The 72,089-nt window shown below is 38.2% G+C and overlaps 1 protein-coding gene across 2 annotated transcripts; it reads left to right on the top strand.

Moving 5' to 3' along the window:
• Positions 1-6,229: 6,229 nt before the first annotated feature.
• On the top strand, positions 6,230-57,281 carry LOC148828550 (neurite extension and migration factor-like). 2 transcript variants are annotated; one of them, XR_016091536.1, is made up of 3 exons: positions 6,230-6,348; positions 30,214-35,750; positions 56,391-57,281. XR_016091536.1 is itself a non-coding variant. In XM_088925000.1 (3 exons), the coding sequence occupies exons 1-3, from the start codon at positions 6,273-6,275 to the stop codon at positions 35,030-35,032; spliced, it is 4,389 nt and encodes a 1,462-aa protein (XP_088781126.1). In that variant the 5' UTR covers positions 6,230-6,272; the 3' UTR covers positions 35,033-35,122. The 2 variants fall into 2 exon arrangements, 1 of the variants encoding a protein (XP_088781126.1); XM_088925000.1 differs by lacking the exon at positions 56,391-57,281 and having other exon boundaries at positions 30,214-34,447; positions 34,954-35,122.
• Positions 57,282-72,089: the final 14,808 nt, after the last annotated feature.

Raw genomic sequence — 72,089 nt, forward strand, 5'->3', positions numbered from 1 at the left:
ATGTAGATTGAAAGGATCTTGTTTAGTTTATACAGTCCATTTAGTGATATGATGCTTTTATCCAAGACAAATCTGTTGCAACCATTTATACAGGTGGGCATTTGAATTATTGCATCTTGCTCAAGGGCAAATCTGCTGTGTTCCACCTGGGTTTTGAACCCACAACATCCTTGTTACCCTTTGTTACACTGGCCAACAGCCATACCAACCTGCAGCTCACAACTGGCAGCCCGCTGAAGCTAAGCAGGTGTGAGCCTGGTCAGTACCTGGTTGGGAGACCTAGTAGGGAAAAACCAAAGTTGATGCTGGATGAGGTGTTAGAGGGCCAGTAGGGAGCACTCACCCTGTGGTCTGTGTGGGTCCTAATGCCCCAGTATATTGACTAGGGACGATGCCATCCTTCAGATCAGACATTAAACTCAGGTCCTGACTCTCTGTGGTCATTAAAAATCCCAGGGTGTTTCTCAAAAGGTTAGGGATGTTAGGTCCTGGCCAAATTTCCCATTGGACTTTACCAATCATATCCCCATCCCCATCTATGAATTGGCTTCAACTCTGTTCTCCTCCCCACTGGTAGCTAATGTGTGGTGAGTGTACCGGCGCACTATGGCTGCCATCACATCATCCAGGTGAATGCTGCATTGGTGTTGGTGGAGTGGAGTCCCCATTACCTATAAAGTGCTTTGAGTGGAGTGTCCAGAAAAGCACTATATAATTGTAAGGAATTATTTTTATAATAATATTAACTCCAGAACCCTGACTGTTACTCCACACTGCTGTCCTGCCCTTAATTACCAAAACTTACCAAACCAGCGTACCAGAAAACAAGCTAGATGCACATGACAATTAAATGGTCTTAGACTGTATGAAAATCTGAAGGTTTGGGATAAAGGACAATATTTATCACTCCACTGCTTAATTCCATTTTCACATGTTGACAGGGCCTATGATATTGACACTTTCAGATTTTAGAAATACAACAACATATCATACACAGAGATTAAATGTTAGGCAGCCCAAATTGATACAGCACTGTATAACCAAGTTAACCTGTATTTAAAGCCCAGGATCAGAATGAAAGGTAGGGTACCACTTGTGGAAATCGTCTGCATGCTATTTTTTATATTTTCCTACACAATACTAACAATCCCACAATGGGTACAATATTATGCAAAAGACATTTTTTTCCTTCTGTGTTGCAGTGATCTTATTTATTGTTATAAATGTAAGCAGTGAGTTTGTATCTGCTTTCTAAAACAGAAAGTCTCAAATTTATAAAAAAAAAAAAATTTCTAAGCTTCCTCTTTGTCCTTTCAATGTGTTTCATAAAATAAGTCATCTTAGTTGGTGACTTCTTTACCATCTCCACAGAATACCATTAGTTTCCCTGTCAGCTGTGACCTGTAAATGGAGAAAGTGACTTAGGAAACAGTTGATCTTTGCAAATGCCTCTGGTAATTAATTTCACCTCTGTTACTGGGCTGTGAACAAAAACATATTTACTTGGTTTTGTGTGTATTAAAAGATGGAAAACCTGCCATTCTAAAAGTGATGTGCTCTTAACTGCAACTACTAAGAGACATAGCGTGACTTTTGTACGATTCTCGTTTTAATATAGTGTTGCTCTCTGGAATGAAGGTGATTGCTAATGAACAAGATGCTGCATTCATGGCAAATTAGTCACCATAATCTCTTAAGAAGCTCTAGGCAGCATTAATTTCACACTGAAAGGGCAGACTGACACCTGACAATCTTTTAACTTGACATTATTAAACATTAGTAGTTATTATTACTGTGATTATTATTATTAAACAGAATAAGATACAATATTGGACAAAATAGGTGCTCTATTTTTATCATTAGAAAGAGTGTTTGGAACATGAAGGAGTGTAAATATTTTATCATTTTGGGATACATTGCTTAGGTATCTACTGTATATACAGTATTAGTGCTGCTGTCACACAGCTCTGGAATCCTGGGTTTTATTCTGCCCTGGATTACCTTCTGTGTGGAGTTTGTTCCCTCAGTTTTCTTGGTTTTTCCCCACCTCTCTAAGACGTACTGTAAGAAAAGCTTATAGTGTACCTCTGACCTGGAGCACAGTCATGTTGCATTGATCATGATGTGCACTGCTACAATTTCCTACACATACTATAGTGAAATAGAACTATATATAAATAAGGAACAAGTAATAGGTTTATTCCATGCTGAAAAAAAGAAGAAAGAGAACACAACGTTTCGGCCATGGAGCCTTCTTCAGGTGTGAGCATCCTCACACCTGAAGAAGGCTCCACGGCCGAAACGTTGTGTTCTCTTTCTTCTTTTTTTCAGCATGGAATAAACCTATTACTTGTTCCTTTGCAGCCTACGCATGCTGACGCAGCTACCCACCTGAACTATATATAAATAATGCTTCCTTGAATTCCATACACAGTTAGTTCCCAGACCCAACCTTTATATCTTATGTCATGAGTTCCCCATTTCTTTATGATAGGAGGTGATCTGTATGTTTTGGAATGTTGGATGGAAATCTGTCCATCCATCCATTTTCTATCCTCTTCATCGAATTTGGGGTTGTGAGTGAGCTGGAGCCTATCCAAGCTCGCAACAGCAATGGGCACAAGATGGGGAACACCCTGCACTATTATGAAATCACTTGTGACATTTGTTTCTGGTTGAGATTTGATATACTGGTCCTCGGGTATTTTCCAGCCCCTGAGACCAGGCAGTGCTAGGCAAGTGAAGCTGATAATTCAGTTTTATTTAGCTGTTAATTTCCACTTGTGTTTTTGTAATAGGTCTTGTAGTGTAGACTGTAATCATGACAGTATTCTCCAGATCTTTTCATCTCCATACTGCTAAAGGGTGTGATAAAAGTGTAGCAACTTAATTACTTGGTGGACTGCCTAAGACAGCACTTTGAACCCTATATATTACATTGGTCACATGTATTATATTGGTCCTGTGACTTGGATCTGTGACCCAGATGGTTCTCCGTCTAATAATGTGTTACATAACATTCAGTGGAAACTTATATTATGGTGACTTCAATCCTCAGGACTCTCAGGATTGTTTAAGCTCTTCAAAACAAGGAACTAGGCTTGTGATGTTGTGGGTCTCTTGTGCTATGTGTATTGGTTATTTGGAAATTTACCTGAGACAACAGTTCAAATCTGGAATCTGACTGCATGCCCTCCATCTTCATCTTCAAACTTGAAGTACTGGTAATACTTTGAGTTGATTTTGTCATTGCATGTTAAGGCTATGTAGTATAATAATTTAAGACCATTTAAGACTCAAGAGTTTGACTGAGGTTCTTCCATCAGCTTTTTCTGGTAATGCAGAATAAATGGAAGGTGAAAGTATCATTTTTTGTTAACAGGGTGACCCAAACTGCAATAAACGTGAGTGGAAAAAGTCAGATTCAAAATGTATTTCATTGCATGATGAAGAACGCACCAAAGAAATCTGGCCATATAAAAATATATAAAAAAACAATAACAAACTGGCATTAAAATACAACACTGCATTGATGACTGAAAAACACATTGGTCTCAAAAGGAAAGTTTGAAAATAGTTGTTAGCTGCTGTATTTAGCCATTTCCATGCAGCCATTTGTATAGATTTTGTTAAAGCTTATTCTTCCAAAACAAACAATTTTGTCTGTACATTTATATGAAGTAGACTGATGTGTCTATTAAGAAAAGTTGTCACAAGGACATCTCTTATCCCAATGAACACCTTCACAAGGACATCTCTAATCCCCAATGAACACCTCAGCACTTTAATTTTTCTACAGCAACTGGTTAGCCATCTAAAGTCATCAACCTAAGATAAAAGTCAACACCCACAGCCCCTAATAAAGTTCAAAAGTCCCTGAAGAGTTAATATAAGTAATAAAATGCTAAATGAAGCTTCAAAATAGAATAGTCTTGAATTTTGTTGCCATGGCAATTGTAACTGTGGTGCGGTTTCTTTATTTTTACTTATCAGTGATTCGTAGGTCTGATGTTCACATTCCTCATTCCTGCAGAACACAGTTATGTGTCGTGCTCTAAACAAACCTTTTAACATCAAGTTACATAGATAGCAGAAGGGGAACTCGAATGTAGGACTGAAAGAGAAAAAGAATTCTGCCAGAATGCTACAGTACTGTATGTTCAAGCACTATTTACCTTTTCCATCATGAAAAGCAAGCCACGACTTTTGCACATGTACTGTACGAATCTATCAACTTCGTGAAACACCTTTTTTATCTAGAATAATTTTTTCAAGAAAATGTATATGAAAAACAAATCACAGCACTGCTTTATGAACAAAACACCCTCATAAAACTTTGTAAAATAAGAGTTTGAAAATAATTTTTAGCTGTGACTTACAAATGTAAGTTGAAAATAAATAGTTGAATAGTGAATAGTGTGTGGTACAGTGACTATTAAGATAAGCTGTAGCCAATCTGTCTTGAGACTTCAGAAGCTCACAATGCCATTCAGACCAAACGTCTACAGTACAAACCACTGATGCCTAGATGCCAGACCAGGAATGAAAAGGTTTTAGGTGCCTAAAATCAGAACTAAAATCAGTCCTTGACATTTAATTGCTTCCTCCAGAAAAATGAATGTGTGACAAATTCTTTGTAATTTTTATGTATTCAATTTTTTAAATACAGAATAAAATAATTATTTTTAACATTCGCTACTGTTGCAACGATTAAAGAGGCAGAGAATAAAGATTTTTATGCCGTCAGTGTGGCTTCCAATCATATTTGCTTTGCGGTCCTACATTTAAAAAAAATCTGTGTTTTCGAATCCTTCACAGCCATGTGTATACTTTGTGTGTTTAAATTAGTGAGGAAATGACTCAGTTTAACTAAGTAGAGAAGATGGTTCAGCTCATTCCATTTGTTTCTATTTTATAATGGTTGGCAATTTCCTCAGTCGTTCGAGGTGAAAGCAATTTCTAAACATGAACGAAGTTAGCTGTGTTCTGTAAAAATTAAATGATGCTTAGAAAGAAAATAAATAGGGGGAGCTTAACAGTAGTTGCTTATCCAGGCTGAAAAAGTCGTGAGCAAAGTATTAGCTGTGAAAATGCTGTTGATTTCGCTTGTTAAGAAACATTATGCATGAGAGAAGACATCTGAAAAATGGAGTGAGAAAGATTTCCATCATTTATTGTAAAGAAACTATGGGCATTCTGTTTGCTGGCTCTTGAAGTTATTCTAAAATGGAGTATTTTGTTATCATGTGGGGCCATCTTCATTTACACAGAACACTTCAACCTGCAAGGGAAAGACAACATCTATCAGACATTGTATGTAGTTGACCAAACAAGTAAAAGAAAACCAGACTCATGAATCTGAAAAGTTATGGTCCGACAGGATTACACTGCTTTGATCATTTAAGACTACGGGAAAATGGCCACTGTCTTCCCTTTATAGAGAATGTGCCCATTTTATCTGGCTGTATGCTTCAGCAAATCTGCAATCTGATGTTAATGACCTTGGAGGATAAAATCTGAAGCTTTTCTCCATATATAAGCAAGCCATGGATTCATTCTAACACCTTCTGTATAGACTCTTGGTGATAGAGCTCATGTCTGTTCTACATCAAGTTTCTAAAAAGAAAATAAAGAATATTTAATGAGCGCAACAGCTGATTATTCATGCGTAAAAAAACTTGATCTTTGTAGTAGAGAAGAGAAAAGCAAAGTCGTTTCCCAATGATTTTCTAAATGTTTTAGTGTAACAGTCCCCATTACCTGTAAAGCGCTTTGAGTGGAGTGTCCAGAAAAGCGCTATATAAGTGTAAGCAGTTATTATTATTATTATTATTATTATTATTATTAACAAAGATATGGTGTAAATGAGCTTTTCACAGCTGGTAAACCACACGATAAACTAAACTAATAGTTTTTGTAATACATTAATACATTAATCATGTCTTCAAATGCCATGTTCAAGATTACAACTAAAATATTTGTCTTAAATGTACGTTTTAAGCTCTCTATTAAAATATATCAGGTGTGGAATGTAGTTTTCCCTGTGTAGTATTATTTCTGACAGCCTAATTGACATTTTTAGAGGAAGCATTTAAGAATTTCAACTTCCAAGTCTATGAACTATTGAAGCCCCTTTTGTAGACTGCTCTCTTAGGTGCACAATGCTTGAATCATTAAATGCATGACTTAAATTAACTTTCCCTGCCTCTTTATGTGTTTGCAGATTGGACAAAGGTAATGATGCATGGAAGGAACAGAACCAGGCAAAATTGATGGATGTTCTACAAGATAACAACCTTGTTGCGCAGGTCGAACACCCGACACAGACTAATGGGGTGAATGAGAATGGTAAGAAGCAATAAGCAGTAAATATAACATAGTGAATACATCCATGATATAAAGCTAAACATTGTGATTATTTACTGCCACTGCTAGTTCTGTTATGTTAAAGTTTCCCATAAGAAATCATTGTGGGGTTGCTTTCTGGAATGTTAATGGTACAGTGATCTCATGGCTTCAATGCAAAACTGATTTATTTTTTTAATATTCAATGATTTATGCAGTTATGGTCAGGGACAAAGCACAATCCTGCAGCATGTTTACATAATCCAGTTTATCCCAATGTGAAGAAAAAACCCAAACAAATGAGGTTGCATCTTTCCCATTTAACTTATTTTCCAGTCAACATTTTTTCTCCTTATGTAGCAAAAAAAAAAATTCAAAGCAAATTTCAGGGATTGTTTTGTTTTTGCAATGCAGAAGTTTTTTTTTTACTTGGGCACAAAGCCCATAGGTCCTCACAATGAACAGAAAATTGACCCCTAGTTTTTGGAGTTAGCATAATTCAGAGATGCCTGAAGGAGACTTACTGTATATCGGTTCAGCTCTGATTTGCATTATTAGTGAATGATTACCATGCCAAATGTCCACTGTATAAACTAGACCACTAGAGAAGCAAAGAACTTGACTGTTATTTTTTAAGTAACAACACACTTGATTATACACTTCCTCAAGATACATTTGCATGTTCATAAATCTGTAACAGACACAGTTTATTTTTAAGATTTGCCGATAGTGTAACCATTTGACCTTACCTCTTTGTTGCAGCTTTTAAGAACAGATTGTTACCTTCTTGTACATAGATGCCAATTCCTCAATTAGAAGAAATCCTAGTGGAGGATTTTCAAAATGTGGCATTTATATGGAGAGGGCTTGCTTTACTTAAAGTTTGCCATCTGTATCATAAATCATTAAAATGTACTTTGTCTGGCACATAAAATTAAATCCTGATTTTTCTAGATTTAAACATAATGGAGCAGAACAATGTGAATTCTGGATAATGTTGTGAATTAAATTAGGTTTCCTTTCCTTGCCTTTGAGTTTTTTTGTGTATGATAATCAGGATCTGCTAATGTTTCCGTTAATGGGAAGATGACTGTACAGTAAGTACACTGAAAGCTGCAGTTTTGACAAAGAATGTGTGCTTGTGATTTGATCTTCAAGGGGATGGCTGTTGCTATATTTTGCAGTGGTTTCCAAATCTACTCTCTAAGTTCCACAAAGCTTTCTGGGTTTTTGTTCCAGCTGAGGTCATCATAGCTTAATTGAATTTGTTTTGTCAAAATATTTCCCAAAATTGTAAGCAAGAGATAATTTTACACAATTATTAGCAAGAGACTAAAACTGACCTGAGAATCAAGCTTTTCAGAACCTGTTTTGACATATCTAATTTATTGAAAGGTTTATTTCACCTTTATTGGCCATTTAATGTACTTCTGTTTCTCCCTTAATGCTTTTTCAACACAAGTTTTGGTAGTTTTGGTAGTTCACAAAACCTGAAATGAGTCCACTTGCTTTAAAATGGAGACTCATCTATTATCCTTAATTATCTACTGTAGCGTAAGGACTCCAAATCCTGGATGTGGAGGACTACATAACTGCTGATTTTCATTACAGCAGAGCTCAATTACCTAAATGAACCCTTAATTCAGCTTGATTAGAACATTGACAAGTTTTTTTTTCTACTCAGAAGTTTGGAATTGTATGTCACTTATGCGAGTGGCATGGCAGTGCAGAGTTTAGCATTGCTGCCATGCAGTGCTGGGATCCTAGGTGCATGGAGTTTGTATGTTCTCTCTTTGTTCGCATGCATTTCCTCCAGGTGCTCTGTTTTCCTCCCACAGTCCAAAAACATACTCGTAGGTTAATTGGCTTCTGGGAAAATTGGCCCTAGGGGTGAGTGTGTGCATGGACTGGTGTCCCGTCCAGGGTGTACCCCACCTTTTTCCCGTTGCTCCCCTGCAAACTAGGATTGGAAGAAGTGGCTAGAAAATGGCTGGATGTTGCACAATTGTTAAAAAGCAATATGTAGCACATGTTTAGAGCTGAAAACAGTGAGTAAAACGGCTCAAATCATCAAGAAAATAAGAGCTGGGATGGAGTAAACACCAGCAGGTGTTTGGTCCTCCAGGCCCAAGATTGGGAACCCCTGATCTAGCATTTGAATCAGACATATTCAACTCTGGTTCTGGCAGGCCTCAGTCTTTCAGGATTTATAGGGATCTTCAGGAACTAGTTTTTCCCAAAGGGTAGCTGCAATGCTATTTTTATATTTCGGGGTTAGAAAGAATCAGCATTGCTGAGTGCATTTCAACCCACAATAAAAGGAAGATGTACACAGTAACTTGTTAAACCTCCAATTAACATCACAAAATAGCTACAATTTCCAGGTATGCACAGCGCCATGTTCTGCATTTAAGAATAAGGAAACAAGACTTCCGGTGACTTACGTGGCCCTATAACATTGTAAACAAGCAGGCTTGTGAATTCATCTAATTTAATCCAATAGAAATATTGCTTTTGATTTCAAGATGGTTTTGCCAACAAATACTACTTGTTAACTCTGCATGCGGATCACATTGGAACATTTCCGCAGTGAAATGGCCTGTGGTGAAATGTACTGCATGACCTGTATTTAAATGCTCTTACTGTACATCACATTACATTAGTCTTTATGGAGACTAGTGAGGAGGAAGGGCCGAATCCTGTTGCAATTAGTGGAAACGGGAATGCGAGTTTGTGACAACATGGCTACTTACAATACTTTCACAGAGTTCACAATTTTGAAATTTTTAATTTGAAATTTGTAACTTTTTTTCCATAGCGTCAATGAATGTATTTTGTTACCAAGATTGGTCTGAGAAATTGGGACTGCAGTTCACCTTTAACTGATCCAGTCAGGTGAATTCTGTGGGCCTGCATGGCAAGTTCAGTCCTGGTCCTGGGGAATGAAGTCAGTTGTGGACTATGACTGGTATTCCCCAAGTGGTGGAACAGATTTGGCTCAGTGCTGCTGGGGCAGAACAGGGAGTAATGACATCAGTGAGAGACACAAAATCTTCTCCATTCTTCCCTGACTCTCCTGGCACGTGATTTCTGGCTTGTGGCATGATGAGCAACTGCACATATAGGTCAGAAGCATTTGCTCATGTGTCCTGTCCTTTATATATAAATACCCAATATATAGTTGCCAATTCTATTTTTTTAAAATAGTGCAAATCTTGACTGAGCTATTAACAGGTCCAACTAAAGAAGTAAAAGTTTGATTGGAGTAAAAACCAGACAACTCTTTAGCTCCCCAGGATCAGGGTTGGAGATGTAAGATTTAAGGTTCAACACATGTGCTGCATAAACTAATTGCAACAAACCGACTCAGGAATGAAAGCTTGTAAAACATTTTAGGTTATTTTGAGCACCAAAAGTGTTTTGTGAGCCAAAAAAAAAATGCACGGAATTCAGGTTAGAAAAGAATTGATTTTAGACTAGTTCCAAATGAGTCATGCAGTCATGCTGTCAGCCACATTCATTTCACTACAAACATCCAGTGTAGATGAGAAATAATTTATCCTATTCTACATTCAACACTGATCTCTTTCTGTTTTTCTGGTAAAACAATCTGTAGTTTTTTTTTCCTGCCATGTTATTGTCAGTAGTCTCACTACAGTCATTGCAATGTTTTATGCAGTTAAACATATTATTTAAAGATTTATGTTCAAGACTTCATAGTATTATAGGCAAATGAGAGCTTCTAAAAACTGCAAGGCAAATGCATTTAGTTGTAGAGTGGAACGCTTGGTCATATTGTTTTATTGGGATGTTTCTGTTCATTGTTGAATGCTTTCTTAGCCAATAAAATATAAATCAATTTGAATTGACTGATTTTCATTTGGTTACTAAAGCTGCAGAATATGTGATTCTACTGTATGTTATACTGTACATACTGTAAAAAGACTATTTGGTCCATCTTCCTTATTTAGTTTGTAGTAGCTCATTGTTCAAAGAACCTTATCTACCAATTGAATTCTACTGTATATCTTAAAACATCCATTTTCTAACTGGATCTAATCCAATATGGGGTCGCAGGGGAACCTATCTGGACTGTGGGAGGAAACCTGAGCACCCAGAGGAAACCCATACAAGCACAGTGAGAACATACAAGCTCCACATAGACAGCACCCCAGGTGTGTAATTGAACTCGGGGGCCCCTGTATGTTTCTAGACCACCAATATTTTTTTGTAAGGCGGTGGCCCAAACTGGACACAATGTTCCTGTAGGACCGTTGTCTCATAAGCCTTTCATAACATAGGCATATAAGAATTTCAAAATCCACCCACGGTTTAAAATGCTCAATGCAGTTTCAACAGGGAAGGAAACCCTTAAACATTTGCCAATTGCAAGATAAGAATCTCTGTGTTTTCCTTCATTTCTTGTGTACATATTTTTAGTATCAGCCATCAATAATGTGAAAGTATATTCTGAGAAGCTTAAAATTAGAATATCTTTGTGCTTTTAAATAGGGTAATTCATGATTAAAGCTGCAGTTTATTAGCTTTTTAGACTGATATGGAGCAAACGTTATTATTTAGGAGATTAAAATGCTGTTAATTTCCTTAGCCCATGAATTGCTATAGCTTGTTAATAACTACAGTATAACCTGTGGATTTGCATATAGCTGGACACTTACATTGCCCTGTTTCAATGCGAATACATAGTTCATGCCATGTCAGGTTATATTGGTGGATATCACACTTTATTATTTAGATTAACAGATACTTCCACCCTGTCACTGTTTGAAGGATTTAGCTTCAGAGATGCAGTATGGCTGGCACATTGGTTCTCAACACCAGCTACCTCCTGTGTACAGTAAATGTGCTTTGAGTTTAAGTTAAGTCTTGAACACAATGGAATTCCAACACAAAACATTTCTTTTCTTGGGTCTTTTATTAATGACATTTTAGGTTATACTTTGCATTTACTTTGTCAGGACCTTTCAGGATTTTGAAACCTTGATCACATCTCCCTGAAATCACCTCTTGTTCAGTGTTTTTTGCAGAGGTAGAATGCTTTTGGCTGCTGTTGTTCCCAGTGTTGGAGATGGGTACTTTGACTGGTTTATTATGCTGTGCATTAGTATCCAAAGATGTGATGTCCAGACTGCTGTTAGTAGTGATGGAGTGATGGTCAGTACCTGCTATATCAAGTACTTTTTCTGAAGCCACACATCAAAAGACTGTTTAAATGAAGGCTCATACTTTCCATTGTTGGTGGCTGGAAATCACAGAATGGAATGGGAAATTAAGTCTGGGGAGTGACTGTGCATGAGGAAGAAAGAGAGCAAAGGGTACAAACAGACAAAAAGAATCATGGACTTTTTGTAGCATACTAAACAGTTAAGGTGTATCACAGGATTCTAACAAGCTCACATAGGGAGATCAAAATCAGGAACTTGTCTGATATTTGTGTGTGAAAGAGATTGCACATCACATTAAAATAGCTACTTTTTTAAGAGTCACAGGGTAGTCCACGTTTCTCCCAGAGCAGAGAGACATTGAAAAAATGTGTATTGAGATAGGTAAGCCTCAGAATGGAAGATTGTTATTCGATTGTAGCCCATTAGTAATAGTGCCAGCCGACTGCCTAACATACATTTATGCAAATATTAATTGTAATTGCACAAATGTATCTAAGGAAGTGGGCTGGGACTATATCTTATCTCTCAAGTCACACAATGTTTTTCTCAAAGACCTCATAACTGTAAAACTTGGCAGGTGCCTCTTTTCTGTCCATGATCCCATCCATGCATGATTTTTTATTTTATCAAAACGTGAGTATAGATTTCAAACTAGTTTAAGTAAATGTTTGGTTTTAGAGAAGAGAAGAGTTTGTACAATCACTTTACCTGGTAGCAGTAGAAGACAGGAGCATTTTTAAGGAACAATACAACATATGATTACAGGCAGGTATTTATCAGCTCCATGTCACCTGGGACACACATTCATGAGCACACAACAATGGTGGCAAATTATCAGGAGATTCTTCCTGTTTAGACAAAATGTAAATGCATTTTTTAAGAATATAAAAATACAAGTGCCGCAATAATTGTCTGCTGATGGTAGTCCTTAAAGGGGAACTGCAGTCCCAGTTTCTCATACTGGTTATTACTGTACATCATCTTTGTGAAAGTACTGTAAGGTCGCCATGTTGTCGCTAACTGCTGGTCTCGCCATGGGTGAGAGCCAGAGTTTGAGAGAATTGTAACTTAAACCCATCCTTCCTGCTCACTAGTCGATGTAATGCCTAATGTAATGAGAGCGAATAAGTACAGGTTGTGCAGCAGACATATCGCCTCAGAAATGTTCCAACGTGATCTGCATGCATGCTAATTAGTATTAGCTGGCAAAACTGTCTCAAAGTCGGGAGCAATATTTCTATTGGATTAAAAGAAATGTATTCACAAGCCTACTTGTTTACAATGTAATAGGGCCGTTTCACATCATTTTGTTGATTCAGTTTGTGAATTGCAGACAATGACAGCAATAAGTCGCTATGCATACCTGGAAATTTCTTCTATTTTATGATGTAAATTGGAGGTTTTCCAAGTTGCCGTGTACATTTTACTGTGATTGAGGTTTGAAATGCACTCATCAATGCCAATTCTTTCTAGCCCCCGACATAAAATAGTAGTAGTAATGTTATGTTAGACCAGTTGCAATTGAAACTGCAGTTGAAAAAATAGGAAAAATGCCCTGTGATAGACTGGTGCCTGTCCAGGGCATAGTCCTGCATTTTGCCTTGTGATAGACTGGCACACTGGGTGGCAATGGAAAAATATATACATGCCTACTACATTAACTTAAGAGACTTTTCATTGTTTAAACATTAAAATATTGTATATCAGATTATTGTTTAAGCATCCGTTTTCATAACCCATGCAAACTGAAACTGCCATGTACCTCTGATGAATTGTAGATGAATTCTAATTACATTTCCAATCACTTGAACTCATTGGTTCTTAGAGAATTGGCCCTCATGTCTCTGGCATCCCATCCAGGATGTGTCCTGCCTTGTGCTCATGCTAGGATAGGCCCCTGCTGCCCTGCGACCTTTTATTGGATGAAGTGGTTAGAAAATGAATTGATGGATTTGGATTTAATCCTGGTGGTTTTGTTTCCATAGAACAATGTATGTAGTTTATCAACATTACATATTTGTTTCATTGTGATTGCTGCATACCGCTGACAGAACTGTTAAAAAGTGGTTCATCCAATATTAAAAATCTGTCTGATAATGCCAGCGTGATCACTGACTGCTTATTAGTTTTAGAAGACAACTTTAACAGTCAGGAATTTCCTTGAAAGTGTGTATAATAGAATTAAAGAAAGAATAAAAATCACAAAGACATTAGAACTGGGAACATATTGTTAATGAAAGTAAAAATGTCGTGTATATAATAGCATTAATGACTTATGAGTAAGGTTTTTCTTGGCCTTAGGTGCCTTGGAAAAGTTAAAAGGCCCATCGCTGTGCCCGTTTATCATTATAACTTAATTGTACTAGAGTCAGACTGTAGCTGTGTGAGTTAGAAAGGTCTTCAAGAGAGAAGAAGAAATGCTTGTACATGGTTAAAATGGCTGCTATTGAATAAACATGATATTGAAAGGTACCGCTAAACCATATTTATAGCTGCTCATTTAAATAGAAAAACTGTAATTTACTGAACGATGACTATGAATTCACGTTATCTAAGCTCAAAAAACATAATGCTCAACCTGAAGACTCAACCTAAACTAAAGAGAAAAAAAACTAAATGTTGATTGTATAAGTATTCAGACCTGTGAGCTCATTATTTGGTGGAAGCAACCTTCAACCATTGAAAGTTTCAAACCTTTTTGGGTAAGTCTCTGCCAGCTTTGTACACTGTCCTGGTGCAACTGTTGTCCATTTCTCTTGACAGATTTGCTCAGTCTCAGTCAGGCTATGAGGGGATTGCTTATGGACAATCTGTGTCCATTTATTATTTTTAGGTCTACAGATTTATAATAGGATTAAGTCAGGACTTTGACTAGGCTATTCAGGGACAAACACCTTCTTATTTTTAAGCTACTGCAGTGAAACATTGTCCTTGTGCAATGGATCATTGTCCTACTGAAAGTTTAATTTTCAATTGAGTTTAAGGTCTTTAGCATACAGAAATAGGATTTCCCTCTAATATTGTCCAGTATTCTTTTCCATCCATTCCTAACAAGCTTTCTAGTCCCTGCTGAGGAAAAGCACTTCAGCAGTATGATGTTCCTACCACCATGCTTGATAGTAGAGATGAGGTTGAATGGGTGATGCATTGTTTTGGGTTTGCACCAGATGAAATGCTTTGCAATTACACCAGAAAGGCCCACAAACCCATTTGAGAAGGGTTTGCCAGAATATTGTGGAGTGACCAACAGGATATTGTTGACCCATGGACATCTTTTCTCCCATCACTGCCACCGTAGCTACCACCGTAACTCTTTCAGATTTGTCCTTGGTTTCACAGTGGCATCTGTCACCAGTTTCCTCCTTTCATGACTGCTTGGTTTAGCGACACAGTCTGAACTAGGCAGTTTCTGGGTTATTCAATGTAATTTCCTTTCTTTTAGATTAAGTTGGCTGTGCTCACCAGAATATTCAGAGACTTCATTTTCCTGTTCCCCTGATCTTTGCTTTTCAATTACTAAGGCCCTGACTTGCTTTGAAAGCTTCTTAGACATCATAGTATTGTTTAGTACTTGCTTGGTCACATCTTACTAAGGAACTTCACATAGACAGGTCTTTTTATTCTGAAATCGTGAAAACCACTATTATTGCACACATAGGTCAATCAACTAATTTTGTGGCTCCTAAAACTCAGTTCATTTGGGTTTGCCACAGCATAGGGATTGAATACTTGTATGCAATCATGAGTTTTCCATTTGTCTCTCATATAATCTTTTTTATGCACTAAATGTGTGGAGAAGGTTGTGTATGTAACACATATTAATTGCAACGTCAAAGTGTCAAGACTGCAAGCATTAAAGCAACAAAATATAAAAACTGTGCCAGGGTCTGAATATGTTTGCATTATATGATGCATGTATCGTTGTAAGGACATATCACCATTTCACACCGTTTTCTAATCAAATCAACACCACTAACTATAGTGATGTGTGCTGCTCTATGGTAAGAAGTGATGTTCACAGGTGTTCGCATTAAAACACAAACCCACAAGTAGATTTTAGCGAGTAAGACTATTATATATTATAGAACCCTGTCTTAAAGATGTGGTCTTCCGGCACAATAAACCCCTGAGGTTATGGTGCCCTACTCCCAAAGCAAATCAAGTCATCACCATTCATAAGTCATTATTAACAGACCTATTTTGCGCATACATAATCCCAGCCTTACAATATGAAGAAAAATATGTGCCAGTGTATAGATTTCTTTACGGATCTTGGCATGCTGGGGTAGCAGCAGGCACAGCGGCAGAGCTCATTTACATGACGCCTAACCACAGTTCCCTGCTGACAGCTGGTTCAGAAGTACAGAAAGCTTAAGCCTTGTATATCGCAATCAGAAACCTCAGAAGATTCTTTTTTGCATTTGATTTACATGGAAATTAAGTTTTTCTTCAGTGATTCGGTACACTGTAGTCAGATTAAAATGATACAAAAACAAGGTATTTGAGCTGTAGCTCACACCATGAAGTGCAATATATCAGATCATCGTGTTATTTGAATTAAAGCAACGCATTCATATCCTTTCACCTGACCTGGAAGGTTTTGTTAGGATCAGCTTGTTTATCTAAGCAAGGAAAAAATATATACAGTGTATTCAACTCTGTTTATGTCACTGAAATGGTTATACATAATAATGCACAATAATTCTATTCTATTCTAAAATTCTATAACTTAAACACTTTGCTGTGTCTATTGCAGCAGGTTCTTTACTGCATTCTTAGTGAACTTAAACTGAAAATGGAATATCACATTATTCCTTGACTTAAAATAGACTATAAACCTATCTAATTTTAAATGTATTCACATAAATTCCTATAAATCCTATAAATTCAGTTGACTTCTGTGAGCTGTTTTCAGTAATGCTGAAAGACTAAGACTGACCTGCAGTTTGAACCCATCACTGAATTAGGAACTCAGTGAAACAATTAGGAACAATTCCCATTGTCACTGTTTAACAAGTATGCAGAAGTTTCGTTTAAAAAATCGCATTCTAGTATATGTTCTTAAGTGTTGACCATGTGTGAGTACTTCATTTATTTGATGGGTTCATTGCTGCTGCTGCTGAGTTAGTTAAATAACTTCTCTTAAATGCAAGTGAAATAGTTACTGTTCTTCATATAATTGCATTTTTGATATAGGCACGTGTTTGTGTGCTTGCAGATTGTGACTATATAAAAAATTAACCCCTCTATTAAACTCGCAATGCTGGAGTTTTGTAAAATAACCAAAAAATGATTTTCTTTTTCTGATATGTGGTTTTATTTCAGAAATATCAGAAACAGTGATATCCATTAGTTGTCCTACTGATGGATATCATGAGTAAGACCATATTTTGTCGTGAAACCACCACAGTGCTGTTAATTGTTGCATGACTGTGCATTTAAAAGGGCACTTACCTTCATCTTTGAGTACTGTACTCAAAATCTGTTTCTCTCAGGGTAAACTATGTGAAACCCGCTTTACCTCTTACTGATCCCTTTAAAACATTTCATTGCTGTCTCGTGAGTAACAAGGTGATAGCCACCGTGCTTAAGCCCTTTAATTTCAGAATCATATGTTATGACCATTAAGTATTTAATCTTCCTTCAGTCTAGTGTAGCTGAAGCGAGAATAAAAGTTTACTTCTGTTAATTAACATATTGCCATAGTAAAGGTATTGGACTGCCCAGAATGATGCATGTGAAACTATTTTCACTGCCAATGCTTTTCCTAACCATAGTTGTGGATTATCATGTCTTTCATGGAGAACTTAGAAGTTTAATAGTGGCAAATGACATCAGCATGTGACTTCACTGATTACAGATAAGCTAGTGTCCAGTAGTGTTTCCACAGGTTTGATAAAGAAATCCTCTGTCTGCTTTCTTCAGTTACTGTTACAATTACATTATATTGTATACCATTGTGAAAGAGTTAAAACAAGAACGTGAAGGAGCATTCAGATTTTTCTTTCGCAACACTCCCCAGACCCCAGTTTAAATTACTCTTTAGTTGGCCAACCTAGAGTGCCAGAAAATGGATGAATTGGTGTAATGGTTGGAATGGTGGCATAGTGGTCAGCATTGCTGCCTTATAGACCTGAGGCCCTGGGTTCAATTCCTGGGGTGCGATCTGTGTTTGAGTGGGTTTCCTTTAGGTGCTCTAGTTTCCTTCCATTCATGCTGGTAGGTGAATTGGCTTTTGGGAAAATTGGCCCTGATGTGTGTGTTTGTGTCTGTGTGCCCAGACTGATGTCCATTCCAGGATGTACTGTACATCACCTTGCGCCTGTTGCTGTCTGAGATGGGCTCTGTGATCCTGAATTGGATACAATGGTTACAAAAATGTATGGATTAATTGCTTTATGCCAAAAACGTGCACTCATTACAACCATCCCCTATTTTACACTCAACAGAATTAGCATCAAGCAAGGGAGGAACAGATCTTTAATTTAAGCAGATTTCAAGATCAGCCTTATGATTGTGAAGTGGCTGTAGTTAAAATGTTACCATATCATGGTGAAAAGCACAGCAGTTAGTAGTGTTAGGTTCCCACTAGGATTAGAACACATACCTACATTTACTATTTTGTGTTAAACAATGTTTGAAACAAAAAAAAACATTAACACTTAAAAAAAACAGGGTGAAATTGGGGTTGATGGGGATGGGAAAAAGATTTTCAAAATTTCCAAATGTTTTTTTTTTCCCTAAAAGGATGAAGGAATTTTAAATTCTAACAGAGTGTGAAAATGATTTACTTTCTGAGCAAAGTACTGTAGGTAATAGGCTGACCTTTTCTTAAAATAATGTCAGTTCTTAACACAAGGCAAGAACTGTACTTCAGTGCACAAACAGAGGAAATGTGAATATACACATCAGGATAGTGATCAAGGACTGAGGAGCCATTGACTCAATAGGGAACCTTCAGAGTCTTTTCTCAGAATGACTTTACGTACAGTATAATTGGTAGAAAACCTATTATATTGCTAGAAGTTTTTTGACCAATTACTGTTAGTAGGAAAATTGCATAGTGAGTAAGATTCTTTGTTACTAAGAGAATCAGAGAAGTTACTACTTGTTATATTTATATAAAATTAAAAATAGACATAAAAGCCAATTTCTTTTTATTTTTGATGCACATAGCATAACTATTATTTCTCGCCTAATCTTGTCAGTTCCATTGCTGAATAACAAGTGGAAGAATCTCCTTTTCACTGTTTCATAATCATTCTTTGAATTTGTGTTTTTCTGCTAGCATTAGAGACAAAATGTACAAGTGAGTAAGTACTAGATTAGATGAATAGCTTGTGATTAATTTCCAGAAATAAGTGACAACTGTTGTCTTTAGCAATCCCCATCACAGAGAATCTCTGGAGTTCTCTTGGCCCTACATATCTGTATTCTCAGATGCTGTAAGATTCAATCCATACTTTATCCATAAAATACTTAAGGGGGAGAATTAGGGTAAAATAATAAGATGGTGTTGAGAGGGTCTCTGTGAACTTTGTACATACTTTGTCTGCTGACACTGTAGTATTTTATAAGGTGGACATACAGAACTGGTTTGAAATGGAACGGAACTGCAATGGAAGAATGCTGGACAAAAGAGCTACTATGTAATTCTGTACTGTGTTATATACAGTAGGAACGTGTGCTATGAAACTAACCAATCGTATTTAAAGAAGTTATCTTTGGCAAATAGGGAAAAGGAAGATGAGCGTGATCTTGGAATATTGCCAATCTGATAATCACAGGGAAGCGTGATAGATAACAGAAAAATATTTAAGGACTGTTCAAGTTTAATCGCTTTGAGAAAAGTGCACTCATCATGTCTGTTTTTCACTCCCATGCGCATGAAATAAAAACTTATTTTAACTTCTGAGATGGACTCCCGACTGTCTTTTAAGGGGAAGTGAAAACGTTCCCCAACAATGGTGATGCAGAAGGGAAAATTGATATTTCAAGATGACTTTTTCTAAAGGATTGAAGGAATGCTCAATTCTAATCATGGAGCAGAATCTCAGCTTACAGAACGGCTTGGTGGTTAGCTGTGTGTCTTCAGCTATCCAAAAACCCAGCACCAACTGATCATCCTCATTCCAAATAAAGTTTTATCTCAAGTGTTCAAATAGCACTGTATGTGAAGAACATGTGTCTGTGTTCTGAATGTTGTTTGTAACCCCCCCTCTCCAACTGGACCATCAGTTCTTTTTGACAAGTCTCCCTCTGAACAAATAGACCTAATTCTTCTGAATGCTCAGAGGATGTAATGAATTAATGAAGTGAGCAAATGCTTAAGCTTTAATATTTCTTTTTCTCAGGTAAACGGCAGTCTCACAACAGGCAAGATTCTTGCACTGAGCCAGTTTAGGAGATTCCAATCTTTGAAGTCTTACCTTGTCAAAAATGATTCCTGTGTACAGAGCTCAAAGCAGCTCTACTTCAAACTGTGGTGTATAGATTCAGTACAGTTCAGCTCCCAAGTTACATTTCAGACTGACCATGATAGATTTGCCTCATCTTGTCTTTGGTATAAAACCCTATACACAGAAATTATAGATATTTTAAAGACAAATCCTTCAAGAGTCTTTGTATGGCCAAAGGAACCTTCTGAAAGTGTGTAGCATATAGGAGACACTAAAGTATTCTGTGTTTTTCAGCAATGACCAATAAACAACAGCATATACACTCACAATTACACAAAAACATTACTGACAGTTGGCATGTCATTAGTATTATGGCGTATGTTGGTGGTCTTCAGAGTTCTTTGCTTTCAAATATTATCCCAGGCCAAGTGTTAGCAGCTATATCATCCTAAAACTCACAACTGGCAACCCACTGAAGTTAAGGAAGTGTGAGCCTGGTCAGCACCTGGATGGGAGCTCCTGGGAAGAGGTGGGGCCAGTAAGAGGCGCTCACCCTGCGGTTTGTGTGAATCCTAATTCCTCAGTATAGTGATGGGGGCACTATACTTTAAAAAAGATGCCATCCTTCAGATGAAACTTAAAACCGGGGACCTTTCTCTGTGGTCATTAAAAGTTCCAGGGCAGTTCTTGAAAAGAGTAGGGGTGTTATCCTGGCATCCTGGCCAAATATCCAACTGGCCTTTATCAATTCTGGTCTCTTAATAATCCCCATGTATGAATTGTCTTCATCACTCTGTTCTCCTCCTTTTTACTGTATGTTCTGCATATACTTCAGTGTGCATGGTATAATGCCCACTTGAGAGAGAAAGTCTGGGTTTACATGCAAAAAGAACAATCAATTGTCTTGTTTTTGACATGTTGTACTTGTGCCATCTAGTAGAGAATTAGTTTAAATGCTTGAACTTGAACTTGAACTTTATTGCCATATGTAACCGGTACTGGTACAATGGAATTCTTACTTACAGAAAGTCTCTCGATTGTAAAACAAGTGTAAAAAACAAGACAAAGTGCAAACAGTGCATCAAGACAATATACAAACAAACAGTAGACAATGTGCAAGTAAACATGTAGACAGTTTGAATGTAAACAATACAGACATGTAAACAATGACTGGAGACGTGCAATAGATAAGAAATCATAAAGAGGTAGATGGTGATGGTGTAGGTGTGGTCCGAGGGGGATGGCTAAATGTGTTCGCCAATCTCACTGCTTGTGGATAGAAGCTATTGAAGAATCTAGTGGTAAGTGTCCGTATGCTCTTATATCTCTTGCCTGAGGGCAGTGGGGTGAAGAGCTCATGCCCGGGGTGGTGACGGTCCTCTGTGATGGCCAGAATTCTACCACGGCAGCGGTCCTCATAGAGCTGTTTAATCTCGGTGAGACTGCAGCCGATGATCTTCTGGGCCATATTGACCATTCTCTGCAGTGCCTTTCTTTCTCACGAAGAGGTGTTGCCATACCACACGGTGATCCCATTGGTGAGGATGCTCTCGATGGTGCAGCGGTACAAGTTCACCAACACATGTATTGGCATCCCCCATCGCTTGAGGCACCTCAAGAAATAAAGGCGCTGCTGAGCCTTCTTCATGATAGAGTCAGTGTTCACAGTCCAGGTTAGATCTTTAGAGATGTGAATTCCCAAAAACCTAAAGCTGGTGACTGTTTCCACTTCCGTTCCATCAAAACTGAGTGGGCATGTGAGTGTGTGGCCTGTGTCTCCTAAAGTCCACTATTAGCTCTTTCGTTTTCTTTACGTTCAAGTCCAGGTTATTGCTATGACACCACCTAAGCAGCTGTACGACTTCATCCCTGTAAGTGGACTCGTCATCATCACTGATCAGTCCTATTATAGTGGTGTCATCTGCAAACTTAATGATGCGGTTGTTGCTATGTCTTGCTGTGCAGTCGTGAGTGAACAGGGAGTACAACCTTGGACTCAGACAGCAGCCTTGTGGGGTTCCAGTGCTCAGGGTGAGTGGTGTTGATGTTTTATTGCCTATCCGCACCACCTGTGGTCTCTCGATAAGAAAGTCCAGCAGCCAGTTGCAGACAGAGTTGCACAGACCTAATCCCCTGAGCTTTGTCACCAGTTGACTGGGTATGATGGAATTGAATGCTGAACTGTAGTCCACAAACGGCATTCTCACATATGAGTTCTTAGTGTCCAGGTGTTCCAAGGCTGTATCCAGAGCCAGGGAGACAGCATCATCCACTGATCTGTTGTTCTGGTAGGCAAACTGCAAGGGGTCCAGGGACTCTGTGATATAGGAGTTGATGTGTGACAACACCAGCTTCTCCAGGCATTTCATCACCACAGATGATAATGCTTCTGGGCATCATTCAGGCATGTCACTTTTGCCTTTTTGGGGGTTGGAACAATAGTGTTTTTTTTAAAGCAGGTGGGGACCATGGACTGTGACAGGGAGGAGTTAAAGATGTCCGTAAACACTGTGGTCAGCTGGGCTGCACATGTCCTCAGGACGCGAGGTGGTATCCCATCAGGCCCTGCAGCCTTACGGATTTTCACCCTGCTCAGAGTCTTCTGCACGTCCTGCTCTGAGAGTTTCAGAACAAACCCGCCCTGCACACTTGGGGTCTTCTCAGCATTGCCCGTGTTCAGAGCATCAAAGCGGGCATAGAAATGGTTCAGCTCATCAGGCAGGGATGCGTTGTTTGTGTCAATCTCCTGGCTGCAGCCCTTGTAGCCTGTGATTGACTCTAATCCCTGCCACAGCCTCCGGGTGTCAGCGCACTGCGTTTCAAGCCGCACTCTGTAGCTCCGTTTGGCGCGTTTTATGGCTTCCTCTAATGCATACCGTGATTTCCTGTACAGCTCTTTGTCCCCCGATTTGAACACGGTGGATCTATCTTTTAGATTGCGAATGTCGTTGTTGAACCACGGTTTCTGATTGGGAAATGACCTAATTTTCATTTCTGGTACACAAATGTCAGTGCAGTATTTAATATAGCTGGTGACCGCGTCCGTATATTCATTTAAATCTGTGTCAGGAGCTCTGAATGCGTCCCAGTCTGAACTATCAAAGCAGTCTATTAACCTGCTTTCCACCTCCTCAGACCAACAACGCACTGACCTGTTCGCAATGGGGGAGGTCTTCAGCTTCTGTTTGTACTCAGGAAGCAACAGGAGAGGGATGTAGTCTGACTTACCGAAACTCGGTTTGGGAAGCGCTTTGTATGCTCCTTTTATTGTTGTGTAGCAGTGGTCCAAAATATTGCCTCCTCTTGTCGGTACAGTGACATGCTGAATGTATTTTTGCAGTACTTTCCTCAGATTGCAGTGGTTGAAGTCCCCAACTACAATTGAGACGGCTTCTGGGTGGGAGTTTTCGTGCTTGTTGATAATGTTGCCATACACCCAGTGAAAGTGAAGTGCCCTTAATAAAGTGTAGAAGGTCAAATATAAGACTTCCAAGTCAGCCATGTATAGTCATGTGTCCTCATTTGTGTCTGGAGCAGTATCTGTACTTATAGTGTGATTGTGTACCCTTCTGTTGTTGTTTGTCAACTTCTTTTCCGTTTCTGCTATTCGTCAACCTTCTGGACTTGTCGTCAGGGGAACGGTAGGAGAAGGCCTTGCTAATCGAGCTGCTGTTTGTTGTTTCCCCCATGGCTGGCTTTTCTCCACCATCAGCTTTGCCAATTTTGTCAAACTGGGATTCTGTTCTTTTCACCAGCATGCTAATGTGAAGCCTTCATCGGACTGGGGATAGGACTGCTTGGAGAATCTTTTTATCTTTACAATGGACTCTCCCATTTCCACATACTTTTCTTGTCTTGTCAGTACTGTTGAAAAGCTGAGCAGAGGTCTGATGAGTTCAGATAAACTGACTGGCCCGATCTCATCATTACCTTTTTCCATTGTTCTTATGAGTTCCCCTTTTGTAGATTTTTTTTATATATTTTTTAATTGAGTCATGAATGATTTTTGTACTTTACAATCCATCCAATTTTGAGTCACTGATTATTTACCAACATGGCTTACCATGACACACAAACAGTGATTAAGTGAGGAGCATTGGGAGGCACCATGGCGCAGTGATTAGCATTAAGACCTGGGTTCAGTTTCGAACCAGGTGTGCTCTCTGTGTGGTTTCCTCCCACAGTCCAAAAATTACTAGTAATTAAATTGGCTTCTGGAAAAATTGGTCTTACTTTGTATGTATGTGTCTGCCTTGCTATGGACTGGCGTCTCATCCAGGGTGTGTCCAGCCTTGCACCTATTGCTTGCCAGGATAGACTCCAGCTCCTCCGCAACCCTGAACTGGAAGAAGAGGTTAGAACATGGATGGAGGAGCGGTACATTTCTTATACTAATAACACCATATGGTAGGATCTAGAAGAAGCAGTAAGATATGAATACACTAGCTGACTTAATGTCCAATCAGTTCCAGCAGCACGGCCAATTTCACACCACTACTGTGGGAACCTGGAGTGCATTTTTATACAGTACTTCTTCAGGTTGTAGTTCGGGATTCTGAACACGTGGTTGTGTATTTTTGCAACATGTTCACGGGACTACAGTATATTCATTCAGCCAAGATATGTGATCTGATCTGATACACAGTTAATGGTATGGACACGTCTTTATTTGCAAAATTAAATCATGGGAAATTCAATAAATATGCAAAAACAATTTTAGAATCTGCTCTTACCTTTATTTTTCTGGCATGGTCACAATCACAGGTTCCAGGTCATAGATAACTTAACCTGGTTCTGTTGGGTTCAAAATGTTTAAACAAACTTGCCCTTATCTCCTGGAAATAGACAAAACCCATGTCTCGGCTGCATCCAACAGCCCCATATAATAATAATAATAATAATTGCTTACACTTATATAGTGCTTTTCTGGACACTCCACTCAAAGCGCTTTACAGGTAATGGGGACTCCCCTCCACCACCAGTGTGCAGCATCCACCTTGATGATGCGACGGCAGCCATAGTGCGCCAGAATGCCCACCACACACAGGAGAGCAGAGTAATGAAGCCAATTCATAGATGGGGATTATTAGGAGGCCATGATTGGTAAGGGCCAATGGGAAATTTGGCTAGGACGCCGGGGTTACACCCCTACTCTTTTCAAGAAACACCCTGAGATTTTTCATGACCACAGAGAGTCAGGAGCTCGGTTTTACATCTCATCTGAAGGACGGCGCCCGTTTACAGTATAGTGTCCCCGTCACTATACTGGGGCATTAGGACCCATGTGGGCCCACAAGGGCCCCCTGCTGGCCCCACTAATACCTCTTCCAACGGCAACCTTAGCTTAGCACCTGCTTAGCTTCAGTGGGTTGCCAGTTGTGAGTTGCAGAGTGATATGGCTGCTGGCCATATGTGCTCTTAGTACTTTTGTTGATTGTGCAATCTGAGAGGTCCCCCTACCTGCCAAAGGACAGCAAAGTATTTTTAATAACCAAGTAGGCAGTAGGCATCCCCAAAGCATGATGCTGCCACCACCATGCTTCACTATAGTGATGGTGTTCACAGTGTGAGGTTTCCTTCAAACATGAAGTTCAATTTTGGTCTCATCAGACCATAGAATCTTCCTCCAAGTTGTTCTGTCTCTCACACTGGGCAAACTCCAGCCGAGATGCGATATGAGTTTTGTTTCAACAAAGGTTTTCTTCTTGACACCCTTCCGTGGCCTATTGGTGGCCTCCCTTGCTACAGATCTTCTTGCCCAGACACTCAGTTTTGGAGGACCAACAGTTCTGGGCAGATTCACAGCTGTTCCATATTTTCTCACCTTTTTATTGATGGACTTCACTGTGCTTTGAGGTATATTCAATGCCTTCGAAATTTTCCTATATCCTTGCCCTGATTATTATTTTTCAAGAACCTTGTCTGGGATCTGCTTGGAATGTTCCTTGGTCTTCATGGTGTAGTGTTTCCTTGGAAATGCACTAACTAAGTGGGGAAGCTCCCAGACACAGGTGTATTTAATCTGAAATCATGTGGAACACCTCAACTGCACACAGGTGGACTCCAGTCAAGTAATTGTGACTTGGAGAAGAGAGTTGGTTACTTTAGAGGTAATTTAGGTGTGTCAAAGCAAGGGGGTGAATACTTATGCATTAAATTATTTTCTGTTTTTTATTTTTAATTAATTTAGTAAAATGCATTTTTTTTAACTTTGACATTATACAGTACTTTGTGTTGATGAGTGGCACACATTCTCAGTTAAATACATCATGGTTCCATGCTGTAACACAATAAAATGTGGAAAAAGTCCAAGGGGGGTGTAGACTTTCTATAAGCACTGTATATAAAAAATAATAATTCCTTTGCTTTTATTCCTCAAATCAATAGCATACCTTATTTCGTTATTGTATATATTGTTTATGCAGGAAAAAGACAATGAATGTTATTTGTTTTTACAAGGGGAGTCTGGCAAGACTGTGGCAGCAGTGGATTAATTTTTGTGATCACATGTTCTTGTAACTTCTGTCATTGTTAATGAATGTTCCAAGTTCTTGGCAATTAATTTTTCCTTATTTACGTAGGTGGCTGAAGAAAAAAAAATCTTGCTGTGACAGGTTTGGCAGTGAGAACGAATCTTATTTATAGCACAAGAACCATGCTTTCACTGGGAAATGATTTCATTAACCACTGGCAATATGATGTGTGGCTAGTAGGCGTTAGCTGGACTTCCATCCAGGCATCTGTATTCTATAGGTCCAAGGGATACGAGTCTCTCCTACTCAGGTTTTTTAATTCTTTCAAGGAGGGGGGATGTGATGCATGAATATGTTACTGAATTTTAAGAGAAAGGATCACGGATAGGGAAAATATCTATCTGCTATGCAGCACAATAACATCTTAGAGTAGAGATTTCTGCACATAAATATGGGAGAAATTCATGGTAAGAGGTGACAATTCCTAACCTTTTGCTCCTGTGGCTGTTAGTTGTTAATGGATGAAGGGAGCTTATAAAACTGCTTTATTTTTTAAGGAGCTCTGTGAACCGAGTTTATCATTTATCAAGAAATGTCTGCTCTTGCAATGGACTACTGCAGATTCAGTATCTAAGGTCTATCAATGGCAATGTGAATTTGAGGGGTTTTGTGATAGCTGGCATCCTAGGACAGGAGGGGTCATCCTGGTTGATATGCAATTAGAAGCAACTTTAGCTATTTCAGAGCTTTATATGAGTGTATCTAGTTTTAGCGAGGATCCTAGCAGTGGCACTATGGATTACCAAAATTATCAGCAGGACACAATCTAAACTCCCTAATAGTATAATAAGAACGATAATAATTGGTGAATCTAGCCCAGATGTGATGAAAGCATGGATAAAGTTCATGGTGTCCTGTAGAGAGAGGAAACGTTAGTTAAGCACTATCAATTGAGATGGAGAAAGGACACTGACCACGTTTTATTTGTGTATCAAATGAAAGATAAGGATCAAAAGTCACACCTAAACTCTATTAAAAGCTATTTGAGGTTATTCTTTTGTGAGTCTATTTAGCTCGAATAGTTTGCTGAACAGAAGATAAGGCATGTTTTTATTTCATAAAAGTCCTTCCGCTACAGAAAACTTGTAAGTTTGTGGCTCTCCATTTCCATTATTCTGGATGTTCTTTTGTAGGATCTTTTCAGAGCAGAGTAGTATGTTGTACTGTATCAAAAAAAACACAGTACATAAATTACCCCCCCCCCAAGTAGAATTTAGAACATTTTGCTATGTATCCAAGTATTTTGTGGATATCAGCATCCTTCCCTTTGTTGTCTAGATTAGTAAATTGATAAACAATATAAATCCGTAAGACTTCCTCAAGCTCATTAACTTAAAATGTAGTTACTTGTTACATATATGCAATGATTACCCTTTTTAAATGGTACTGAATTTCATTTACCTTACATTTGCCTATTTCTGTTAAAAATAACTGTGCTTTTTGGTCCCCAGTGGTTCTCTCACTTCTAGTTTCTTTACCCTATTTTGATTGTTTCACAAGGTCAAATCAAAAATTACCTTTCAGAAACCTGAGGACAAATTGATTTGGGAGGTAGTCGTTGGCTTCTCACAGTCACATTCATTTACAGTATGCTGTACCATACTGGTTTTCAGATGCATTAGAGTAGTTTAAACCCCCCACCACCACTTTTATTCCTTTTTCTTACAGAATTTATACATTTCTCCATTCAGCAAAGTATGCACTGCAGCACTGTGAGATATTATTTAGTCCTACCACTAAACCCTCTGAATTTGTGTCAGTTCCTGTAACACTTGTTTCTTGCAGTTCTGGTTTCTGAATATTATTGCTATTTTAATGTAAAGAGCTACTAAACCTTATCCTGTTTTGAAAAATATGTACCCATTAATAAAATATTCCTTTCCATCAACTGTCAAATTCTATTGCTTTATTCCTAAAAGCCGTTCAATACAGGCCATTCAGTATTGCTATACTTGTGATGGCCTTTTTCATTTGTCCTGTTTCCACCCACTGTGCATCTCCCATGTTTTACCTTTAAATGATTTTCCCTTCCATCCACTCTGTGTTTCTAAATCACATTGTAGATTATTGTTGCAAGTAGCAGGGCTTCCTATATATGAGGTTCATATATAGCCCACCCCTTCTACATATACATAGTATCTATTGAAGAATTGATCTAGGTGGCTGTGGCAGCAAAATATTTCTTCAGTATACGGTATTTAGCCATGCAGTACGTTGCATTGAAGAAGACTTAATCACAGGAAATCTTGTAAAAAATGACGAGATCTCTTTTTGGATTAGTGTTTTCTTACTACAAAACTATCTTTCATGACTTGATTAAGTTGTAGATTAAGCTAAATATGTAATATGTTTGAAAGAAAAATGACTGAGAGATGTCTATACGTTTTATAATTTCTACTGTAAAAATGCGGGATGGGATTTTCACGGGATTTTCATGAGTGCGAAAACAGGAGTTCTAGAAATGAGATCACACTATTCTATTCGATTTTTCAACTGTGTAAATTGGCTCCAGAAATGGAATGGGCCGGTTTTTCAACATAACAGTGACTCCAAACATCTGCTAGACCAGATCAAAATTGCTTAAATGAGAAAGAATGACAAAAGGTTTTGGAATCTCCTCACCTTAACACTTTTGGCTTGTTAGGAATGAGCAGTATGAACAGTATGAAAAAGAAGGGTGGAAACACAGCCATGAATATGTTGTGGATGATTAGGATTGAGTGGCCAGAAATAACAAGGATACAGCACTTGGTTGGTGTCTTCTGAGAAGGCTGATAATTTATGGACTGAATAAACGAAAAAGCTTACCTTCGTTTGTAACCTTTCCTATATTTTTATAATAAATGTGAATCAAATTGTAGTTCAGAATGATTTTCCAACTTCCATGTGCAAGCATGCATAATTCCTTTATTATTTATACATAAATAGCTGTGAATTTCTCTATGTGTGTATAAAGCAGTGATTAGTTGTCTAAGCTATATGACTATCTCTATACAGTATATATGAAAAGGGGTAATTAATTGTGTAGATTCAGTCTCTGGTCTCCATACGAGCAGCTGTCACTAAAAAAAAAGATGTATCTATAAATTGCAGTGTACATCTTTATCTAAAGACTCATATAATGATAATTTTAAGTATATTACCTATGTCATTAAGTTGACAGGGTACTATGCCACTGTAAAACGTGTTAAAGCTTTATCTAGGAGACAAATAGCTTCTCCTGTTGTTTTATTATGATATCTAGATGCTTAAAGCTATGTATTTGTGAATATTTGCCACTGTAACTAGCATTGTTATCTAGGTCTATTTTTAAACACACAGCTTCAGGGTGAGGTAAAAGCAAAGATAGTAGTTATTAGTTACATTGCCTGCAGTGCTTAAGGATGTCTCTTTCCATGTGTATATACCTGCTTTTGCTGCAGTTGACTAATTATCCATGGCAAACAAAATCAATACTACATGTAAACCAGCTGTCTTTGTTGTTTAATTATACATTTACTTTAACTGCCAAAAAAGAAAACTGCACTATCACAGGGCAGATCCATTATTTTTTTACAAAGTCTCCTAGTTGAATGTAAATTAGATTAGTAAGCCTGAAGTTTTTTAAATTATTACAAAAACATTTCTTCCGCTAAAGTAACAGTTCCGATAAAAGGTCCACCAAGGTTTAGCAGCAGATGTATGTGTTTCAGACACAGCCAATTGCTGCTTGCTCCTGATGCTGTTTTATGTTTTTTCCTTTTTTCCTAGGATCTCATGACCAGGGGAATAATCTGAAGCCGTATGTTGCTGCAGATGCTGCAGTTATATTCCCATCTCCGGCTACGGCAGCTAACGCACAGAAAGGAAGTCCAGACTGCCACAGAGCACTGCCGTCTTTGGCTTCAAAGGAACCCTGTGTCCTGAGTCCTCCCTCCCCGCTGAGACTCACCGAAGCGCCTGAGCACGCAGCAGATGACTCCTCCACCCATGCCATCTCTCTCACTTCCTGTGTAACCAAGGGGGCAAGTCCCTGGTCCCTGCCTGAGGACTGTGACCGGACCCCCTTCACGATCATGGAACCGGGTGGCATGTCATCACTGACTGGAGACTGCCTGATGCAGCAGAGCCGAACGTGCCTAGGCTGCTTCATTGAATCCAAAGACGGTGTGGACCCGGAGCCTGGTATCAGCCTGAAAATAGGCGATGTGAACCGAGAATATGACTCATGTTCTATTTCAGACATAGGAATCCAATGTATGAGCACAGGGGAGAGTGCAAGGTATGGGGATGAGCTGCTTTCTGATCAGCTGTTAAGCTTTCCCCTGCATAAGTCTAGGACAGCAGACAAAAGGGACATTGAGAAATCTGACAGTGATTCAGAAGACCCTACACAGAAAAACTATTATGAAGGATTGCTTCTGGACAAATGCAATGGAGAGGAAGCCCTGTTGTCTAATCCCAATCAAGACTGGGGCTATTTTGAGTCCTTTATTAGTGAGAGCAAAATGGAACTCCTTGACCTTTGCTCCAAAAATGAACTGTCGGTGAACCTGTTTTCCGAGGAGGATGTCGACAACTACATGTTTGATGACGATGACTCCACCCTTAGCAGTGATGTGTGTTCTTTAAAGATCCGCTACGAGTCCTTCCAGGATAATGTGAGGGAAAAAACCAATGCACTCCAAGAGGAGACTCAGTTTAACTTTTTCCCAAGCGTCCTTGTGAACTGTACCAAAAAAGAGAATGGAGCCATTAAGAAGAATATGGACACTCTGCAGTTCAAAGCGGATGAGATTAGTCTTTGGGGAAACGAGGAGAAGGCAGACTTGAATAAACATGGCAGCACTGCAGATGGATTGCAATACATGACCCCGAAAAGGAACTATTTTTTCGACTCGAACAACTCAACTGAAGATTCAGGAGAATATAGTGATGATAGCTCCTGTACTGGCTCTTCTTACGACACCTTTCGGGACACTAAAGAATGCAACCGCTTTTTGTCCAGAGAAAATTCCAGCTCCTCCAGCCAGCTAAATTATGGACTGAGAGCAAAAAGAAAGGTAAGGTACAGCGAGGACTATCTGTATGATGTGGATTCCATTGAGAGTGAAAGGAATGCAGAGAAACGCGAGAAGCAGCCCTTTGGCCCGAAAGAAGAAGACGATGATGATTGGTGTCCAAAGAAAAGGCGGAAGTCTTCCCGCAAAGAGCCTCCAGTGATCATTAAATATATCATTATTAACAGGTTCAAGGGAGAGAAACACATGTTGGTGAAGCTTGGTAAAATTGATCCCACTCACACAACAGTTAACTTAAATGCTGACCTGCTGCACAAATATGAAAAAATGGCCCCTTTGAAGGGCTACTGGCAAAAAAAGCAACTTGACCGAAGGGAAACACGGATGCAGGGTGACATCAAACATCACTTCCATTTGAATGGCTCAAGCCGTTCCTTTAGCGCAAGTCTCCCCAAAAGGAAATATAAGATTGCAAACAGACTCAGGATTCAAAGAATTCAAACTGTGGAGCAATCACCAAACAAGCAGGGCCCTTCGTCTGATCAGAAGCAGGAAGGCGGCACTAAAGACGACGCAGCCCTTGCAGGCATGCCATTAACAATAGCAGCCCCCAACCGTGCAAACAGATTAGACTCAAATGACATCACGCATGCTACCATGGTACACAGCAGATCACAAGAAAGGGAAGATAAGGGAATGGGAAGTAAAATTGTTAGGATAAAAAAATTCAAAAGTGAAGCCAGACTGAAGAGCAAAAGAATGAAAGCCATGCAGGAGGATTGCGAAAACATAACAAACGTATCAGGCATTTGCCCAGTTTTAGAAAATCAGGACTCTGTAGGCAGCATGAAGGATGCGGCTATTGACTCTGCTACAAACAGCCCCCATTTATCTGAAAACCACACCACTGACGCTGTTGAAAAATCTACTTTTGTATCAGCCACCTGCTCTCCTGACAAACCCGCACCATCTGTGAACGTGTCTACAAGTGTACCAGTTGTCCCCGGAGGCTATCTGCAGACATTGCTAGATGCATCAGATTCATCAAGTAGCACTGGAATCTCTTATTTTTCTCCGCACCCCTCTGGGCAGTACTCCGTCGGTATTTCCCAGGCTGACAAGCAGTTCACTTCCTTGCAGCTTGCACAGAGCTGTGTTCTTTCTCCTCCCTCTGAATCTGAGCTACAACAATCGCCCCAGAATTGCACAAACCAGATTGAGACGAATTTCACTCATATGTGGCATGCGCAGCCCACTGCCAGCCAGCCACCATTTGCATCTGACATTGCAGAAACCCCTATAATGGCTAGCAGCTTTTCTGGCCCAGTACCTATGCCAATGGCAGACAACTTGCCGGTCTCAGGATACAGTCAGCTAAACTTGGACAGCAACAGACTACTGTATCAGAAGAATTATTTGCATGAGCAGGCCCTGCAGCCTGACACAGATTATCAACCGTGCCAGGTGCCATGTGGAGAAGGACATTTCCAGTTTCAGAGAGGCACTCTAAACACGGATAATGGCAGACTCATCAGTTTTGATTCAGTGGGTTCGTTGTCAGCAGCTTCAAGTAATTATAGTTCTTTAAGTTTAAAGTCCTGTGATAAGGATGGAGAAGATGAAATGAATGATAACTTCTTAGCCCACTGTAGCCCAAAACTAGTGATCCAGCAAAGTGTTGATGAAATCATTCCCTTGAAGGAATCAACAGACCTCCTGGATATCTCCAACTTCACTCCTGATAAATTCCGCCACTCTTCCTTGTCAGAGATGTCACCACCTGACACGCCGAATTTGTCTCCACAAGTAATAGGACCAGAAATCAAATCTGTGGGGAAAACAAAAGAATTCCAAGATTCAAATGAAGCTGTTTTAGGCAGCACACAGGAGATGAAGTGGAACTGTAATATCATCCAGCAGCAGGACCCTCACAGTGGTCCATTTGTAGTCAACAGTCATCAATTCCAGTTCCACACATTCAATGACGATGACACAGTGAGTCTGGTGGAGAAAACTCCCTCCCTGGATGCATTCGACAAGCAGGTGAATAACAGTAGCAGTGGGCCAAAGGCTCCAAAAGCAAAAAAGAAAACAACTGCCAAGCAGAGTGCTGGTCAGAACGCTGGCCCAGACCAGAAGGGTACAAGGAAAGCAAAAACTCCAAAGGCGAGTAAAACAGAAAAGAGCAAAACCCCTAGGCAAAGTTCACGATCCTCCAAAAAAGGGAAAAATCCTTCAGAGAGTAAGAGTGGTAAAGGACAGGCAGGAGGTGCCAAACTGCCAGCAAAGTTTAGAAATAACTTGATTGCCTCAGCTCAGTCTCTGAAAGATACTGTTGTGGTACAAAACACTTCAAGCAGCGTCACTGGGCTGTCTGGTGACTGGCCTTTAGTTAAAGAGGCGAATGCCAGTTGGGCAGAAAGCACAATGGCACAGAATAGCAACCTCCTTGACGACGATCAGCGTGAGTTTGAAGAGCCCTCCAACATCCTGTCTAACATTGCCTCCGGGATGGCTGAGGTCCAGCGTTTCATGATGGCTTCGATCGAGCCACTGTGGGGCCCTGCATCAGGGGTTTGCCAGCCTCCTGAATCAAACAGCCTAAAACTGAAAACTCTCAAAATACTGGCCGGAACACCGCCCGACTCCAAGAAGAAAGGAGGTGGCACTGGTTGCCTTGGCACTACAAAAAGCAGAAAGTCAGCCGCCAAGGGAGCCAGTAGTAAAAATCAAGCAAAGTTAAATTCATCCCACAGTGCATTCCCTCAAATTGCTTTGGACTGTAATGCAGGCCCTCCGAGGTGCTTGTTTGATAAGGGTGGCCCTAACCTAAATAATCCAGGCACTAATGGCCCTGCACACAAAAAGATGTACCGTCATAAATCAAGTGCAAAGTTCCCAAGGGATGAAAACAGTAAGGGGAAGCGAGGCGAGCGCGAACCGAATAAGGACTTATCAATGATGGCCTCTTTTGAAAAACTGAGGTAATATTTTGTAACCGTGGCTGCAGTGCATCCCTTCTCACTTTCCTCCTACCTTCTCAGCCCTCTCTCCCCTTATTTTTCCCTGTTGACTCGACACAAAAGTTGCATGGCAAAGACATTCCCCCCCGCCCCACCCCCCACACGTTTTTTTCTTTACTGGAGAGAAAATGAATAACTTGCATGAGAAATTCTTGTACTTGCAAACTACCTATTGAGTAATTGTTTCCAGCTTGACTGGTTTCTTTTAGAAAAAAAACTACCATGGCTGCAATTCTCTGCTATGTTGCTGCTTCAGTTTTTTTCTAATTATTATTTTGTTTTTTGTTCTATTCTTATAAGCCTTGACAAACAACTTTAATACCTGAGCCTTTTTGTGGAATGTTATTTTTTTGTGAAACTTGCTGCCCCTTCCTGACAATATCACTCTCTTTGTCTCTGTCTATACATAGATAGCTCAATACAAATGCTTTAACTGAAAACATAAGCACCCTGTCTTTTGTATGCAGAATATGGACGCCTTCCATATCTCAGACTGCCTTTTTCAGCCTGACTCGTGTTATGCGGGAGAACTACAACTTCCTGTAGAGAATCATATCACCCCTGTTGATATATCTAAAGTCACCCTAGGAGTGTGGATAAATGGTCATGCATTTCTGCAGGGAGCCAGACTTCAGTTTTCTTAAAGCAACAGCAAAAAGGGACTTTTTCCTCTTTTTTTTTTGGAATGGCATTATTTGTTATTGTTTGTTGTCAAATATGCTTTTTTGGGGGGGCTTTAGTGAAATGGACTCCCTCTTCGAGATTAATTTCTTAACAAGCCTGGAATACATTTTAAAATTGCTATTAAATTCTTTCCGAATTGCAATTTTTGTTAATGCCAGTTGTACAGAAAACATATGCACTATTTGCAAAAAAAAAACAGAATTCATGTGCCAAACTATGAACAAGTGACTGTACAGACAATTTTATATCTATATGAACATTTCATGTTTTGTTTTGGGACTCTTAATGGAAAGAAAACATTCCAGAGATGCTATATTTTGGAACAATTCCCCGTTGAAAAGCACCTGCAGCCAACAGTAGGACAAAACCATTCATTTAACCAAAATCAAAAGACTTTGTTTTTATTTTACATTTGGCTGCCAAATTCAACTTACCTCAACATCACCCGGCATTGTGAAGCTCAATGTGAAGAATCCTGTTGAAAGCTCTTAAAAATAGTCCTCTATACAGAATGATGGAGCGGGATGAGTATGAAATGATTCTTGCTGGATGCTCCAGGACGTCTGGAATGCATCAGAGGGTAAGAATATGTACTGTGTTTTGTATGTGAGTTTTGTTGTTATGTTATGCCGTATTGAATAAGAACACCACCTTAAGCTTATGGTTTTTACGTTACATTGTAATAGTTGTTTAACCCACTTTAAATGCTGTTTTAAGAATGTAATTGTCTTTCTATTGGGGCACACACGTGCTCAAATGCAAATTGCTGTCATTGTATGTTAAAACTTAAATAGGTTATGACATTAGTACATAATTAAGTAAAGTGTCACTCCAAGATGTGTGCTCTTTTAAGGCTTCACAACAATTCAAATGTTTTCTGACAAGACAAAGTGAAGGTGGGGTCTTCAGATGTCTGGAAAGTGTGATTGCCCTCAACAGCAAATACCTGAAACACCAGATTGTGGTAACACCTTTGAAAAAAATGACAATCCATTGTCAGAAAGCTGCTCTTCATGGTGAGGTTCATGGTAGCCTGAAGTCTTTCCCAGGGTGCAGTGCCAGACTGAGAGCATATGAGTTCCTTTAGAGTACCCAGTCAGACCTAGGCAGCATAGGTAGGAGGTAGGAGAAAACTGGAGTACATGGAAAATCTCGTGAAAACACCAGGAAAATATGCTAACTTCAAAACGAATCCCAGGAATCAAACATACAAGCCAGAATCTGTAAAGCAACAGTGCCAACCACTATGCTGACCAGATAAATTAAATACAGGTTGTTACATAAAGGCTATAAACATTTATTTACACTTTGTTTTTGTAGGTTTTGGGTAGCCCTTCAGCAAGTGCTGCTTTGAAAAAATGGAACTTTGATTCAAGGCAGAGAAATCTCTTGACTTACTGATACCTGTGATAAAATATGTAGCTGTGCACTGTGGGATAGTACTGTATAAGAGGTTGCAATTGGTATGACTTGGAACACTTCATCAACAAGAGCTATGTGTGTGTTTATAGCCAACTGTGTGTGGCTATAAAATAAATTTCTATCCGTCATATTTTAAATATAAATTGTGGTGTTAAATGACCTCTAGTTTTCCCTCTAGTGAGAACATATTTACCCGAGTTCAGAATTTTCATTCAACTTCATTTAACTAAAGCAACAAACCGGAAAACCGCAAAGGAGTCTTATTAAATTATTCAATGTTTACTTCTGTAGAAGCTTGACGATTTCTTATAAAGACAGTATCTGTATTCATCAGTCCTGTGATGCTTGGTATTAACCTGTTTTTTTATAGAAAATTAGTACCAGTGCTCTGAATAATATAACATTGCTACAGTTGTTTATGTAGCATACCTGTTATTTTTCTTGTCATAGTTGCATTGTTTGACTGTGAAATGTTGAAGTCAAAATGGGTTTTAGAATGTTTTATGTCTTGCCCTGCTTCTTTTGGGAAAGAGAATGGTGTGTATGTGTTGTATGAGTTGTTGTGTGTGCTAAGTGTGCTTCCAGAAAAACAAAGGGAAAAAAAACTGGAGGCAGTAACTGACAAACACATGTATCAAGAGTTTTATCTTGTTTTCAGTGTGCTGATGATATGCTTACTGTATACTTCGGATATAGTCATCAGGCACCTCCTCGGTCCTCCTCAGGTGTCAGTAAAGTTCTCGTCTATGGCCCCTGCTATCTCTGCTTGGCTCCATTACCTCTAGATTGACATATGCTATCCACCATCTCGAATCTACATCAATTTCTTCTCCGGAGCTCTCCTCGCCTTTCACTTCATGCTTTATTTCTTTCAACATTTTCATTAAAGACATGAATTCCGCTCCTGTCACCAGATGTGGCTCTTTCTGTCTCATCCACTGCGCATGTGCTGGGGCTCAGGACAGAGGCCCCCCCTCGCCTGCAGGTCTCGCTCTCACTTTACCTGCTACACCCACATCCCCATCATTCCTCTCCAACAGCAGTCTTGTAGCATACTGATCCTCCATCTCGGAAAAAGAATTTGAAAAATTCTGGATCATGGCAAAATTGGTTTTGCATCATGACCATCACCTAGAGTCTTCAAAACATCTTTTGTTAAAAACCTCAGGACAAATATACTATTGCAGATGAAAACAGCTATGGTCCAGCAGAACGTTCATGGAATACTGGAACAGAAAGGCAGCATGTACAGTACATAGCAAAATAGTATAACTGGTTTCTCTTTTCTCTTCCACCAGTCTGGGCACGCTCTCATTTCACTTAAAGGCATAATGAAGTCAGCAGGTTACTGTACAGCTAGTTCAGAGCATCAGTGGTGACCACAACACATTTGTTTTATTTTTATTTCACTTAACTACAAGAAATTGAATAGTAGCATATAATTAAGGGAGCCACAGTAGTTTTTACTGCTAACCACATTCAAACTTAACCTCTGCGAACTCTTTACATAAACATTTCACAGTAAGCATTTACATTCTCAAGACACATCACAGACTCATCTTCATTGCATATTTAAAACTCTTTTGCTTCTCATTTCTTTTCTTTATGCTTCAGACATATGGCTTCAACTCATCACCTAACCACCTTCCATGGAAGTAGTGCATATATCTTCTTTATTTACAACTTACAATGACAGGTCTCATGCTTAGGTATCCCATTGAGGATCCTCCAACATACCTTGCATATTTTAAGCATAGGTTTAGTTCAGTTTATCTGGTACATACAGTACCTTGCTTGGCAGTGGTGTAGCCAGGATTAAATATCTGGGGTGGCGGGGACACCTACTGGGGTGGCATTTTTAAATGATATTATTTGCCTTCTTAAATAGGATGTACTACTAAAAGGTGTATTACTATTCTTCTCTGCACCATTTACACTGGTAACTCCTGTTTTACATCATGAGTGAGGAGGAACTAACGCACAAGCAGAATGGATTTGTGCAGAGCTTGTATTCACACCAGAGACGACTCAGAAATATGCCCAAGCCCTGTTATTTCTCACCGTATTTTGTCATATTTTGAGAGCATCTTAAAGAGCTTTTAAATAAATTACAATAAAAAATGAAAATAATTCTCAATATAAGATACAATGGGGTGACAGTTTCTATTTTTTGGGATTCTTTAATGTCATGTAGTCTTGTTTTCTTAAAAAAAATTAATGAGTTGTTGCATAAATAGAAAGGAACATGTACTTTGACTTGACCTACAAACACAACAGCAGTTATGATTATATATTGCACAATTAACTGTATAGTATGCATTAAAGGCCTTTTCTGTGAAAATCCACTGGCGTGCCACTTGTGCACACACAAAAAATAGACTCAAAGTGGAAATAAATGCTTCAAGTGGGTTATACCCGTGACTGGTGTGAAGAGAGAAATTGATTAATATGGGCGTTGATTAGAAGTGGTTAAAAGCACTGCTGATGCACAGTGTTTTTAACAAGTTTAAAACAACTGGATGTAGTGATTGTTGTCCTGGCTGACAAGGTTTCTCACAAACTTATCCAAATTATGTGCTTTCATTTGCTCTGATTTAATGCTGAGTACTGAGAGACTGCCCTACCTGTCATCTGCCGTAATTGTGCGTAGATGCTTCTTCACCAGTTGAAGAGCTGTGCTCTCAAGTAGCACTACTCACTGGCAATCCTGCAAAAGTGAAAGAGCTGATGAAACACTTCTATGAACGGCTCTAAAAATCTTGTGAAGTGAACTAAACAGGAGGGCTTTTCCATTCCTCCAGCTGTCTTCCTCCCCATAAATCTCTTACTTTGGTGCAACTCATGTTCCAGTTCCTCCACATCAGACTCATAAGTGCTGGCCAATGACAGCAGAGCTTCCTCTTCTACACAGCTGCTGGTCAGTGCCTGTATTCCTTCCATTATATTACAATTTTATTTAGAGAGACACCCCTGCATCTCACCAAACATGGTATTAAGTACAGCACAGTGTATTCCTACTCTAAAAACATTCTTATACACTTCTTGCTTGCACTGACCAAGTGTGCATGTGATGACACTATCTTGTAATTTACAGCTCGTCTTTTTTATCTCCTCTGAAAACTTTGTTGTACTGACATTGCACTGTTCTGCACTGTAAATGATCTCATTCCAAAACTTATCAAATGCTGATTCAATACAGTTATCACAAAAAAATGCTGAAGAGCTTCAAAAAGCTCAATTGATTTGGTAAGGTTCATATTTGGTGACTGGAGTATTTCTGAGTGAACTTTTGCATCACCTTTCTTGAATAATGCAAGAAGCCCTGTAAATCTCAGGTCAATTTGAAAAAGTAAAACCCTAGCTTCTACAGCTCTATCAGAACTGTTTTCATCACAAATTGTCTCCTGCACCCTAATGACAGCTGACAACCTTAAGGTTTCTGCAGGCTAAATACCCGCAGGCCCTACCTTGTGTACTTAGCCTTTGGAACTTCCTTGGCATGCCTCCAAACATTTCATGTTGCACTTCAAGCCACTTATGGTGAACATAACAACCAGACATTCAATTTCTCCAGTAAGGAGAAAAAACATGCAACCTGTGGCACAGATTTCACAGACTCAACAAGTACCCAGTTTTAGACAATGTCCATTACAATTGGCTTTAATTGCAGGTTTGGCTACTGCTTTGACTCTCATGTCCAAACCAGAATGTTTTCTACTCCAAACGGATGTTCCATCATACCCTTGCCAGCAGCAATATCACCCTGCAACTCATAACTGACAACCCACTGAAGCTAAACAGGTGTGAGCCTGGTCAGTACCTGGATGACCTCCTGGGAAAAACTAAGATCGCTGCTTCAAAATGATGTGGGCCAGTAGAGGGCGCTTACCCTGCAGTCTGCGTGGGTCCTAATGCCCCACTATAGTGAGGGGGACACTATACTGTAAAAATGCACTGTCCTTCGGATGAGATGTAAAACCGAGTTCCTGACTCTCTGTGGTCATTAATAATCCCAGGGAGTTTCTCGAGAAAAGTAGGGGTGTTACCCCAGCATCCTGGCCAAATTTCCCATTGAACTTTACCAATCATGGCCTCCTAAGAATTTGCATCTGTGAATTGGCTTCATCACTCACTGATAGCTGGTGCGTGGTGAGCGTACTGGCGCACAATGGCTGCTGTCACATCATCCAGGTGGATGCTGCACATTGGTGGTGGTGGACGGGAGTCCTCATTACCTGGAAAGTGCATTGAGTGGAGTGTCCAGAAAAGTGTTATATAAGTGTAAGGATCCTGGATCCTTGACCAACAATGTATTCTTTGTAGTCCAACTCATCTTTCTAAACAGCCAGTTATTTCTTAGGTCAATCCTGCAGCATCTAAATGGTCTGCCATTTGGTTTTTTAGGAAGCTTTCACGTGTTCCACCATTACAGTAATTTGAAGAACATGAGACATTTCTTCCTTTTTCTTGTTTCATCTGCTGTCACAGCAAAGTGTTCATTCTCTTTAACCCCACTTATAATCTCTGTTTTCAATATTTCTGCTAAACATGGCAGAATTTAATTTTGAAATGCACTAATTGACTTTGCAAAGTCTGAGTCATTTTTTTTTCTTAACCAGTGGGTTGGGTTTACCAACTAGTTGCAAAAGTTCTAAAAAATGTCTTCTGTTCTGACTGTTCTGACTCATTGTGACCTTTCTGAGCTGTATTCTGAGTTGCAGTTAAAAGCACGACTTCAGCTACAGTTTTGATGCACCGATGATTCTCAAAGATCATTTTCCTGTGGCTGTCATCTGTTAGGTCTAACACCGATGTGTTGCTCTGTGCCATCCTTTTATACACTCTCAAAGCGAACATTGCATTTATGTGGTGTTCAAATTTGGAATGCAAGCAAAATCCACCATCTTAAAACATAAGCTTTCTTCCAATTTGTGTATCCACACAATGATGCAAACACAGAGGCTGGATATAGGAAAGGCAAAATGTCTGCATGCAAAGCAGTATGTGGCATTTTTGGACTGTGAGTATTCAAGCCATGTATGTGTCAGGTATCATGCTTGATTGAAGTTCCTCTTTTTTCCTCCCTGGGGTGTTTTTGGACTTATTCTGTGGCTGCACTGGTCCCTCAATTTGTTTTTTGCAAATATCTTCAAAAGAAGGATACAATTTCAATGATTTAATTAATAATTATTCTTCTTTTGAAACATATGGACATTTCCCATTACGTTCTTGTTCTTTATGTCTAAACATCAAGCCTTAATATCATATCGCATTCTATTTCAATTTGTCCTTGTACTGTTTTTTTCTAGATGACAGAGACAGATGTCAATTAAACAATTACTAACAGTTACATTTTTCAGCTACACAAAGAATTAGCCTACCACGTGGTCTAGGTGTTGCTGCTGGCTGGCTGATATGCTGACTTCTTTCTTTAGTTGCTTCATCAGTGTGCTATGATCTTTATCAGGAGTACATGTTTATTTGCTAATGTTATATGAACGTTTCACTGAACAAAGCTGTTATACATGTAGGATAATCATTGCAAAGCTTTGATGTAACTCTAGCTTAGCCTAAACAGTTTGCTTCTACTTCATTCCCAATAAATCTAGGGACAGTGTTATTTTATATATTGTGATGTCCTGGGATATGGACAAGTAGCGAAACTGGATCAGTCAAGATTTAAGACAGGATTTCCACAACACAGGTTTTTTTTTAAAGGAGTTTATTCATGTTTTAGGGGCTTTTCCGTTTCAGTTTAGTTTTTCTTGTGTTCGGCTTTCTCGCCCTCAGTCTTCCTTCCTGGGTGGAAGTCCTCCAATTCCATGGCTTCTGTTTGAATTAGGGAGAAGAATAAAATATGTTTATGCTCCGTGCTTCTGAGTTGTACCGCGCTTCCCAGTGATCCATCATAACTGACATCTACCACACCCCCTTACCTTCTACCAACAGGGTTTGTATATGTGGCATAACCTGTAACAGCTGAGCCTCATTTCCATCTCAGATGTTTCATTGCCATGCTCCAATTGGAGGTCGGCATCTTCGTATGGTTGTACGTGTGTAGATAGCACCCCTCTATGATTATACCTCCTGGGACATCACAATATATGAAATATATCTGGTTGGTCTCGACACTGTGCATTACCTTTCTCTTTGGTGCAAAAAAAAGGAACCTGTACTGGTGTATTAATTTTTACTTTTTTGTAAATTCTAACATACTATATTTTGAAATTTTGTGCATACATTATAAATTATAATATATTTAGGCTTAAATTACATAGAACTTATGTCAGTGAGTCACTAGTAATAATTGGTAATAGACATCATATTTTTTCTTTTACTTTTTGTAAAAATGTGTCTACCAAAATGTGAGTGTAATTTAAAATTACAGTAAACTGTCAGGATTGTCACTGTTATAGTTCACCCATGGTCTCCGTCAGCATCTTTACTATAAATAGCAAAGCAGACTAAAGCACAATGAGTACAACTATCAAAATCAAGCATCTCAATAGCATTGCAGATTTATCAATATCTATTCATTCCTGATGTAAAACTTTACTGTCTCACTGTCTCTTGCCAACTGATCTGACATCTGCCCCTTCGCTCGAGCTGTGATGTCATCACGTCTCTGAGCTAAAATCTTGCACAGCTTTCACTTAGCTATATGGGAACAAGCTACAACATTCAGGTGCATATTTTTCGACATCAACAGTTTACAATATAGACTACATGTACACTCTTAAAAAATATTCAAGATGTGTCATAATTGTTTCTTACAATTATGTTTTCAATTTACATTATTTACAATTAACATTTTCTTTTGTTGGTAGATTTAAGACAATATGGAAATTGTATGTAACACTGAAAATCCAGAAACCAGAATATCCTATAAGCACTCTATTGGGTTCATATCTTGCAACTGAGAAGGCCTACATGTGCTGTGCGAGTGGAGACATTGTTATCCTGGAAGAAATGCTGTAACGTGGAGCAAAGATGAACACTCCATGCCATTAAATAAAGATTAGTATTGATCTTGCCTTCTAAGAGAATTAGTACACTTACAGTATGCCATGTCAGGAAAATGTGCCCCAAACATGGAACTACCAGAACCCATCACTGTTAGAAACAAGCACTCAGGGCTGTAGAGTTCTTTAATTTGGTATAAACACAAGTATAACACTATTTGTAATAATTATTATTGAATACATACAGTATATGCTTACTTCTAAAAGAAATGTATAATATTTACAAATGCAATTTATGAGTGCTCTCTCCACAAACACATGAAAATACCAAGGGAGATTATGTTCTGCAGCTGCCTGTTATATAGTGTGGTGGACTATTGCACACTGCAGTCAAGACTGTCAGTCATGCCAAGTATGTCTGATAAAGTCAACACTATCCCTGATGTATTCCAACATTCTGATAGTTGAGGTTGGCAGAAAATGATCATGCAAATTAAAGCAGACAACTGTATGACCTTGCTGTGGTTGGCAGTTTCTGCAAAGGTCTATAATACTCATTTATTAATGATGATGGACCATTTTAAGAACTGTTTAATAATAAACTCCAAAATCTTCAGCTATCTGTATAGGGTTTATGCTGGCTTCTGTACTTCACAAGGTTTATTCACATTCATTGAAACTGAGAGACAAAACAATGTACAGATATTAATTCTTAAACTGTGATCGAACTATGTGATCTATGTGTGTGGGTCCTTAATTTTCTATGTCACTCAATGGTACACATGAAAATTATGTGTAACATGTATGTCCATCTTCTTCCAGCTCAAATTTCAGATGTTCACACATGCTTAGTATATTTTACACATTCATTAACAAAGAGAAGAGGCAAAAAAAAGATGCAAAAAGAAAAAATGTCATAGATTTTTAGGAATTGGTTCTGTAATTATGAAATAATTTCACAATGTTTACAAAATACAATAAGCAAATAGTAAACTCTAAGTTACAGTATAAGCTTGAGTTATCTGTCAGCCATGAAGAGGAGGTAAATATCACTCTTATAAATACCACATTGGCAGGTGCACTCTTCTGTGCAGAGAAGTGATTTTAAAATTGAACTTATAAGGTAACAACTTATCAGAGCATTTTCTTTTTGCTCCATTTTTTTTTCTTTCAGGTAACATCCAGATAATCTTCCAAAAGTATTTTGAAATAAAATAAAATGCCTTTCACTACCATTTTCCAAAGCTTTATTGTCTATTTATGTAGCCAATTTCTGTTTTAAATGCTTAAATGCTTTAATGCTTAGACACAATGGCACAGATGTTTCTCTAGAGAAAGAATCTTTCAAATTCACCCTGTGTGAATTTTTATGGACTCAGCCTAGTTATGCCTGCTCAGTTACCATCTAATGTGTAATCTTTTAAGTGTTTTATGAATCAGTTACTTAACATAAATGTAAAATGAAGAAAAAATAATATTGGAAGTTTACAAGTCATTTAGTGATAATTGGTCATTAATATATTTTTGTGTAAAAGGAATTAAGTAATCCTGAAAAATATCCTATAACAAATGTAAAAGTGACGTACAAATTTGATTAATTCTTATAATAATTAGGGCTTCTAACTATGGACTATGTTCTCTTAACTCCCATACCACTTGAAACCAGTGTGATCTGTAAATTCTGAATGTTTCCAAATCTATTGATCATTTCATTTCTTAGATCCTACATACAGTACACCTCCAAATATTACTTAAGTAGTACAAGCTGACTAAGTCGAGCATTACTATTCATGTACACTGCCTATTTAAGAGCACAGACAGTGACATCTTAGTATAAAGACATACTTGTATCCATTAAGTCTTACAGTTGCACATACCTTTGAATGTTATATACACACATACTGGAATAATACATACCAGGTATTTTTTATAATTCTTTTTTGTGATATTACATTATGGTGTGTTATTATTTCAAATGGATAATGCTAAAATACTACTAAAAATAATTACTTTTTTCAATTAGTCTGTACTTTTCCAACAATCTTTTTTTTTAATTTTGATGACAGGACAATATGAACTTGGGTTCCAAATAAATGAAAATAGACTGATTAACAACTGGATAAGAGAAATGACGTCTGACCACTTTGTCACAGTTTTTGTAGTAGCAAAATGTCATCTAGTCATTTCTCTTTCTATAAGCAGAATTATCTCTTTCTTCAGTCAACTTTTCTGAAATACATTTTTGGATGCAGTTAGAACTTGTCCGAAAATTAATAGAAATTTGGGAATTGATGTTGAGGAGCAAGAATACTTAGAAGTGCTCTTATTATAATTCGTAAATCTGAAGCTCCAGATACTATCCATTCATTTTCTAACCACTTTATCCATACAGGGTTGCAGGGGAGCAGGAGCCTATCCCAGCCAGCAACGGACACAAGGCAGTATACACCCTGGATAGTATGCCAGTCCATCACAGGGCACATACAGTCACAGACACACCAGGGCAAATTTCACTGAAGCTAATGAACCTACTTGTTTGTCTTTGGACTGTGACAGGAAAGTACCGGGAAGAAACCTTTACAAAAACGATGAAAAGCAAACACTACACAGATGGCACCCCAGAAATTGAACTCAGGGCCCCAGTGCTGTGCGGCAGCAATGCTACCCACTGCAACACCATACCTCCTGCTCTTGAATCTAGCCATGTCCTAAACATATCCAAGGGAAATCCCAAGAGTAATCTTTAAAATTAGGTATAGTCTTGTACCTCAGGTTTTGGAATGCTCTAAGGTCTGCAACTGAACAATTGGCTACATGTTTCAAATGGAATTAACTATAATTGGATTAATTTGTCCTAAGTAGTTTGATGGGAGTAAAACAGGGAGTTTCATCCCACTGCCTTACTACTTTCTGGGTATATGTGACTTTTTATTCTAAATTGTTCCTTCCTCGGTGACCTTGCGATCGACTGGCATCCTGTCCAGGATGAGACAGGTCTCTTACTCTCAGTTGCACCTATGTTTCCAAGATTGTCTTTAAGTTACCATGCCCCCACCTGGAGAAGCAGATTCCTTTTAATGGATGGATGATAATGATGTTCTTGGGAAAAAAAGAAATGAATGTGAGGAAATATAATAATTTTTGTAATTAAAATCTTACCATGTAGCCTAGCCAGTAAAAAAGATTATGAATCGTATCTGTTTCATTTAATTTAGAAGCTTAAGTATATTCCCTTTACAAGTCTGCTGAAAATTAGAGAAAATCTTACCATCTATATACAGTAAGTAGAACCTTAGGTTTGCAACTGTAAAGGTATATCGAGTATAAGAGAAGTTCACCCAATATCCTCTTTATAGCAATGCAGTCTGAAGATTTAAGGAAGTATTTTGACCAAATTATTTTATATCCAGAGAGTCCACCAAAGTAAACAAATTGGTTTAAGACAGGGGGAGCTGAACTAGAAATATGAGAAAAAACAGGAAAATAATCATAATAAACTTTATTTCATATAGCGCCTTTAAAGGTGGCTTCTCAAAGCGCTTTACAGAATGACAACAACAATAAATAAAAAGAATACACAAGATAAAACACAATTATAATATATAGAGGAGACCGTGGATGGTGGTACTAAGAAAAGCAGAGGGGTGAAGAATGGAACCAGTTAAGTAAAGGCTTTTCTAAAGAAGAGGGTTTTGAGTCTGGATTTGAAGGAGTTTAGAGAAGGTGACTCTCTGATATTCTTGGGGAGAGAGGTCCAGAGCTTGGGGGCATAACAGGAGAAGGCCCTGTCACCCATACAATGTAGACGGGCTTGGGGGATAGTAAGGAGAGCAGAATTAGAAGAGCGAAGGTTGCGAGGGGAGTAGGGCGATAATAGTTCAGACAGGTACTGAAGTGCCAAGCCACGCAGAGCCTTATAGGTGAGCATGAGGATTTTAAAGTCCACATGGAATTTGACCGGAAGCCAGTGCAAGGACTCCAGGATAGGAGTAATGTGATCATTTGCACTAGACCTGGTCAGGATTCTGGCTGCTGAATTTTGGACATACTGTACTTGACAAATTTTGGACAAAATGATGTTGTAATGTGGATGGTGACATTTTTTCCATTTAGAAAGATGGCCACTTAGAAACGTCTGAATTTAATAACGATAATGGCCTGTCGTTTTTGAAATCATGAAAATAATAAAATTATTCATTGTTAAATAGTTTAAATGACTCTTTGCCTTTTCTAAGAAACACAGCTAGAGCTGATTTTCCTTAAGTTTGAATGCCAGTTGCAAGATGACAGAGCAGTTGCAATCCTTTCCTCCAACTTGCTGAAGGCAAGACTGACTAGTCTCACCCTGGATTGATCCCCAGAGTGGTGCAGACCTCTTTAACACCAGAAAACAGATTGGTTTACAGAGAGTCTCTTAACTGAATCACTCGTGAGTAGAGCTGTGCAACATAGAGCCATATTAGTTGTTCTGATGGGTTACCATAGGAAAGTGTGGTGTCTGCATTTGTGGCTTGTGAGGTAAACAAGTACCCAGATCCATTACTGATGAGTCGTGCTTCTCTCAGGCTTGCAAACACAAATAGCCCTAAACTTATACTTGTGTCATATTCATTTGTCATGTTTATTTTTGTAATAGTTACCTTTGTCAGGGTTATCTGCACTTCATAATTGGCTCATTAATGGGAAAAAGTGTGCCTAGATCCAGGTTAATGCCATCCGGCATTTTACTGTATGTTCTAAGGGAGCTTGCCCTAAACCATACAAAGTTGCTTATATATAAATTTAAGGCGCTCTCCTGCTTTCTAGACATGGCTCTCTCAAAATGATCAATCTAGATTAAATTGCTTTAGGATTAGAATACTTACACTTCAGACTTTCCAGCATCCTTGTTGGAGTTTTGGTGGCCCATTCCTAGCATGTAAATGAGTCTCTGTCCTTTCAGGCATATAATTGAAGATGATGCCTGAAAAAGAAGGATGTGCTTAATCTCTAAATAGCAGAACTATCTTGTTGCTGGAATCATAGCTGGCTACCACAGTCTGTAAGAGTTTAGAGTAAGTGCCACAAGGTTGTCTGAAGTGCTTCATAGGAGAGGCTGTGATTTGCATATTTATATGTAAAGCAAAACTGAACCTCAGAATCTTAAATACCATAAAAGAATATCCTTAAACAGGCTTTATGATGATGATTTCTGTATCGTATATTGGAAAACACCTTTTGTAAAATGAAAAGAGGTTTTTAGATGTAATTTCACATTTAACTTCTGTTCAACAATACAAACTTTAAGGTTCCTAAAAAAACTGAACTGGCATAATCTGAAGGGAGTCCTGGTGCTCTTACAGAACAGTGTTCTCAGTGGTAGTTTTAAGTCATGTAGTCCTTGAGATTATTTTTAAAGACAGAAATGTCTTTTAAATTAGCCACTGCAAGAAACATCATAAAAAATTGAAGTAAGATGCTCCCTTTCCTCTTCATTTTGATACAATATACAGTACAGTATTTGCTACCTCAGAAATGGCAGGGGATTTCAGAATATTTCTTGTCTAGTAGGTGCCCAATATAAAGTGAAGAAAAAGTCCACCCTTCTATTCACACGAAAGAGACGACATTTGAAACGTGGCAATTTCTGTGCCAGCACTGTCCTCAAACTTTTTTTTGATAATTACGGCCTTTAATGTAGAGTAATTATCCGACCTTTTATGCTTCAGTGCTTGACTAAGAGCATTCAAGCTTACAGTATTTTAAACAGTTGCAGACATATGCCAATGTTAAGCATGCACTTTAAAATTAAAATGTGATTTCAAGAAAAACTTTTTTTAAAGTTTAAAAATCCATTTGCATTTTTATCGCTCTGCCACTACAGGCCAACCAAAAGTTTTAAAAAAGTTTTGAAAATTGGCCTATTGTAAGATACAGAGTACCTTGCAAAAGTTTTGCAAAGTATCTTTGGTTTTCCATTTAGTAGTAATAAAATTTACTTATATTTAGAATATTAGAAATTATATTTAAAAATGATCAAACTGATTATATTTAAATTCTTATTTAAACATGATAAAATTGTTATAATTATAAAAATATCTTATTCAGACCCTGAATCTCCAACTGAAGATTTCCAAGGGGTAAACTTCTCCTTCTGAAAGTTGAATCTTTGTCCCAGTTAGGTCTGAAGTAGGTTTTCCTCTATGATTTGCAAGTACGCTCATCTCTGGCTATACAAGCAAAATTGGTTCCAAATTTTCTGCCTGTAGGCAATAAATTGTAAAAATGACACTAGATTCTCTTTAAAATATATATAAAAGTCTCTGGTTCAATCCACGTGCTCATAATGGGACATAAACAAGTTGAGTTTTAGTATCTTTGTGATGCAATTCTAATACTTTGGCACCATAAACTGCTTAGTATATGTTACAAGTAGAATTACCAACATGCTTTTTATGCAAGCTGTTGGTTTAAATGTATTATGGGTACAGGGTACAGGGTACTCTTAATGCGTACAGGTCTGAAATTGGTCTTTTAAGTCTGGTGTTCCTCAGGGCTCAATACTGGGCCCCTTGCTCTTCAGCATTTACATGTTCCCACTTCGTCAGCTTTTAAGATCACATGGCCTCAGCTTTCATTTTTACGCTGACGATACTCAAATATACATCCATACCAAACCTGACACTGATGTAGCTGTCTCTATTCTATCTAATTGCATCTCTGACATAAAAATTTGGATGACTCAAAACTTCCTTCATCTTAACTGCGACAAGACCCGAAGTCATGCTTATTGGCACCCCCCATCAACTTTGTAAAGCCAGTCCTGTAACCCTATCTGTAGATGGTTCTGTACTTGAGCTTCAATCAAAATTGAAAAACCTTGGGGTTATATTCCATTCTGGCTTAACATTCGACCCCCATGTGCAGCATACTGTCAAAACATCTTTTTTTCACCTTAGAAATATCGCTAGACTATGCCCTATGCTATCATTAACTGTGGCTGAAAAGCTGATCAACACATTTGTATTCTCTCGAATTGACAACTGTAATGCTATACTCACTGGGGTATCTAAATCTACTCTGAACAAACTGCAGTATGTCCAAAATTCAGCAGTCAGAATCCTGACCAGGTCTAGTGCAAGTGTTCACATTACTCCTATCCTGGAGTCCTTGCACTGGCTTCCGGTCAAATATCGTGTAGACTTTAAAATCCTCATGCTCACCTATAAGGCTCTGCATGGCTTGGGAACTCAGTACCTGTCTGAACTATTATCGCCCTACTCCCCACCTCGCAACCTTCGCTCTTCTAATTCTGCTCTCCTTACTATCCCCCAAGCCCGTCTACATTGTATGGGTGACAGGGCCTTCTCCTGTTATGCCCCCAAGCTCTGGAACTCTCTCCCCAAGGATATCAGAGAGTCACCTTCTCTAAACTCCTTCAAATCCAGACTCAAAACCCTCTTCTTCAGAAAAGCCTTTACTTAACTGGTTCCATTCTTCACCCCTCTGCTTTTCCTAGTACCACCACCCACGGTCTCCTCTATATATTGTAATTGTGTTTTATCTTGTGTATTCTTATTTATTGTTGTTGTCATCCTGTAAAGCGCTTTGAGAAGCCACCTTTAAAGGCGCTATATAAAATAAAGTTTATTATTATTATTATTATGAACCAGTGGAGAAATAATATAACATTTCCATAATCTCTACAGTACACATGAACAATAAAAATGACATGAACTAATCAAAATTTCTGACTAAACAAAAATTTTTACCTTAGTTAATAAATCTTGTGCAAAGACAGAAAGCCATAACTGTAAAAGTAATATAGAGCATCAAGCTGTCTGGATACATTGATATTGTGCATTCATAGTACATCAAAATAAAACATTTTATTGTATATTATATGTGAAACAATATTATTTTTATTAATTAGATATTAATTATTCTACACCATTGATAGTATAATATACTTACAGTTTCTGTTAAGATAGTTAAGATGACAACATCTGAGAGGAACAAAAATAAAAATGGAAGAAACGCTTGGAGCTCATATTAGCGGAGGAAGTTAACTTTGTAGAACATAGAACAGAAGTAGTTATAATAATCATAATAATAATTGCTTACACTTATATAGCGCTTTTCTGGACACTCCACTCAAAGTGCTTTGCAGGTAATGGGGACTCCCCTCGACCACCACCAATGGGAAGGCCCACCTGGATGATGTGACGGCAGCCAAAGTGCGCCAGAACGCTCACCACACATCAGCTATCAGTGGGGAGGAGAGCAGAATAATGAAGCCAATTCATAGATGGTTATGTACATGTATCTCTCGTTTTAGTGAGTACTCGTAAGTAAAGTGCTTATTTAATGAGGGATGAGTGTACTCGTCTATGTTGACGTCAATCTTGACGAGCTTCCCTGTCCCTTCTGATGAGAAACATAACCAAGCTACCTCCATGCTTGACAGTAATGATGGTGTTGACTGAGTGATGTACAGTACTGTGTTGGGTTTGCAGCAGATGTAACACTTTGCAGTTAGAACAAAATGCTGCAATTTTGCCACATCTGCAGTGTCACTTAAATAACCTTTTCCAAACTTCATCCAGTATTTAAGATGTATTTTGTCAGTAATGGCTTCCTTCCTGCTACTATGCTATACAGGCCTGCTTTGAATCATACACATTTTCTCCCATTTCAGCCCTTGAAAGTTTGTCTTGCCTGACCACAAAGTCTTTTTTCACTTACAGTGCCTTGCGAAAGTATTCGGCCCCCTTGAACTTTTCAACCTTTTGCCACATTTCAGGCTTCAAACATAAAGATATAAATTTTTTATTTTATGTGAAGAATCACCAACAAGTGGGACACAATTGTGAAGTGGAACGAAATCTATTGGATTTTTGAAACTTTTTTAACTAATAAAAAAATGAAAAGTGGGGCGTGCAAAATTATTCGGCCCCCTTGCGTTAATACTTTGTAGAGCCACCTTTTGCTGCGATTACAGCTGCAAGTCGCTTGGGGTATGTCTCTATCAGTTTTGCACATCGAGAGACTGAAATTCTTGCCCATTCTTCCTTGCAAAACAGCTCGAGCTCAGTGAGGTTGGATGGAGAGCGTTTGTGAACAGCAGTTTTCAGCTCTTTCCACAGATTCTCGATTGGATTCAGGTCTGGACTTTGACTTGGCCATTCAAACACCTGGATACGTTTATTTGTGAACCATTCCTTTGTAGATTTTGCTGTATGTTTGGGATCATTGTCTTGTTGGAAGATAAATCTCCGTCCCAGTTTCAGGTCTTTTGCAGACTCCAACAGGTTTTCATCCAGAATGGTCCTGTATTTGGCTGCATCCATCTTCCCCTCAATTTTAACCATCTTCCCTGTCCCTGCTGAAGAAAAGCAGGCCCAAACCATGATGCTGCCACCACCATGTTTGACAGTGGGGATGGTGTGTTGAGGGTGATGAGCTGTGTTGCTTTTACGCCAAACATATCGTTTTGCATTGTGGCCAAAAAGTTCGATTTTGGTTTCATCTGACCAGAGCACCTTCTTCCACATGTTTGGGGTGTCTCCCAGGTGGCTTGTGGCAAACTTTAGACGAGACTTTTTATGGATATCTTTGAGAAATGGCTTTCTTCTTGCCACTCTTCCATAAAGGCCAGATTTGTGCAGTGTAAGACTGATTGTTGTCCTGTGGACAGACTCTCCCACCTCAGCTGTAGTTCTCTGCAGTTCATCCAGAGTGATCATGGGCCTCTTGGCTGCATCTCTGATCAGTCTTCTCCTTGTCTGAGCTGAAAGTTTAGAGGGACGGCCAGGTCTTGGTAGATTTGCAGTGGTCTGATACTCCTTCCATTTCAAGATGATCGCTTGCACAGTGCTCCTTGGGATGTTTGAAGCTTGGGAAATCTTTTTGTATCCAAATCCGGCTTTAAACTTCTCCACAACAGTATTACGGACCTGCCTGGTGTGTTCCTTGGTCTTCATGATGCTCTCTGCGCTTTCAACAGAACCTTGAGACTATCACAGAGCAGGTGCATTTATACAGAGACTTGATTACACACAGGTGGATTCTATTTATCACCATCAGTCATTTAGGACAACATTGGATCATTCAGAGATCCTCGCTGAACTTCTGGAGTGAGTTTGCTGCACTGAAAGTAAAGGGGCCGAATAATTTTGCACGCCCCACTTTTCATTTTTTTATTAGTTAAAAAAGTTTCAAAAATCCAATAGATTTCGTTCCACTTCACAATTGTGTCCCACTTGTTGGTGATTCTTCACATAAAATAAAAAATTTATATCTTTATGTTTGAAGCCTGAAATGTGGCAAAAGGTTGAAAAGTTCAAGGGGGCCGAATACTTTCGCAAGGCACTGTATTTGCAGTATCACTTCAATGTTTGTTGCAAACCCTATGTAGGATTTCAGAGGGTTTTTTTACAGGCCACCTTTATGCAGAGATTTGAATATTCCCATTTCAGCCATTTAACTCCGTACTCTGTAGTCACCATTGGCCCATTATTGCCATAAATCCTTAACCAGTTTCTTCCTTGCCCAGCTGTTCAGTTAGGAGGGACAGACAGATCTTGGCAATTTCTGAGTGGTATGATACTCATTCCACGTCTTAATTATTAAATTCATAGTGCTCAAAAAGATATTCAGTGTTTTTTTTTAATTATTTTTTAAACCTTTCTCCTGATCTGTGTTTTTCTACAGCTTAATCTCTGATTTGTTTTTAAAGGTCCTTTTTTATGAGCAAGGTTGAATTCTTGCTTGAAATTCACTACCTGACTAAGGAACCTTGCAGAGACGAGTGTATATATTGTGAAAAAATATGAACACCTATTATTGCCCTTGAGGCCATTCAACTAATTGTGCGGTTTGTTAAGGAAATTCTGTGCTCTTAAATTAATGTAGATTTGCCACAGCAATGTGTTTGAATACTTATATAATCATGACCTTTCCATTTTTCTTTCATGTTAATTATCATTTTCTTTTTTTTACTTTGAATGTGTGGTGTAGGTTGTATATATAACAAATATTAATTGCCACTTCGAAGCATCTAGTGCTACTAGCTTTAAAAGGAACAAAATGTGAAAACTGCAAGTGTCTGAAACATTTGAAAGGCATTGTACAATTTCTTTGGCATCATCCCTCTGCTTCATTTCTAATCTTATAACATAGCTAAATGAAATGAAATACAGTATGAGATTTTGGTTTTGTGAGCATAATGTCTGAATTCTATAAAATGTTGGGCTTTATATTTGGAGTCATACTACTGCAATTCTCAAATAAGTTCAAAACTTGCAATATCTATTTCAGAACACCCCTGATGCAAGATTGGCCATCATAGGTATTTAATAAAATGTTTTGTGTCTGGGTATTGTCAAAATTATTTCAAAAATATAAAGATTCTTCAGTTTTGATCTATGGTAACTGTGTAAGTAATTGGCTGAAATCTGAAAACCACTACCTGTTTAAGTGGTTAAATGGGTACATTAAGTGTACTAAAAAATGCATATACATTGAAAACAGAATTCTGTATAAAAATGTTTATATTATGCCATTTATTCATGAATAAATATTCATCAAATAATATGAAAAGACATAACATCTTTGAATCTCTCAGATGTCAAAATCATTACCATAAATAAAATATTGTGGTCTAAACCTGAGACCTTGGTAATACAAGAGAATGCACCCTAGTACACATAGCTGACAGTCTGACTTATTCTCTCATTCTCAGAAATTGAACAAATAAGCCCTTTGTGCAATACAGTTGTACAAGTTATAAATCCAACCTTTTAAATAACAGTAAATGTATCGGACACTCGCTACCTGCTGCCTCTGTATGTCTGCAATTAAGTACTCCATCCTGATTAAGAACTGATTTACAATGCATTAAAGCACTAAAATTGAACTGCAGACATCGGTGTTCCTGGGAATTGCAGGATGCCAAATACCATCTTAACACTGGCCCTCTAGGGTCACACAGTCTTCTGCTTATCATTCCCACTGAGCTCTTTGTATAATGAATTATAAGTAATTTCTTGTTAAACTGAACAGATTCAGCATTGTTCTCAGGTGTTAAAGAGGTGGTGATGTTTAGAGATTCACTGTAGCCTTCCAGGGCTAGGGCATTCTACTAAGACAGTGAATATTTTTCTTAGTATTTGTCTGTATTCTAGCACTATGGTCTGGGTTTTAGTAACTATTTGGACACCAGAAAGCAGAGATTCAATTACAGATCTTTATCATTATACATTAAACAGATACTATATCTAGCTTTGTTGGTAGAAATTACAGTCCTACTTGAAATATCTTTGAGATTTTTTCCTTTCACAGTCTTTTCACACAAACCTGTGCACTTATTTCATAGTGGCACTCCAGATGGTTCTCTTGATCCCTAGTTGCTGGTATGGTTATACATTTTTTCAAAATAAATTTGCCCTTCATTTTGTCTTCCATCCATCTACAGTATCCATCCATCTTCAGTCCACTTGTCTTGGTCAGGACTGTGACAAAAGCATATCAAATAGGGAAAACCCAGACATCTGTTTTCATCCACAAGACATTCTAGACACTCAAAAGCTAGAGTCTCTCCAGCATGTCTTAAGATGGCCTTGAGATCTTCACCCAGTGGGATTGGTATGGTACAGTCCATCACAGAGCACACACCCACACCAGAGCCATTTTTCCCCTAAAGTCAGTTCACTTACTGTACCAGTATGTCTTTGGGCTGTGGGAGGAAATCCGCGTGAACACAAGGAGAGCATAAAACGCATCTCTGCTTCATGATGAGCAAGTTTTATGTGGTACATCATGAAAGGTTTAATGTTTCTCCTTATTTACCATTCCAGCTGGCTTAAACTGAGACCGGGAAAATCCAACAGCTGATGCGGCAGGGACCTGTCTGCACTGCTGACCATGGGCTGCTTTTCTTCTGACTCCTCCTGTAAACTGAATGTACTTTTCCAAGGCGAACTTTTGTAACATGTACCACTGTTGGGCTGCTGCTTCTTAATGGTGCTAGAGAAAAGCACTTTTCCCAGAGACAAAAACAAAACACATCAAAAACAATACTCTCTGTGCCCTTTTTAAGAATGTACAATATAATGTCATGTTATGTTTGATGTACTTACACCATGGTTTTGACATTAATTGGGATTACTTTTGCCTTTTTCGTTAAAAAAATTGAGCTTTATAAATATTGTCTAGAGTTGTTTCCAGAGGGATTCCTAATGAACTCTTGACATCTTACAAAATCTTGTATATTTTTCAGTGTGCCAATTTGTAACATATTTTGTAAGTGTATATTTTTCTTAGAAAGTGCTGTGAAGTATTTGTGAGTGTGCGTGTGGGAACCCTTTTTTGAGCCTCAAAGGGCCAGTAAAAGGATGTATAATGACAAGTTTCTGGTTTTAAAAACCAAAATACAAACGACAAAAAAAAATCAATACAATTTTTGTTGGAAGTTTTGTAATAAGACCGATCTTGTGAGAGTGTAGTGCTATCGTGTAATAAAAAAAAAGAAAAAGAATGGAAAAAAAAAACAAATTTGTGAACTCTTTGCTGTTTTATAGATTTTCATGTAAATTATTCTAGTATTATTTTGTTTTTGTTGTAATCGTTGCAAAGGTTTTAAATATTTGTGATCAAGCCTGTATGGTGATAATGTAATATTGGTAACTTGCTGAGTTTTGTAATAATGTTTATGGAATAAATATAAAAATAAAAATGAGCTTTTGAACGCTGCCTTCAGAATGGTGTAAGATTTTATTGTGATTTGTTTTGAAGGGTCAAATAAATTGAAATGTAATGCTCTGCTCACATTTTGGGAATCAGAAGTATTTTACAGTTTTATGGAGTTTATTTTTTGATGCTGTAAGTTTAACAGCAATTGGTTCTGCTTAGTAAGGATAATGTAGCATTATTTTTCCTTGTCCTTTTGCAATCCACAATCATTTTAATGTTTCTGCATATTTTCTTTAAGTGTTTGATATGGTGTTGTTTAAAGCTTTTCATTTTTGTCTTAAGTTAAAGTTTTGTTTTCTTCAATCTTCCAGTTGTTTTTCTGTCTTAATATTTTAGTCTCCATGCCCTACTAACAAGTTCAGGCCAATTCATCCCCCCTACCATGGTTATCTATAACTTTGTGGTAGGTTTTCATATGCTTTAATTTCCTTCATCTTTCTTATTTATTTCAATATTTGCATCTCTTGTGCCTTAGAACTTTTATACATTTCTGACATTGACACACTTGATGTCGTATCTGTTCGCCAGCTGTTTCTAATTATGTTGCTTTTGATTTTAATTTGGTTTATAAGGTTCATAATTATTCTGAATAGTACATTGTGTACTAATTGTGTACACAATTGTGTGATGCAGTTGTGTGCAAAGTCATAGATGAGGTGTATATTGGGCCAAGATTGTTTTTTCTACCCACTATAGCCCTATAGTGCTGGCCTTTCCTCTACCCTGCTTCCAGGAGGAAACTACATTTCCAGGTAGGCAAAGGAGGTGTAATAAGTATCTAATTATGATATTAATTTTACCTCCCAATATAAGAAGGTGTGGCAAGCACAAGTTGTGGTCTTTTGTACCTGGACCTGTGGAATCCTGAAGTCTTGCTTGCTGTACTGCTGCACTTCTGGTTTCAGTGTGCATTCAGAAGAACTCTGCTGGGTTGATATGCAGTGCCTTTGAGGATTTATTGCAGTGGACTAATTGTAACACTCTCACTTCCCCCCTTTAAAGAAGCTGAATCAAGATACTGAGATTTCTTATATTATTTTATCCATCCATCCATTTTCTAACTGCTTCTTCCAATTCAGGGGTGCAGGGGAACCAGACCCTGTCTCAGCAAGCAATGGGTTCAAGGCAGGATACACTCTACACAGGATGCCAGCCTATTGCAGGGCAGACAGACACAAAAACGCACAAAGTTACACCAGGGCCAATTTTCCCAGAAGCTAATTAACCTACCAGTATGTTTTGCGATACAGATACCACCCCAGTTCTAAAATTGAACTCGGAGCCCCAGCACTAGGAGGTAGCAATGCTAACCACTGTAACACTGTGATGGCCTATTATTTTTATTATATAAACCAAAAATAGCAGGTCATCTCCACATTGTTCCTCTGTATAGTGCTAAACAATTGGAAATACAGCTGAGTCTCCAAAAGATGTCAAAAAGGAAGAAACTCTTGCTCTTTTGGTTTCTAGCACTGTATTGATCCAAGAACCTCATCAAGCTGCCTTTAGAAGGATTTCAGTGTCCACAGGGCGGCAAGGCACTTTCTTCCAAACGCCCTCATTTCTTTTTCTTAAGAAGTTTTGTTCTGTGCCCTAAAGACGTGTCCAGTTTCATTTGTGTTCTCTCCTGCTTGAGATTAAAAATAATTGTTTGGGAGAAATGTGCCCACTTTTTTAAAGTTTAAGTTTCTCGTTTGTTACCATTGGTACCTACCTTAAATTTAAAAGCTTGTGTGTGTGTGTGGATTCCATGTGGATTCTTTATCCCTTTCCTCCACAGACAGACATGCTTTACATTTGCAATGCACTGCTGAGTAGAAGGCCATCCCTGCTGACTTCACTCAGCCAGAAGCTGAAGGTACTGAATCCTGTTAGTACCATAGCTGAGTGACTTATGGATCGCCACAATTCTTAACTTTAGGACTAATCCTCTCTGGGTAGGAGCTGTTTACTGGATGAGCCACTTAGGAGCCCCAGAATCCTTTACAATTGAAAAAGAGTTTGCAAAATCAGATTTCGGTCCACGGTGATAGAGGTTTGCCATATGTTATGCAATCTTAGAGTGCAGGGCCATGATTCGTGACACTAAAGAGAAATTGTACAAGTCAGCAGGTCATCTTTAACCTAGGGTGGTACACGTGTTTTAAAGACAATTCCAAATAATTCTCCCTTCAAGCAAGTTTTTATCCAGTAGATGTCACTTAAAGAAGGAACAATGCATCGTGAAAAAAAATTCCTGGCCTTTTCTTTCATTTTAAATTGCTTCCATTAGTTGTCCTTCATCAGCACTAGTGTCATTTTATACTGATTGTTAGTGTGATAGTTATCCAACACAGTGTAATAATGTTTTGAAAATGGACATTTAATTCTTGCAGTGGCACAGTGACAAACAAATGCTTTTTTACTTGTCTTACAAAGTCTTTCACTTTACTTACCAAGTAAACTATTTCTAGCTCAATAATACAGCAAGACTGTAACTGAAAATTGAGAGGAATTTCCTTGAGGACTGTAAACAGAAGGCACAGAGTTTAAAACAAATTATGGAGCCATGTCATTGATTAACATCCTGTGAACATTTAAGAAAAGGCTGTATTATAAAAAAAAACTATCGTCCACACAAGCAATCACAATTAACCAGATCTCAAGTTCGTGTTCATAATGTTTCTTAGGTTAAGTGCATCCAGTGTAAAGGCTGCCTAGACAGCTCAAGTAAGCAGGGGAAATGGGTCCTGCCAACAGGGATCACTAAAAGAAGCTACAGTATAATACAGAGTTTGCAAACAAAGTCCAGAAACAAGCCAAATTCAAGAACCAGAAAGGCCCAAAAGGACACAAGGAGTAACCAGGGGAAATAACTTAAAAAGAAGAACCAGAAAAAGAACAAGGACTGAAACAGAACAGGAAAAGGAAGTAAGATAAGCAGGGTACCTCAGCAAGAACAGCAAAAAAAAAAAAAAAACAGGTAAGTAAAGGTCCATAGCTCAAACTAGAGGTATACAATGCTGAGCATCAGAAGAAATGAGAGCAGAGTTTATATGGAGCTGAGAAGGGGAGGAGTGGAGCCCTTTGTACACTAGTCAGTCAGTGATTGGCTACAGCCACCTGCATAGTCTGCGCCTCTGCTGCGTAGCCGAGCCAGGAATCAGTACTTGAGGTGCCCTCTGGTGGTGAGAAGATGTAACTGTAATGCCCAGCAGAGCTCTTCAGAACAAACAGCAAGAAACAAAGCAGAGGACACAAGTGGAAACTACATGCAAGTACGTTTAAAACCAGGAGCTGGAAGCACCTTTTATGTAAATTATTGAAGGAGTCTGGAAAAAGCTACCCAGCCGGCAATGTTATTGAAGGTGATAAATCAGCTTCTTTCAAGAAAGAAATGAGATGCTCAGATCAATTAGCTACTAGCAACCAAATGAACTAGATGGGCCAAATTTTCTCCTAGTTTGTAAAGTTTCTTATTTTTTATAATCTTCTCTCAGCACACTTCATTACACTCCAGTGGCGTATTTTGTTATTCTGCAATATCAGCGAGTTCCACCACAACCCCTTTTCAATTAATTTTAATTCAAACTGATCTCCAAAAACTCCTCAAATAAGGAACAACTTTGCAAACATTTCCCTGCAAGTATTTCTTAAAATAATATTAAAAGATGTTTTGTATCGCTTTGAAAATATTGTGAACTGCAGCTGCTGCAAAAGTAAGGCATCAGTTTCAGTTCGTGGAGGGTCAATGGCATCTTTCCACATGAACTCTCACTGCATTAGCGTAACTATGTGAATAAAAAGGTTCATCTTCTGCAATTTTCAAAATGTTCTTTAAAACAAATGCATCTTGTAAGACAGGATTTTTGAAAAAAATCTGGAGATTAATTCAATGATTACAATAAGGTCAACGAAAACTCCGATTCAAACAAGAAAAGAAAACGACATTAGAAAGGGTGTGTAAAACCATTTCATAAACAGAACAATGCCCGATCAATGCCTTTACTGAAGGTTTGGCTAATAATACAGAAGACAAAATGTCAACCCAGGAAGAAATCTGCCTGGTATTCTAAAAGCCACCAAGCTTGCTATCTCCCATCCCAGTCTCACATTCTGAGTTGGTTACAACCTTGAAAAAAACTTCAGTCTAGCAGGGAAAAAATTACAGCTAGCCAACCCAAGACAGATTTATCTGTCTCTTTTTAGCTGGTTTTTATACTTGGCAATTACTGGTAAGCAACACTTGCCGTCAGTAATTGCTGGTGATTAATTGGAAGCAATTTTTCTAATATACGCTTTTCAGTTTATTGTCGGCAATATTATGAGCAATTTCATGGTGTTTCAAGATTTATTTCACCAGGAAAAGAAGTAAGTATAGGCCTTTGTTACAGAATTACTGAAAACAGATGAGGACTTTAAAAAGACTTTAAATATCTCCAAAATAACTATTAAAAAATATCTGTAATGTTGCAAGCAATCTTCCTTAGGGTTGTTTATTAATCATATATTGTAAGTGTATATTAAAATGCTGCAATCTATAAACCTATCCTTATAAACCCATGCATAGAGGATGAAATAATTGGTTTTAGTATACAAATAACACACTATATATCTAGTTTGAGCCTGCATGTGGAGTCTGTTAGGTATCTAACTGCAGATAAACATCACCAGAAGATGAAGCCGTAATTTTGCAGTGTTTCAGAAGTAGCAGAAAAAAACCTTTCATGGTGGATGAGGTGTAAGATGAAGGTAAGACCACTGTCAATAAATCTGTGGATTTCTCTGTGGCTAATGTAAGGTGCAGCAGCACTGTCTCATTGAGCAGTGGAACTCGCAAAGCAACAGATTCATCTTCTTGGCTTCCCCTGCTTTCCCTGAAGAACATCAGGGAAATGCGAAGCTCTGTACTTTTAATTGCTGAGATTGAAAAAGCAACCAATGGATGCCCAGGTGCAAATCCTAAGCACATCCATGTTCCCAACATAGGACAGGGACTTGTATAAGCAATCATTTTTAGTATGCTTCATTCGAAAGGAAGTTAATGCGTACGAGTCCTACTCTTCTAGGTTTGAATTTAATAAACAACTTAACCTTTTCCTGACATTAAACTTTGGCAGCCCGACTTTCAGAATTTCTCTTATGCATAAACAAGCTCCTTTGTAGGAAATATATCCTGTATATTAGATGTTGACTGTTGGGTACTGGATTCCCAGTGTGGATTCCCAGTTCTGAAGCATCAGCTGCCTCTGGGTATTTTCATAGGGTACTAATGCAGCTTTGAATATAGTGTCCAAAGAAATTTGATACTTGAATCCAAGCAGTTTACTTTTCCATCTACACCAGTTCTAATCAAAATCACACACCTCTTTCATTGCTCAGCCATTTGTAGGTTCTTGTAGTCCAACACTGTTAGTGTATTCTTTATTTATATACTATATACACTATACAATATAGTATATTATAGTATATACTATATATAGTTTAGAATATGCAGTATTATTATATTCTTTATTTAGACATTGAAAGAAATTGACTGTTTTAATGTATTTGCATTAGAAGTTAAAGTAATACAAAGTTGCAAAAAGTAGTCAAGCAGTAGTATTTGGCATGTTGCAGCATGCTGTAAAGAGCCTTTGTAGATAAAAAAAAAGGTGTAGTACTGAAAGAGTAATACATTAATAGCATCATATTAGAGCTTTCTAACAACTTGTCAGTATATAGTATTAAATGCACACAAAATTCTGACAGGGTTAATACAGATGCCTCTCTTTTGTATTTTTCCTATGATCTCCCAAAATAGCCATGTGAAGGCACGGGTTTATCTTGCACTGAAACATGCATCATACACAGGCTTTTGCACCCGATCTGTGGCTTTATTGTCATCTTTCATTTGGCTAAACTGCTGTGTCTATCCAGGTGGCAGATGAAGCAAATTTTCAGCTGAAATCCTTGCTCTGGGTGTTTTCTTGATAACAGCAAATGACTGTATGTGTCACTGCGTTGTCTCTCTCTCTCTCTTTCATCCTGTTTGGCTCCCCTCCCCCGCTTTCCTCTACATATCACAGTTTTGGAGCACAGCCATGCTTGCAAAACAAAGCCTGAAGACATTTTCTGGGCATATTAGGAATCATCTTGAGGGTAAGCAGATCTGGCAAGCTAAGCTGACCTGTGAAGAATGAGGGCCACATTTTGTGCATAAATTGAAATCAAGGAGACAGATTCTGATTTACTAATGTTAGCAAACGTACCACATTCTTCAAGATATTGACTACACCCATACATGATCTGTAGCAGAAGCTTGTGATGACTTCAGAGTGTCTGAGTAGAAATGTAGCAGCTTCTTTTTTCTGTAATAGTTCAAGTGTGCTTATTTTTTTGTGTTCCAAAGCAGCTTAAGATGAACAAAATAACTGCAACCAAGAAGACAGCTTAAACCTTTAAAGATCAATGGATTACCTGGCTAAAACAAAACAGCTTGCTAGGTTTTTGTCCAGTAGTCATCTAGCAGTTGGTGTCCACATACCAGAATCCACAGCATCCAGGCTCAATTCACATTCAACCTCTGGTCTTAAAAGATATTAAATTGAATCAAAGGTTCTGTAAAACGATCTTGAAATGTTCTAGAGTGACTGTCTTTAGAAGTGTCAAAATGATGGAACCTACTTCCACATTGGAATCTTCCTGAAGCTCTGTATCACATTCTTCATTAAATGACACCTGCTGTAGCCAGCTGCTATCCAGAACCATGACAGATATCATAAGAGTACCTCATGAATCTCATATGATGGTTTCTGGAGATCAACAAAGGGACTAATGGCTTATTATCTGTTTCTATATAGAATGTGGTCTTAGTAGAAGGTGGCTGGAACATTTACATGTGAATACTATAGTGAAAGCTGATGAACTGCTTTCTGTTTGTGAGAGCAAACAGAACTGATCTCTCTGCATTTTCTCTTCTTTTCAAGATGAATAATTGTAAGACCATAAGATGACAAGTATTTCAGCTTTTGAATTATACAGAGATACAAAAGAAAGTGAGTTCAGCTCCGCTTCAGTTTTTATTAAATATACATTGGTCACGTATATGCTCTAGTTCAGGATGTCTCACAAAAGTTTAGATTTCTGTGTATATATGAGGTGATATGAGGTACAGTAGTAAGAAGTGGCTTTGTGAGACAGCCTCCATCTTGGCTCAAACCTCAGGTTCTGTGGTGTGTCCTTGAGCCAAGATGGTTGCCTATTAATTGAAAAAAAACTGCAAAATGATGCACAGTTAGTGTAAATGAGTAATTAGGTGTGAAATTTCACATGCAGAAAAAGAGCTGTTAAGAAAGACACTGCATGGAATTAGCCACTCCTCTGGGTTAATTATTAAACTGGCTAAAGAAAAGGGTTTCAGTCTGCATCTAGACTCCATTCTGGAAGGGGGGGTTCTTATGTGTAACAGATTAGGCTGGCTTATAGGCTTGTGGGGATCCAATGAGCTAGGAATCCTTGAGAAAATACAGCTTAGGTTGTATTGAGGGGCATCACGGGTGCTGGACATGTGGGCTATATGGTAGTTTATTTGCCAGGCTCAATGGGGCTGAAAAACACTGCTGGGAAACAGAGTTTGCCTGCTGGATCTTGACTGATTGGTGGCATTCTTGAAAATTCACATCACTCATTTATTGCAACCCAAGACTCCAGTGCTTTCTGTAAAACTGCATAATGATTTTTGTGTTAGTCTAGGACATCATCCATTTGGAAAAGCGAGCCTTCTAGGCTTTCTGGAACTTGTGACTTTCCCTTCTGAAAATTTTCTGGGGGCAGAGATCCAAAATGATAGCCTGGTGAAACAGAACCTTCTGAATGAGTAATTAGTAATGTGATCAGTATCGCAGAATTCCTTAAAGGCTCAATTTTCCAAAAACCTGAATTTGTATAAAGCGTCCAGTTTAGTGCATACCCTATTGATGGTGGAAGTGAACATCTTCCACAGTGCATTGTGTAAATCTGACAGATTGAAGCCATTCATTCTGGCTTTTCCACTTGCCTTTGGACAACAGTGCTAACACACTAAATCAGTATACTTAACACATTTGAAAATTTGTCTTAACCTACATTGGCAGTAGTAACATCTTCCTGGATGTTTTTAAGGTAAAAGGCTTTTTGAGTTTGATATGAACTCTGACTTCCCTAAACACTGAAACAGCTTTGCTTTCTCAAAATTTTGTGATCTGAAACAATATCTATGGATCTTCTACATGATTCTTGTCTTTTCGTAGGTGAGCTGTTAATTTACCTTTAGCTGTCTGTGGTATCTGCGTGGGAGTCTGTGAGGCAGACCATCACCACCCATTTTCAAAAGCAGAGTATCAACCTGATTGTCTTGTAGCTGCTGGTTGAGTCTGAAAACTATTCTGTTTTTTTTTTAACGCATTCTGTTGTATTTTGGAAGAAATGGAGACTTGGCCCTCTAACCCTAGAGATCACCTTCAGGGGTACTGACTTACAGATGCATAAACAGAAACATAACGTCTATGTTTATATGCGCTGATAGAGTATTTGCAAACCATTTTTCCTCTATGAAATCAGTATGAAACTCCACACAGACATACAAGGAATCAAGTGGAAGGTTTCGAAGCTGGCTTCAGCATAAGACAGAGTCATAGTGAGAGGGGAAATATTCATGTTAGCTAGCAAACAAAGTTGAGTCCTACGAGGCATGGTGTTGAGGCTCCTGATGTTCCCCATACTGTATATCGTTAGTAGATTATATGGTTCAAGGTGTCAGTAGAAAAACTTGTTAATGATACAAAGACTGGGGAGTAACAGCTGAAATGCAATTAAGTAAATGCAGAAGGATTTAGATTAGATTGCCAGATACATGGGGAAATGACATTTAATGGTCGTAAATCTACCCTTTTGGATATGTAGAGTTCTTTTTTTTTATCTGATGGCTCTTCCTTAAAATTATTTGGAACTGATTTGCTATGATGATGAAAATGAGGCAAAAAAGCCACTGGTGTCTGTCTTTTTGTTACTTTTTACCAGCTTTTTTCACTAGATTCGAGAGCTCTGCTGACAGAAAGAAAAGCGTGCCTTCCAGAATTTTAAGGGCTCGTAGAAAATATGCAAAACCTGGGTCGATTTCTCTTAAGATGCAGAGATCCCTAATTCTGTTTTAAAAGGAGGAGCCTAGATGGGAAAACAAATACCAGAAACTTTAATGCCTGCATAAAGATTAGAAAAATGTGGGACATGCTTACACCATGGGAATTAGAAAGTGCACACTGAGAAACAACACTCTCTACTTATTTACATCAAGCAATAAAAAAGCAAACAATCTGCTTGGTGAAATAGCAAAGAGTACAGAGTGTAAGCCAAAAAACTCATGCTGAAACTAAAGAATGCCCTAGCAGTATCTGGAGTACTGTGCACTGTTATGCAGTAGTCTTTCACTTTAATGAAAATGATCATGAACTACTGGTTAAAGTCCAGGTGAGTGAAACAACGCTTGTTCCAGAGAGTAAGGACATGAGGTATGAGGACAGATTGAAATAACAATCCTTTCAGTCTCAGTACAAAAAACTGTGTGAGAAGAGATTGGATTGACCCTTTCTCTGTTTTAAAGAGCAATAAGGTTGATCCAAACAGGTGGTTCAAATGAGCTGAATGACCAGAACAAAGGGACATATTTGGCTGGGAACATGTTACAAGCCATTTTCACACACCAATACTGGAAAAAACATCAATGAATACAGAGGCTTTCCAAGACAGATTGTAGAAGCAGAGATGCAGGGAAATTTCATGTCAAGGCTTGATGTTGTGATAGAACCACTTAATGTATAGAAAAAGACCAGCCTTGATTGGTTGAATTTCCTGTTTGTGTGTCTCTCTCTCTCCTTTCTTGTGATTTGCCAGGGTTATAATTTGACATGCAAAATAATAATTGGTGACCAAAACCATTCATTAAATAATGGATACCTTTTTTATTTTCATAACAAATACACCTTCCAGATAATGTGACACCAGCATTAATTTAGAAAAGGTTCAGTGTTTTTATTTTTACTTTGAAAACCTGTTCTGACAAGTGTCCAGGAATTATGGAGCCTGGTAATGACTTTTGCTGCAGATTTCTTCCTATCGTTCTACTCTGATTAATTCCTTTACATTCAAAGCTGCAGGAGAGATGTAGATTCTAATCCTGATTCAGCCAGTAGTAGTGAACAAACAAGTGTATGGAAATTCAGATACTAATAAATATACACCAGTGAGGCAAGTCAAACTCATCAACACTGTGCCTACACTTACTTGGCCAGGCCTAGCTATGCTGTTTATTCAAAAGCAGATCTGCTTATTCCTAAAGACCCACAACCAATGTTGAATTCATATATTATGTTCACAGATATTGATGCAGTTATGACCTGAGGCATTAGCAAAAGTGGAGACATGCATTTTTCTGTGAAAACCTGCTTGTTCTGTCAATCGGCAAGACAGTCAGGCAAGTGTAAATCTCCCAGCACCGTTCAGCAGCAGTGTCTCAGGGATTAAAGAATAATTACCATTACACTTAAGAAGGAGGAAAAGGCACACGTGTATTACTGAGTAATGAAAAAAAAACATATGCAGTGCTAGAACGAAGAAAGTATTAAATGATACGGCTGTTTGACTCTCCTGTTAACATCCACAGACACAAAGACAAGCACTGGTTCAGGAAGTCATTTTATTTCATCTTTGACTTGTCTGTTTTTTATTTACAATTTGTACACAATAGATACTATTAGTGTGCCTTTAAATTTAACAGGTAGAACCATCAGTTGCAAATCAATTTTTAAGACTCTAGAGCAGCTCAGCTGACAGAAACCTTTCCTCTGGATGTAATTTGGGCCCTAAGATCCAAAAATTCCAGGTAGTGATAAATAACATTTATAAAATAAAGTGTCAGTCTAGGATTCCCCAAAAGCCAGCACCCATCTTTTAACCTTTCATAACTAATCTTCTGTTAAACACAAAGATTTACCCATGAGAGAAAAATATAAAAGATACAGTAAACTCTCAGTTTAATGGACTTTGCTTTAACAAACTTTAATGTATTTAATGGACACAATCTGCTGAAGGGGAATTTTGTTTGTAAAATCAGAAATACTAGATTTTCTCAGCAATCATAGAGGGCAATTGGTAAAGGGGTAAGCAAATTGCTTATAATGGGTGATATTTGTGAATTTTACACAGTATATTTACAGCACCTGAAATAAAGAACTTCTATATTTATGATAAAAATGGCAGGAGAAGAAACAATTTTCATAAACTGTTGTGAATGCAATTGTAATAATAAGTAAAAAGATCCAGAAAACGCACTATTATATGAGATTATATACAATATATACTATATTTTTTTAGCTGAAAAGATGTGATTTTATGGCCATTTGGCAGTAACAGGCATGCCTTACTCCCTATAAATACATTAAACCAAGGTTTTAATGTATTTACCAAAATTATAAGTAAAGGTAACCAAAGTATTTAACAAAAGCATACCCCAACTGTTCAAATAAGAAAAAATAATTTTCCTTCATACAGACCCACATTTCTCTAGATTCAAGCAAAGTAATTTAAATAATCCTAATATTTGCTTACATATAACACATAATTAAATTTCCTTACTAGAATTTGTATCATAAAGATATAAAAGACGAGTTAAATTCCAGATCTGGGGTGCTATCTGCGTGGAGTTTGTACATTCTACCTGTTTTCAGTTTCCTTTGGGTGCTCCAGTTTCCTCCTGCAATTCAAAAACATTTAGTAAGTTAAATGGCTTCTGGGAAACCTGGCCCTAGGTGTGAGGTTGTGCATGTAAGAGTCTGTGTGTCTGCCTGCATTGGACTGGTGTCTCATCCATGCTGTACCTTGCCTTGCATCCATTGCTGGCCAACAACAGCCAACAAATACAGTATAAGCTTCATTATTTGCAATTGGCAACCAGTTACAATGAATTCATGCTTGCTTTATCTCTCTCTATTTCACACCTTCATTATCTCATGTAAGATTTTCACAATTAAGCTTTTTCTTCAAATACTTTCACAAAATGAAAAATAATTACATTATGGATCTTGGAAAATCGCACTGTGTTAGCCCATTCCAATCTGGTATCACCCTGACCTAGTGGCAGATTCTGGACTAATGGAACGGCATTGTACATTTTTGTAATCAAACAATATTGTGGTAATTGCAAATACATTGAAACTAACACAGAATTAAAATGAAACAAAAGTTTGAATGATGACATTTTCAAATACCCATCATGGGTAATCTGAAACTAAAACAACTAAAAATGATGATCATCATGATGATCACGAGAGCCCTGATGAATCTTGAGACATTCAAAACGATACTTTTAGCTGAATGTTGTAGTGCAATTTTTTTTCCCTCTAATACTTAAAGAACCATGATGTTCTCCATACCTGAGATCCACATTTTTGCAGCTGCAATGGAATTAAATATTGAGATTTCAATGTTGCTGTTTCAGTCTAAGAAATGTAGAAAAAAGCCAATGTAATTAACAACATTCATCCCATAAGATGTGTGTCTATAACTCTGATTGTCTAGTCACATAATATAGTGTTATTTTGGGGAGGCACAGTGGTGCAGTGGTTAACATTGCTGCCTTGCATTGCTGGGGCCCTGGATTCAATTCCTGATGTAACCTTTTTTGAACCAAGAAACTAATTTGAAGGCCAAAATATTATGATATTATGATATTGACCCCTGATAAGGGGTCAAATGTATGTTTTAAGTATGATTAAATACACAGTTTTGGTCGTGGACCACCCCAAAGTTTTCTAGATTGTTTAAACAAATTGCAATTTAAAAGTTATCGAACACCTTATTTAATCCATCTAATAACTGGATTAACTATTTTCTGATCTGATGTCTTAGTTTCATAAACGTTTGTAGTTTTTTAAGCAGTTCCTGACATGAACTGCTACTAAAGCTGGAATTATAGTGGCGGATTGTGAGTCGGTCAAAGGACAAGTCCTAGAGCTGGAACAAGTAAGCTGATGAGCAGCAGGCTGGCATACAGTAGCAAACAGGCAAAGTAAAATCCTGAATCATAGTTAGGAAACAATCACAGTTCAGAGCCAGAGAGATATGGCGAACAGTAAAAGGAATATCCAAAAGTGGAGGTTGAATGAAGCATTCCAGGTATGGAGCTGAGCAGAAGACCAGGAAGATCCTGTGCCAGGCTCAGGAGTCCAGAACAAAACAGAAAAGGCTAAGAAACACAGCACTGGCTGTGCCCAAAAACCTTAAAACAGAACACCAAGCACTGCTTGGTCAGACCTCCAATAGTTTGCTTTACCAGGAGGCAGGTGCCTTCACAGGTGAAGCAAGTTTCCTGTCCAATTATGTTTCTATGGCAACAGGCCTGACTGACAAGTGGAAGAGGCGTGGCCAGCTGCAAGAGTAAACTAGCCTACTGCACAGTACTCCAGCAAGGATGGCATGAGAGTCCCTAATTGGGTTTTAATTAATGATGTATTAGGGAATTATTGTTTAAAATACTCCTATAAAAAGCAGTCATTGTGGTGTTTAGAATTATTGGTTAAGTTCCACATGGACATTTAGAAAATAACCCTAAAAAGGAGGTGTTCTGAAACCAAGCATCTAACACAGGGTTCATGCTAATTTCTAACGTCATCCTGCTATTTCTGCACAGAGCCTATTAAAAAATTCAATTAAAGATTCAACATACTTAATTAAGAAAGAGCCTTACTGGTTAGAAAACTAAATAACATACCTGTAGGGGTTTTCCCGGACAAGGATTGAGAAACTGAATTTGATTAACAAACATTACAAAAAAATATTTTATGTACCATGAATCTTATTACTGTGGATCAAGACTTTTCTTTTTCTCTTACAGAAATAAAGTGTATCATGGAAAAGAGAATTGTGGTAGATCAATTCTGATCTTAAGAACCCTGCATGTAGACAATTTTATACAAAATGCCAAAAAAGGAAAAGAGCTAAACGAATAGAAAGATTTACTGTACAATGAAATTTATTTTATGATCTGGTACTTTTATTCAAAGGTATATACTGTATGTTTTATATAAGGTATATATATATCCACAAAAAATGCAGTTAAAATAAAACAAAATGCTAATATCGGCTTTCGTAAAATTCTAGCTTTAGAAAGCAGGATTTGTTCTTTAGTTTAAGCATTGTTATATGCAATAATATAAAACAGTCTTTGAAGTTAAACAGAGATATCTGCTTTGCTGCAAGATTTGTCTTATCAAATCATGCATAAAGTTCATAGTCCTACAGACAAATATTTGTTTTAACATGAGCGCTGGAAATTAAACTAATCAATAAAAAGAAAATCCAGACTTTCTTTGAGCTATTCATTGTTCTGAGAAAAACAAATATCTTATATCAATAGGAGATAAAAATATATGTGGATTTTTTTAAAGGGTTTTGTTTTCATTTCCTGACAGAAGCATATGCTGCATATGATGAATGGAACAGGTCTGTAAGAAGAACCGCCTAACTTGTTCTGAATGTTATTATGGTCTTTGTGTTGTACACATCTTCTGCAAATTTCAAATCTTTGTGAAAACAATCATAATATATCCAGTTCAAGAAACTAATTTAATGAGTTTGGAATAGGCAGGCAGTGTGAGTGTTCTAAAAAACTAGAGAAAAACCTGAGATGTACAAATACTGTGAATTGCCTCAATCTGAATGACGAGTAAGGACAACTGTAAAAAAATCATTCTATATCCTCAGCATCCTTCTTACTCCCCCCTCCTTTAAACAATTTAGGAGTTTATAGCTCT

This window comes from Atractosteus spatula, chromosome 9 (genome assembly GCF_055471065.1).
Source record: "Atractosteus spatula isolate fAtrSpa1 chromosome 9, fAtrSpa1.hap1, whole genome shotgun sequence".
Lineage (NCBI taxonomy): Eukaryota > Metazoa > Chordata > Actinopteri > Semionotiformes > Lepisosteidae > Atractosteus > Atractosteus spatula.

Coding starts and splice junctions, on each gene's coding strand:
- LOC148828550 (XM_088925000.1), top strand. CDS start 6,273: ATGGATGTTCTACAAGATAACAACCTTGTTGCGCAGGTCGAACACCCG. Junction 6,349..30,213: donor TAATGGGGTGAATGAGAATG/GTAAGAAGCAAT, acceptor CTTTTTTCCTAG/GATCTCATGACCAGGGGAAT. Junction 34,448..34,953: donor GCCTCTTTTGAAAAACTGAG/GTAATATTTTGT, acceptor TTTTGTATGCAG/AATATGGACGCCTTCCATAT.